The sequence below is a fragment of the Anabrus simplex genome, chromosome 2, assembly GCF_040414725.1.
Source record: "Anabrus simplex isolate iqAnaSimp1 chromosome 2, ASM4041472v1, whole genome shotgun sequence".
NCBI classification, from domain to species: domain Eukaryota; kingdom Metazoa; phylum Arthropoda; class Insecta; order Orthoptera; family Tettigoniidae; genus Anabrus; species Anabrus simplex.
The window spans coordinates 802,870,834-802,942,922 of record NC_090266.1 but is presented as its reverse complement, the minus strand read 5'-3'; the positions used below and the strand labels follow the sequence as shown (position 1 = coordinate 802,942,922).

Genomic DNA, 72,089 nt, shown 5'->3' with positions numbered 1-72,089 from the left:
GTAATGAGAAGTTATTGGAAGAACTCAAGCAAATACAAGTAAGAACTAATCCCACTTGTAAACAAAGATTACGATTGTCTACTATTTCCAAGGAGAGCATTCAACAGTGACAGATGATATGCAATAAAGGTAATGTACTCCGTAGAGTTGTTGATGATTCCAAAGTAAGATTGCTTGAAGGAGGTGCTCAAAATCAGTGGTTATACTACTAATACTGATGAGTCTCTGAGCCAAATGAGCTTTAATTATTTTATGGCATTCAGGATGCCATTTGGTTTATGAAACTTCAGGAAATTATTGTCGAAGCGTTGCACTAATGAATAAATAAAATGTAAAAAAAATGGCGTTTTCGAACAATTTCATGTACATCCCCTCAGAGGCCATCGTGTGTAGATTGTAATAGCCTACGGACTCCATCATGACGTACGAACACGTGTCAACAAGTGTCCAGTTCACGGAAAACAAACGCCTGTCATGCACAATGCAGACGCTGTGATGTAGGTCGCAGTTGTCTGAATCGACCTCGCTGATATCTCACAAATTCTGAAGCCTGGACGATGTCGCTGGAAGTTTTTGCTAAAAACTCTCCTGGGAGTCTGCAGCTTTTGCACCAATGTCTTCTTTGTACGAAGTGCGCATACCCGGAAGTTCGCGTGTTCAGATCAAATTGGGGTCACCAATTTGTAGTTTCCTCTACGGAAATGATATGTATTTCTTTGTTAGGTTACATTAGAACTATATGTATCTAGACAATGAAGCTGAAATAATCATTTACTGTAGTCTGGGAAAGGAACAAATAATAATATAGTTCATAATTGAGTACGGTACTGTATTTGGCGCCGAATGGCGCTTTGCGTAATAGGTCACCGCGATGAACACCAGAAATTATTAGTGTATCTTCCAGTGTCCTTCGCCGGCCGTGTGACTGCCTTCAAAACTTCGTGTCAAGTGTCCTTGTCCCCTCACAAGCAGGCTCTTTTATAATTTCTCCCTGGTTCGGAGATTATTTTAGGAGTCGTCCCCACTCCAATTTCTATTTCTCACGTTCTACAAATCCTACAGTATTGGCGATGCGATGTGTGGCCCATCGATCAATACCACTTGATGTCATGCGGAAACCAAATCGATCGGTAGATTAATTATTATCCGCGATCAAATGTCAGCCCTGCCCCTGGTATTCCCCATTGGGCATTTGGGTTCTATGCTAGCGTGGGCACGCTACTACCGACTACATTATCATTGGAGGCGTAATTTCACTCACAGTGCTGTATTAAGCTCACTTACAATTTTGTTGAAGATCTAATATTCACAATTTTAACATGACACTTTTTCCTTATATAATTTAGGCGATGTTCTACGAATAAATCATCTAAAATCACACTCTCATGTTGGCATTACTGTAATCCGGTATTTGATTTTGGGTCGGAGTTATCCACATCCATCTTCCTTCCTTGTCCTTCCTTGGCTAACACTCCCACTTTGGGGGTTTTCAAGCCATGAAACTCTTGACTTCAGCGCAATCCAGTCGGATGTGTTGCGCAATATGATGGAACCTCTCTTCCATACCGACAAAGGAGCTCACAAAAATGTGTTCTTCCCTTACATTAATTTCCAAATAAATATCCACATTGCTGATACGGTTACAATGCGTGGGGAACATGATTGGGGGAGATGAGAATGTGCACGAAGTGAAGGTACAGCATTCCTATTAAGCCTCACCAGTAACTATTTCTAGTAGGATGTGTTTGTGAAGTGGGCACTGCATACATATAAATGGGAACAATCCTTCGGCGCCAGTCCCTACAACCGTTCGTTTTGGCATAATGCCACCCACTCCTTAAATCTGCAACGGATGATACAAGTTCAATTAGAAATGCTGAATCAATATCATTTAACAGAAAGAGTAATATAGTAACAGTAAACGTTAGTGATTCGACACAGATTGGGTATGTACAAGATAATTCAAAATCGGCAACTTGTACTTGATATTATGCCGTAAAATATAAAGATTTCACAGATTTTTAAAATATAACATCTTACCTTCCTTCGGTTCTCGGGAGGCTATGTAACCTCACGTCAGAATTCCGTGAGGTTTTCCCACACCCAGACACTAAGCAGTTCTTCAGTCTATCCATAGCAAGTTTTTCTTCTTGTGTTTTTGTTGGATTTATAACAAAGCACGTACTTGGACACATATAATTCTATCCAAATCAAACAACAAACACAATAGCAGCATGGGAACTATCGCTAAAATTCTATATGATTAATCGATTGAGTAAAGTCGAATTCGATGCAATCCAGCAATATTATCTCCATAATGCTTGACGTTGTATGACTAATTCTTTGTTAGAAGGGCCGACTGATTGAGGTTAGACTTTAAATACTTCACATCCAGGCAAACTGCCTTATTAATATCACTCATTTAATGCCTACTTGCCTGCCATCTGCAGAACCTGTCTACAACTATCTACACGTTGTGAATGACCTCCAGCGCTATCTAGAAATTCGGACTGGAACTACCTGAAGCTAGATTGGATCCGTAAGCCCCATCGTTGCCTACGAGATATACAAGCCCGGGAAGTGTGCGCTAGTTCTGAGCATAAAAACCGTCCCCAACCAGGTTCGTAGTACCGCAATCAGATGTCTCGACATCGTGCTATAGTTTGCATTTGCTGTAGTATATTAACGTATAGAGAAAAGTGTTTTTAATACGTTTACGTATAGATTTCACTTATTGTTAGTGTTCAAATGAACTCCAAGTAGATTTCATATACACTATAAAATATGGTATATCATACTGTAAGTCCGATTTGTCAAAGAAAGGAGAACATTGGAGTTTTCAATCGTTTCCTGCCGATCCTGTTTTAAAGGAGAAGTGGAGAATTGCTATATCCAGACAGGGTTGAGGGGGAAATTAATTTCCCTTTTGTCGCCTGGGACGTCATCCAGAGTCTTTAATTTTCTTTTTAAATATTGAGACTTCAGTTTATGTGTTACAGATTCATTAGATCACTTCACTGCCTCCGACTTCCGCAACAAAATACACTTAAGAATGATGTAGGCTTTTCGATTGGAGAAACTGGAGTAACATCCCTCTTTAAAGAAAGGGTCCATTACGAAGCTATGAATTTGACATGCGTGGAGGAAACGTTAGAATCCCTTATCATAGATGAAATGGCTATCAAGCCCAGTGTGCACTATAATCCTAATCTTGACCAACAGTAGTTTTGGAATTACTTGATGAGACGCTCGAAGGTAAGCTAACTAATCAATTCGCGATTATTGTATATTCTTTCAGATGTACCATTTTAATGGGCCTAAAATATCTGCAAGTTTTATATTATCTTAGACGCTATTGATGTTAAGAATGACACCACGCCTTTTCAGAGAACCTGTTACTCTGGAGTTGTCTTCCTTGGCCATGATAGGTGGTTATGTTGTTCGAGTTGCGGAAGAAAATTCCAATTGTGAATCATGCTTGGGACAGATATCCTCGGCCACTACTGACAGTCCACTGATGTTCCTCATTAGGATGAAATATCACGGAGCATTACGCAACCTCTCAAGAAACTTTGTTTACTTTCTGCAAAATATGTTGAATTTTACGCGTCACTCCTTACGTTATCTGGGTAATACGAGTTTAGTTTAAAAACCTTAAGGTTTTTTTTGCTAGTTGTTTTACGTCGCACCGACACAGATAGGTCTTATGGCGACGATAAACCTTAAGGTTTTTGTTGTTCGAAAGTTCAATGGGCCATTCAAATGTGACGAGTGTGATCAGAGAGCACTGATTGTAACTCTCATTACAAAACTTTTAAAACCAATACTCGACAGTGAAGCTCATAAAATTACAGATGCTTTTGACTTGGAAAAGAACTTCAGGACAAAGCATTTAAGTTGGAAGAACTTAAAATGTGAGTGATACGAGCAGTAATCATGGTACCGTAAGTCATTTTATTTATATTATTTATTGCACTTGACTTCGCCTAAAATAATTCCACCGGGCGAGTTGGCCGTGCGCGTAGAGGCGCGCGGCTGTCAGCTTGCATCCGTGAGATAGTAGGTTCGAATCCCACTATCGGCAGCCCTGAAGATGGTTTTCCGTGGTTTCCCATTTTCACACCAAGCAAATGCTGGGGCTGTACCTTAATTAAGGCCACGGCCGCTTCCTTCCAACTCCTAGGCCTTTCCTCTCCCATCGTCGCCATAGGAGCTATCTGTGTCGGTGCGACGTAAAGCCCCTAGCAAAAAAAATAATTCCAAATATCACTTAAACGTGCTTTACTTTACATCCAATCACTCTAAATCACATTTAGGTGGTCCTAACTTCATTATTTGTTGTCTTTTAGTATTTAAAAACCAACGTGTACCTACTATTAATTGTATGAATTTCACGCGAACAGCATAGCACAATGTCGAGATCTCAAGCGGACGTTCGTAAAACTACTTGCGACCCACATTTATTTCGGTCCACTTCCCAGCCTTGTATACCTCGTAGGCAACGGCTCCATTAGTCTTTCACCGGGGTTTCCCATCGCTGTAGAGATGATCTTAAGCGATATTTCAGAATATCGGTGACAGGCGTATCTATGACACAAGAATATATGTGACTTTTATCTGTATTTCAGTCACAGGAAGCACGAGCATTTGATTATCGTCACGGGTCGCGGTGAGAATTGATCTTAAATAACAGTAGATGAACAAACCTAATATCTGTGAACGGCGTCTGTGACACAAAAATATCTGACTTTTATCTGTGATTCAGTCACAGGAAGCTAGAGCATATGATTATCATCATGGTCACTCTTTGATCGCGGCGGCCACTATGGAAATACTTCTAGCTGATATGATGACAATGTCGAGTAGTATGTTTCGGAAGATTCTGGACATTAGAAGTGAGAAAAACAATATTCACATTTTATAATTTGAAGTTTTAATAATGCACAGGGAAAAGGTTGTTAACATGATGCGCAATAAATTAGCAAGCGGAATGTGATTACCCGTGTCGCGTCTCCGGGATACTAACTATGTACAGTAGGCTACCTAAGGTTGGTTTAAAAATAAAAATGACTAAAGAGAATAAATTTATGAAATTAATACAAATATTCCTCCTATATACAGGGTTATTCAGCAAAGATATCCATCTCAAATAACTCGTGAACGGTTAAAGATATTGAGATTTTGTTTTCACATTCAGTAATGGTACCATTGGGCTCATAATCGGACTTAAAAGTACTGGGCCGATTGCAGAAACGATGACTAGTTTTAAGCCTTAGACATCGTCTACCTAAACAACGTCTAAATCATTCACGATCTTCCATTGCATAAACAATGTTCAGTCGATGTTTAACTAGACATCCCTTAAAGTTTCAATTTTGGTTTGAAAATAGAGACAGAAGTATCTTTCATGCAACTCTTTGCTTGTCGCAACCAATGAAATTCGTCGGTGCGCGCGCCGAACGCCAGTCAGCTGTTTGTCTTCCTAAACATTACTCAAATATGGCTGAGCATGACTTGCCCACAGATAAGAGTATCGCTTTGGATGCAAATTAAATCTCATAATTTTATCGACACTAAAGCGACACGCTACCGTACGGGGAAGTGTAGCTTTCATTATAATGTTGTTACAGTGAGTGTAATCTACTCATAAATACGGTAGCTTCGACGAAGGGAAGATGAAGCAATAGTAATGTGTAACCGAGTGTGTTGTACGGGCCATATAGATGTAGCTTGCATTCTGGAAATCGTAGATTCGAAACGCATCATCGACAGCCGTGAAGATTGTTTTCCGTAGTTTCCCTATTTTTACACCAGGCAAATACTAGAGTTGTTATTATGGCCACGGCTCTTCTTCCCCAGTCCTCTTGAAACGATAATCACCACCACTTGCCTTTTCCTATCTGATAGTTGCCGAAAACCTATGCAATTATATATATAAAAATCCCATACAACCTACTTTTTAGTTTTCACTATTATGTGTGTTTACTTGGCAGTAAATATAAGTGAATCTCTCCCGGTTGATGTATGTGACAGCCCTCGGACGATCAAGACACGTAATTGTGATATGTATGTTGTCGAAGTGACCTATAATTCCATGAAAATTACCCCATGTATATAATAAAATATATCGATTGCCAAGAATTTATTCAAGTTGACAGTTACCTGACTGTCACTTAGTCAGTCTCAAGAAACAAGTCTCTCGTAAAGCGAAACCTTATTTTATGATTATCTCCCCGTGCATGTCAAACGAATTGCTCCGATTTAGCAGCGGGCGACCCACAGAGAGGCCGTCGGACTAACCTTTCTTCCCGGAATCGTTTCAACATGATAATACAAATTACATATTTCACGGTACATAACCTCTGATTGTGAATTCACTCCTGTCATTTCAGGTTAAACAGTGCTCTCGGCAGTGTTTAAACATGACCGGTTGAACATCGGTTTTAGACAGTGTCTAAGTGATAAATAACGTCTCTGCAATGCGGCAGCCATACTTAGGCATTGTTTAACCGTAGACATCGTCTAAATGCCGTTTCTGCAATCGGCGCACTGTGTCGTGACGATACCAGTAATATTTTCTATGATCATGGTACTAATGTCGCTATTTTTTTAAACAGCACCACAATACTTTGTACACATAGCCTTAAATATACATACATTACAAATTCAGCATCGTGATTATTTTGAAAATCAGACAAGTACTTCTCGAAAAAATATTATGTATTCAAAGATGCCTCATTTGCCAGATGAGGACTTGTCTGTTCGATTAGCGCTACGTTTGAAACATGAGCTAGCTATTGACATAGAATTGCTAGATAGGTATTCGCTCTACTGTGCTCATAAATACACTGTGATGAAATGTATAATTTAACACTCTGAATATCGCCGTAGGTAACTGGTAAGTGAAAAAACGGATATAGACCTTGAGCTACAGCAGATAACATAGCCCTGTGAACGTGATCCAAGTACACAACTTAAACGATATTTTGTCACAGATACTTCCGTGACAGCGTATCTGATATATCGGTGACAAAGTAACAGGCCGTGCGTAATCTATCGACCATCTCTGATCGCTAGATACCGTGAAGTGAAGCAGTACCGTGCTATAGCCAGTAGAGCCAATACGCGACACTTACGGATGTAACTTGTTAAAATGGGGGACAGTTCGATGGTGGCGTTCCTAGTGACTTGACCTGAAAAGTCGCGGTAAATCCAAATATCAATGGAAATGCACGAAAATGCATAAATTAATTACGTCTAGAAAGAAAGTGTTACTGAGATATTAACTTGGAAGTTGCTAAAGCAATTTTGGATAAGTGAATGAAGAATTATTTAAAAGGTTATTATTTAAATACTGAAATTAGACATATAAACAAGATGTGAAATGGCTTGATCTTTCATTTATGCATTACTTTTTTGCTTTAGCATTCCTGCCTGAACTTTTACGGTTAGATTTGTCTTTTTTCTCATTTAAAAAACATTTTATCATCGCATTAAGACACTTGTCAATAAAAATATCGGTACATTCCTTACACACACGATGTAATGACTTAACATTTAAAAGCAGGATGATTTTCTTAATTCTTTTATAAGCGTAACATCCCTTCTTTCTTATACACCTTATCCAAATCACTTCTGTGACATTTCAAAACCCACAGATCACACCTACAACAACACATCGGTATTGAAGGTTAACTGCTGCACTATACAATAAAATATGCGTACCGTATTACATTTTAAGCCAGTTAAAATATGGGTCGAGCAGGTCAGAAGATTATGAAGTACTATAAAAATCTCTTCGTCACTGGAAGAATATATATGCAAACACAATATTACTTACATTTTCTTGTCATGAGGTAAACGAAAGAAAGACCGCGTATTCTTCTCTACTTCATAGTTGCGGCAGCCAAACACAGTACATACCTTTCCCCTCATGTTGAGAGGCGATAACAAGGAATGACACACGCTACTATTTTATTATGTCAACTCACTGAAAACGCATAAATAACACCAAAAACTTCACACACGAATACACGTGCTCTTATGACAGAATCAGTAGTTCTCAGGTCTATTCGCTAGAGAGAGCTCTAATAGCTGTCCTTCGATATCTCGTTGAGTGTCATGTATTGTCTCTACTGTATTTGCTATAGCTATACGTTTCGTTGGTGTTGACGAAAGTGGATGTAAATACATCGTTTGTAACTTTTTGCCAGCGGTTATCAGTGCAAAGAAGATCACGTGCTGTACAGCACAGTGCTGGTTAGATAGTTGTGGAGCCCTACTGTTAACCCTGTAAAGGAATTACTGTGTCAAAATGCAGAAACCGGTGTTACGTACTTCCACACTTCTGTCGTACTATGTACGAAATTCCTGCTCCAAGGATATTTTAGGACTGAATAGGAGTATCAGCACGACATTATGTATCAATAACTCGTTTAAAGTACAAAGTCAGCAAGAATTTAATGAACGAGTTAAGAAAAGTAAAGTGCCTGTCGTCGTGGATTTCTTTGCTACGTAAGTTTGCTGCGTGTTCGCACTGTATTGTGTAATTACATAATTACGAGGTGCATGCTGTATATCACTTTTTGATTGCCTGTGTAATCGTTCCTTCTCATGAATATAAATCAAGTTCAACCCCGAGGGTTAGGTAGGTTGCCGCTGGAGTTAATTTGTTACCCCGAATAGTTTTACGGGATAATGTGACGAGGAAATAGTTTATGGTTTCTAATGACTACTTCTGAATGAAGGAAGTATTTATTAATTCATATAGTACATATTACATTTATTAAGTTTCAGTATATGATGCTATGCACTTGTACATGACAGTTTTTTGTAAACCACACTAGGAATACAAAACAATTTTCCGGTTACAGCAGGAGGCAAAATGTGAATTTTAGCAGTCTGCACTGATTTGATAGAGTTTATATTAATTTTTTGAACTTAGTACTGTCATACTTGAAAAGTAGACTTACTACTCTCAATCCAAATAGTGACATAGTGTTCACTTTATTTGCTTGTTGCCATGATTGAGACAATTTTACTCACGACATTCATATGGTCTTGGCAGATGTAATTTGCACACAGCATACAGGTGTTTCTTACTTTTTGGTCTCGACTCTTGAGGAGGAGAGACAAGTTGTCTTGGTGTCATACACAACTGTGACAGACTTGTAATGCACTGTAAGTAGTGAAATTTGATTTAGGCCAAATCCCCTGGTGTTCATGTGAAGTAAAGGAAATTGCAAAGCAAAAAATAAATAACCGGTAAGTAAAAAAATTCTCTGGTGTTTAGAATGTGTTCTACAGGAATGGAATTGGGCTTTCCTCAAAATATTTCCCATTAGTTTATATAATAATGTGTAGAATGCATAAAGAGAGTATTCTACATTGGAGGGGTTAGGTAGAAGCATGTGGCATGTGAATTATTACCAGTGCCATGGTTACTATCTCATTGCATTATCATTTTGCATTTTAGTATTCATGCCTGAATATTACACCCAACGAGATTGTCATTTGATGATTTGTTTTCTGAATAAGAGAAGTTTTTGAGAGTTTGAGGCAGTGCTCAGACTGTTAGCAGATCTAGGAGCTGAGTGTCTTGAAAGCCTTGTTTATTCTGTTATTGCTGTCGACACCTGGAAATATTCATTGTTCCCTTCTTGAGGTAGAAATGTACACAGTGTACCCTAATGCTAGTAGCATTATTAATAAATAGAATTTATGCAAATATTACTTGGAATTCCTTTTAGAGGATATGTGTTTATTCTGATGTCCAGGAGCCCACCAACCCATGCTCAGAAGTACATTTGCTTTTATAACCTAATCAAGAGCAGCACTCGCTGTTGTCCATTGCTGAAGTAGCTACTTGAACTATTGGCCAAATTAAAGTGGGATCTGAGGTCATTCCCATCAGTCATGATAATTAGATTCTGTTACCAACATGGGTAGAATAGAAGCACAAGTGAATAGAACATGTAAAGGAAAGAATGTAGAATACAGAAGAAGAAAAATTTGATATGAAACTTGCCTTAATGTAGTGGAGGGTACAGAGCTGCGTCAGCGTTAAAGAATTCATGCACCCTCGCGTCTAACAGGAAGGGTCTCAATTATGAGAAAAGTACAAAAAAAAAAAAAAAAAAAAATTACAAATATACACCGTACCCAAAGTTGTAATTCAGCTTACACTAATTAGAGCAGTCCAATAGTGTTTGCACCGGGCGAGTTGGCCGTGCGCGTAGAGGCGCGCGGCTGTGAGCTTGCATCCGGGAGATAGTAGGTTCGAATCCCACTATCGGCAGCCCTGAAGATGGTTTTCCGTGGTTTCCCATTTTCACACCAGGCAAATGCTGGGGCTGTACCTTAATTAAGGCCACGGCCGCTTCCTTCCAACTCCTAGGCCTTTCCTATCCCATCGTCGCCATAAGACCTATCTGTGTCGGTGCGACGTAAAGCCCCTAGCAAAAAAAAAAATTAGTGTTTGCACAGGAGACTAGAGGTCTAAGGCTGTTTTGCAGCTCTAAACTGAGGGCTTATACCCACAGACTCCTTTTGCTTGTCTCCATATAATTGATCTTGTCCAGGCCCTACCCTAACCAGCCCAGACCAATGGTGTTTGCATAGGAAATTGAGAGGCCTAAGGCTGCTTTGTGGCTCTAACCTGGGGGTCCTCTGTGCTTCTCCTCATATCACTGGTCTTCTCCAGGCAGTACCTTAAGCAATCCAGATCAATCGTGTTTACACAAGATGCTCTCTTATATCTGTAACATAAAGTGAACTCAATTGTCCTAATACTGTAACTTCCATTCTTTCCTCCCCTCCTGGGGGCTTAAGCCCCAAGACCCCCCTTTCTTCCTTTCTTTCCTTCTTTCTTTCTTTGCAGATCATTGATCTTCCCAACACCATGCCATAACCTATCCAAACAAATTGTCTTATATCAATAACATAGGTAAACATAACTTCCATAGGTACTTTCTTCCTCCTTATCTTAGTTTGAAACACCGAGCGAGTTGGCCTTGTGGTTAGGAGCGCACAGCTGTCAGCTTGCATCCAGGAGATATGTTCGAACCCCACTGACGGCAGCCCCGAAGATGGTTTTCCGTGGTTTGCCATTTTCATACCAGGTTGTACCTTAGTTACAGCCACGGCCGCTTCCTTTCCAATTCTAGGCTTTTCCTGTCCCATCGTCGCCATAAGACCTATCTGTGTCGGTGCGACGTAAAGCAAAATTGTGAAATAAAAAAAGTTCATATCTAGAGAGATTGGCAGCCTTCTGGACTAAACAAATTCTATACTCTGTAGTCTTGTAAATGTTTGAGTTGAAAGAAACCATGAACATTTGAGATCGGCCTTCTTTTCGCTATTACAATGCTGCTGTTTCTGTCCTGTTTGGTTATGATGATGATATTTTGTGGCATCAATGAACAGAACCCAAAAATCACTTACCGTATGTAAAGAACTGGGGCTGGGTGTATGTGTTGTATTCATCAGCATTTCATCCTCATCACGACTGAGGTCAAACTGAGTGGTGTACCATACCAAGCTCGGTACAAAACTCCAACAAATCACAAATATTGTTTATATTGTACCACCATACCTGGCTTCTAGTTTCGACCTAATTTGTTATTAGTACGACATCTATAATCCAAGAGTTTTAAGACACAAATCACTGCTTTACTGGGTAAACTTGGAATATGAGTATTACAACCAACTTAGCCTTATCGTAGGGAATATTGTGTACAAAAGCATTAATTATTAGCTTACTCAGCTGGGTTCATGGACCATATCACAAACAGTAGACCTGACTGCAAACAAGATGTAAACATATGTCATGAACTGCATAGTGAAAGACAGACAATGAAGGGATCAATAACATTAATAATTATGTGATAAAAGATGTTAGCAGGTAAATGCCTGACAGGAGCCCACATACGAATATTCTTTGTTAGAATACAACACACATATACTGTAAAATATACCGTGTAATAGAAATAACCCTCATTAATATAATGGCATTCTTAATGATCACAAATAACTCTCCGACAAGTAATATTAGATAAGGTTTGCATCATTTACCTTTGATTGTAATGTTATTTATGCTGCAGACTGCTTACTAGAGTTTTAACACCAGGCAAGTTGGCCGTGCGGTTAGGGGCGCTCAGCTGTGTGCTTTCATCCGGGAGATAGTTGGGTTTGAACCCCACTGTTGGCAGCCCTGAAGATGGTTTTCCATGGTTGCCCATTTTCACACAAGCAAATACTGGGGCTGTACCTTAATTAAGGCTACGGCCGCTTCCTTTCCACTCCTAGGCTTTTCCTATTGCATCGTCACCATAAGACCTATCTGTGTTAGTGCGATGTAAAGCAAAGTGTAAAAAGAGTTTTAACATGGTCAATGACATCAGCTGAAATTTATTTAACAGAATGGAGCCATGCCCATAATTCAATACAGATAGATCCACCAACTGTGACAAATTAATTTGCCAAGGCTCTTTCTACAATGAAGCAGTTTGCTTTATTATGGACCCATAGCATTTTACAGCAATGGAGTATCACCATGAGCCAGGTCTGTCCAGACCAAGTGTCACCAAGAGATATCTCGTCAACAATTTGATATCATGACTGGTAATTGTGTTAGCAGCTAAATGAAATGGAAATGTCGTATGGATTTTAGTGCCAGGAGATCCCAGGACGGGTTCGGCTCTCCAGGTGCAGGTCTTTTGATTTGACGCCCGTAGGCGACCTGACTGCAAACAAGATGTCAACATATGTCATGAACTGCACAGTAAAAGACAGACAATGAAGGGATCAATAACATTAATAATGATGTGATAAAAGATGTTAACAGGTAAATGTCTGACAGGAGCCCACATACGAATATTCTTTGTTAGAATACAACACACATGTACTGTAAAATATACCGTGTAATAGAAATAACCCTTATTAGTATAACTTATAATGAAAATATACAGTATATGCTCCACACATTTACAATATATTTGTGTGAGCTAACTGCTTTCTGGAATTAATAAATAATAATAGTAATATTGACATTGATGCTTTCACGGCCCATATTTGTAGACATGATACAGGCTTTTGGGCTTATGCCGTGTCAAGAAAATAACATGAAATTCTTTAAGTTTCGCAGAGAACTTTGCTCTGCGTCATCAGAAGAAAATCTCGACTGTCCACGAGAAAACATAAATAATGCACAGGAGAGTTTTCCGCCTATTCAATACCAAGTTGTATTTTGTTATTTACATTACATGTGACTAGTCTAATGTTTAGTAATGAATAGGTGGAAAACTCTCCTGTGCATAATTTATATGTTATCTCAGTTCAATACGGACCAACAACAAGAAGTTCATAACCCTTGATGTCCACGAGAATGGCTTCTCAAACAATGAGCTTTGAATTTAGACGTTATAGTAGAAGTGGAAATGCTACATTCATTCGTCACCAGATGGCTCCCCGGATGCGATGCACCGCTAGCGTTCGAAGCGGAAGCTGACAGAACCATCAGAATCAGTCTGAGAGGGTCACATAACATGACGTGTGTACGCAACATATGACACTGACACAAGGCCAGAATGAAACATCTGGTGATGAGGAACGTATGAATTTGGAAAACACCGAAACAAAATAACATTAGTGAAGGGACAGAGAAGAGAACTACCTACGTAAATCTCTAATGGCTGGCAACCACGTATTACTTGATAGCCAGTGTCCCTGTTGAAATTGTTAGGATTTCTACGTATTTCCATAGCTTCCCATATAATCCTGGACCTGTTGTGTCTAGTGTGGGTAAGAGCTCTAGCATCTTGGAACATGACACCATGACCTGGCGTTAGAGCATGCTCAGCTATTGCTGATTTGTCTGGTTGGTTGAGGCAAATATTACGTTCATGTTCCTTGATACGGGTACCAATGGACCGGCATGTTTGGCCAATGTATACCTTACCACAAGTTCAAGGAATTTTGTATACCACAGGATGTAAAAGTGGCGACAATTTGTCCTTGGTTTTTTACCCAGACTGTGAGCAATTTTAGTGATGGTGCCAAACACGGTTTTTATATTGTGTTTGCGGAGGACCTTGGCAATTCGATCTGTGGTGTTGTGAATGTAAGGCAAGTAGGCACTTCCCTTCACCTCTTTCTTTTGTGAGCTTTGCTTGGTCATTTCTGTGGGATGCAGGACTCTATGAATCTGCAAATCGCTGTAACCATTACCCTTGAACGTGACTTTGAGCGTGTCCATCTCCACCTGGATATTTGATGGCTCACAAATTCATCTTACCCTCTTGGCGAGTGTTGTGAGAATGTCTTATTTTTGTGCTGGATGGTGGTAATAATCTGCATGAAGATGTCGATTTGTGTGGGTAGGCTTATGATAGATGGTGTGTCCTAAGGAGCCGTCCGGTTTCTTTCTTACTAAAACATCCAAGAAAGGAAGGCATCCGTCCGACTCCACCTCCATAGTGGATTTAATTGAAGGATGTTGCTGATTTAGGTGGTTTAGAAATAGATGAAGTTTCTCAGGACCTTCTGTCCAGAGCACAGATGTATCATCAACATACCTCCACCCTATCATAGGTTTGACGGGCGTCGAAGCAATAGCCTCCTCCTCAAAATGCTCCATAAAGAAATTAGCCACTATGGGCAAAAGTGGACTTCCCATAGCCACTCCATCTGTCTGTTCATAAAAATTCTCACTCCACAAGAAATAGCTGGAAGTCATGCAGTGGTAAAACAGCTTAGTAATGTCCTCAGGGAACAGGTGTTCAATGAGAGACATGACCAAGTCATTTGGCACTTTAGTGAACAAGGACTCCACACCGAAACTCACCAAAAGTGCATTAGTTTGATGAAATACTAAGAGTCCCTGACGTATGATTCAGTACGTCCCATGTGTGGCTGAAGCAATTTGCTTAGGTATTTAGCCAGAATGGAATGTCTGGGCAGAACTCTGCAAATGCACATGGCCTAACCACCCAAAAGCTGGTTCTATTCTAGTGTTGGCTACTGAATGTATGATTCGAAGCAGTGTATCGATTCATTCAAGTGTCCGAGTGAATCGATTCACAGGAACGGCGAGCTCACGGCACACGATTCAGCTTACTCCCAGCGAGCAGTGCTGAGTGGCGCACTCACTGGACGTTGGCGGGGAGCCGAGCTTCCGCTGCAGTGACACAGTGAATCATGGCACACCGAAAGAATCGTGAATGAGCGCGGCTCAGTGAGACACACGGCTCCTTATCGGCTCACTGGACACGCGGAGAGCCGAGCTTCCGCTGCAGCGAGACATACAGTGAGCTATGGCACATCGAAAGAATCGTGAACGAGCGCGGCTCAGTGAGACACAAGATACACACGGCTCCTTATCGGCTCACTGCAGCGAGATATACAGTGAGCCATGCTACACTGAAAGAATAGTATGCTATAATGGACTCTCGAGCTCAGCTCATTTGAAAGTAATACCCATTTGCATTCACTGTCCTCTTCTTACAGTGTTAACAAGGTAGTCACAGCATAATTCTGAAGTAGCTAGTAAGTAGGTAGGCTATTAGGTTATACTATTTATTAGTTTAATGAATCTTAGTATTATAACTTAGTTGACATTTGACAATTAAACTCGACTCTAGCCTGCCCTATGACTATGAGTCATGCTCATGAGTCATGGCCACTCAAAAGTACCTGTTTTATATTGGGAAGAACGGCTCAGTATTCTCTCAGTTCATATGTCACATCGTTGCGCAAGACTTCACTCATATGTGGACAGATGCAATAACAGTATGTTGAATCAGAAAACCAGCGGGCTACTGTACATCTCGGGTAGCCTATACAAAATATGACTATTAAAAAAAAATCCTCAGCTGATTTTTTTTTTTTTTTTTTTTTAAATGACTGAGCGAGTTGTCGTACGGTTAATATCGTGTGGCTATGCGCTTGCATTCGGGGGATGGTGGGTTCGAATCCCACCGTCGGCAGCCGTTAAGATGGTTTTTCTTTAGTTTCCCCATTTTCACACCAGGAAATGCTGGGACTGTACATTAATTCAGGCCATGGCTGCTACCTTCCTAATCCTAACCTTTCTCACCCTGCGTGACCGGAAACCTTCGATGTATTAGAGTAACTAGCATTTTTTCTAAGAAAGGAGTTCATAGTATGAAGACCAGATGGCAGCTGCGAGCATTGAATGCTGTTGCTGTTGTCCTACCAGCACATACTACACAGATGCAGTAGGAGCGGTGACCAATGAGCCGTGAATCGGATCACTGTATCGATTCAGTAACGTGAACGGAATCATATGAATCGATTCAGTAAAATGAATCGAATGTCCCATCACTATTCTATTCGTGTGATTTGAATACTGTTTATGCAACAATTTCCATAATACTTCACTTAGAGAAGATATAACAGATGTTTAATGTGAATCAAGGAACATGTTGACTGTACTTCTGCATTAATTAATGATCCAGGCCATTAGAGCTGTATATCACTGAAGTTCAAGGCCTTAAAATAGAATAGAATATTTTTATTTATCACCTACAGGATGTTTCAATTACAGATGATGTAATAGAAAATTAAAAATTAAATAATTAAATTAATTAAAAAATTAAATTAAATAATATATGTACAAATATATATATATATACAAACAGATATAAATCTTCACATGTTTTCTACAGATTATTTACAAGAGGGTAGGGGGAGTATGCAAACAAAGTGTGAACAACCAAGAGAAAATTGTGGGGTAGGATCGCAGGTAACTGAAATTTAAATTCATGCATAAGACGGGTTCCACATTTGTATATAAAAGTGTCCTTGGTTTGGTTACAGAACTTAGCAAATCAGAACTGTGGATGAAAATATCTGACACGGCGTGGTCTTATTTGCGACTCATTCATGTGTGTGTGTGTGTGTGTGTGTGTGTGTGACATAAAAGTTATTGTTAATTTGGAAAGCAACAAATGGTAGTTGAATAACCCAGTAGCAGTTTTTTCATACTTTATTTTTCTGCCTTCTTATCCTCAAATAAACATTCTGTTATTTGCTTCATTTGAAAGCATTGACCGTTGTCCATGCTGAGCTAAGAGTACATTGTCACTAATTTTCCTCAAACTAATGTCAGATATGATTATTGCCATATTCTTTACTGTTTGGTTAATTTGGCTTTAATATTCTTTCAGGTGGTGCAATCCATGCCGAATGTTAACTCCCCGCCTTGAATCTGTGATAGCTGAAAAGAAAGGCAAAGTAATTCTTGCTAAAGTTGATATTGATGAGCACTCTGATTTAGCTCTAGATTACGAAGTAAGTCTGAATAACTATTATAGAACTGTACTTCACATTTTCTCAGTCAGCATATACTGACTATTTGTTGTTTTCTTGATTTCAGGTTTCTTCTGTGCCAGTTCTCCTTGCTATGAGAGATGGAAAAGTGTTAGAAAGACTTGTTGGCCTGCAGGACACTGATAAATTGCAAAAATTTGTAGAAAATTTAGTACAAGCTGAAGGAGAGCTAAAAAAACAATCTAATTGAATTTATAGTTCTGTCAGTTTAGTTGCTGACTTATTACATATTGACTTCCCTTGTGGTTGCAGTTTAGGCAAAAGAGAGCCTCTTAGTCAGTTGTCTTATTAGCAGTACTTGAGTATCAAATAAGATAACCAGAACACTTTCATATTATATCCAGACAGTTTACATTGCCCAAGAATCTTTGGGCCAGTTCATATTACTAAAGGTACTTTTATGAACAAATGACTTGCTAATGTAATAGCATGTACTAGCATGTACTAGCAATTGAAATTGCTGTCAACAAGCCCTTTGGTAAAGATGAGATCACACACTCCTTTAATGTATACAGTACTTGGAATAGATTGAAATAGTATAGATTGTTACCCCGCTTTTACACTTTTTAAGGAACCTAAGAAATACTGGTGCAACGGAAGAAGTATAAATCATGGGCAACAGCTTGTATATGTAAAAATGTTTAGGAAGAGGACAGAAATGTTATACAAATGCATATTAATCATTTATAGAATATTTCAGTCTTTGTCCTATTATTTACCTCAAATAAAAGTCCAATGTTAATTAACTGTTAACTACACTGCCTTTGTAATTCTGCTCATCCAATGACCGGGAGGACACTGGTAAGTAGTTAAAATACAGTTGAACCTGACTTGTACGTATATCATGGGGAAAAGAAAAAACTACTTGTAACTCAGAATTACTTAGAAGTCAGACTTACGTAATACATCACAAATTTACTGAAAAACCAACGGAATAGACCTACATGTATAAATCCTTGCAAATAATAAATACGTTAAGAAAGAAAATATTATTTTGAACTTCGCCCAGCCTTAAAGAAATCAGATGGTTTGGCTTGTTTCACTTTTCTTGCATTAAGAGTATAAACCTCTTTTAGCAAACTTTGTAATGAATTCAAAGCATTTTCACTACAACTTTTTGCACTGATGTAACGCCTACGCACTTCGATTGCACTTAACACTTCACTCAGTTCAGGTGTCAAGATTCAAGTAGTTATCTCCATCTCCAATGTCACTATCGCTTGTAGCTGGTCCATCCGCGTTGTTGGCATACATCAGCATTAATCTCTTCATCCAGTAGTTCTCCACATACAGCCAGATTGTCATCGAAATGCACAAAAGTATCGAATTCTACACCCTCCGATAGCGTTAGCTCATTGCCAGGCAAAACTTCGTCCCCATAATCATCACTAGAGGCAGCCTCTTCTAGTAAGACACCAGCTTTGAGGAAACAGTTGCTGATTGTGGAGGATGACACCTGCTTCCAGGCAGCCGAAATAAAGGCCATGGCTTGTAGCAAATTAATGGAGAGAGAGGTTCATTTCCTGCATCACTCAGTGTTATTAAATGTTGAACCAGCATTTTTCTATAATGCACTTTGAAATTTGCAATGAAGCCCAAATCAAGCGGTTGTAGAACACTGGTTCAGTTAGGAGGGAAAAATTCCATTCGGACATTCTCCAGAACGATTTGAGGTGGATGTGCTGCACAACAATCCATAAGAAGAAGGATCTTTTCTGTTTCTTTTTCATTTTAATGTCCAGTTTTTTGAACCACTGTCCCATTGGATTCATATTCCTTAGGTTTTGTTTTCGCACCCTTAAAACACCTCGGATTCTTCGATTTTCCTATCACAGGTGGAGGAAGTTTGTCAGATCCATCTGCATTGGTGGCGACAAGTACTGTTACACTAATTTTACTTTTCTTCCCTCCATGGCATGAGTCACCTTTTTCAGCTAATGTTTTATTAGGAAGGAGATTGTAGAATAGGCCGGTCTCATCACAGTTGTAGATGTTTGAAGGCTGATAACGGCTTACGACATCCGGCAGAACCTCTTCTTTCCATCTCTTCTTTAAATCCTTGCAACCATCCTGATGAAGCCTTCAAAGCAGCAGTGATACTCATCATTTTAGCTAAATCTATCGCCTTTGCCTTCAGCATATCTCCACTAATTGGTAAAGCTGCGGCCCGCTTTTGCTGGAACAATGTGAAAAGTACTTTCTCCAAATCTACATACCATCCTTCTTGCTGACGGCTGTGCTTTGCTGATTTTGAACCCAGTTTTAAGAACTCATCCAAAATAGCGTTTCTTTTAGTGATGACTGTACATAGCGTGGTATAAGCAATCCCTAAGTCTGACGCGATTTCAGTTTTTGTTTTGTGGATTAGCGTCCACTTCTCGTATAACGTTTCCTTTTTCAGTTCTCCGTGGCTAATCAAAAGCAACTGAATGACAAAACTACTTTTCAACAGTAAACACCAGATACCGGCACTGTGGACATTTTACTTTTCCGTTGTTCCCACGAAAGACATTCTCATATTCAAACAAATTTACTGCATTTTCTTTTGTTTCCGCACCGAAACCGCTCGCTTTGCTTGTAATGTATCTTAATCTTTGGCGGCGTGTCAAAAACGACGAAGGTAGAGGAGGAGTGAAGGGGACCCGCCTTTGTTAAGCCGTTAGTAAATAAGGATCAACAATGTCACTCGGCGAAACTCTGTTCTGTTTCAGCACCGAAACCCGATCGCTCTACTTCCGCCTTCGCCGACAAAGAGGAAACTTCGTAAATAAAGTAGTTTCTTTTTAAAAAGCACATTCTCATTACAATTACGCAAAATCCAGTTTTATTTCACCGACACTTAATACGTATAACAGCGAATTACGTATAAACGGATTATGTATTAAATAAGGTTTAATTAACACGCTTTTAAATTATATTTTGCCGGGACCTAAAGGAAATTATGTACAAATACGAATTACGTATAACAGAGTTCCGTATAAAGCAGGCTCAACTGTATTCTTTTAATCTGGTTATCTTTCTTAGAATAGTTATAGAATTATCTAAGGTGCAGTACATTTTCTTTCTGTGGATGGAACTTTTTAATTACTGCTGTTGTACCTGTTTACAACATTAACACACATTTATTCCATATGGAAAACTGCATAATCACTCCTTCCTACTGGAACAGTCCAGAATCTATTTCTGTTTACACTCGTCTCTAATGTCCTCTATTTGTTTTTTCAAGCTCATAAAGGTTATGAAAATTACTTTAACCCCCTTCTATAGATGACAGTTATTTACATGAAATGTCCTCTGTTACACTTTCCTCATCACTGGTAGTTTTCGCTTCACCATGCCCATCTTCTTCTTTGTTGTCACTGGTGGGCTACTATTTGTTCTGCAACCAACTCCTTCTCACTTCTTCCTCTACAGTTATCGTAGCATCATCCATCCGAAGAAAGCCTTCAATAGTGCAGTCTCAGAAAGCAGGCCTTCTTCTTCTACTTCCACTGGCAGTTGAAAGTAGGGATACTTATTGAAGAATCCCGCTTTCAAAAAAACAATTTTAGATGGTAGTCTGCTTCAAAGCCTTCCGAGACTTTGCAGTGAAGTGAAGTGCACCCAGGATTGAAACTTTAAATGATGAATCTTCTCCATCATCCATAAGGAATAAAATTTGCTGCACCAGGCTCTTCCTATAAATTGACTTAAAGGCTTGGGTAACACGTAAATCCATAGGCTGAGCTTGCTTGTGCAGTTACCAGGCAGAAATTCTAACTGCATGTTCCTTAAGTAAGCACCCATGGGATGTGTTGGACAATAGTTGATGATCATCTGACTGTGCACCCATTTTTGCAGCCAGAGCAGTAATCTGCTGTCAAAAAAGATCTGAGGTCATTCCAATTTTTATGGTTGGTAATGATTGCACATGCTTGAAGTAATGAGGCTATTTAGATTTCCCTATCACTTCAAGGGTTGCAGGCATTCAACTTAGAGGTATGCTCTTAAGGGAAAAGGCATAACTAATAAAATTATTTGTGAGGGAATCCAATGCAATTAGTGACAAAACTGTGGAAGAGTGGATCAATGGATGATTGTAGGAACTGACAAGCAAATACAAACCCAGGAACATTTTCAACCTAAACGAAACTGGACTGTTTTTCAGTGTGTTGCCCAGCAAGACTTTGGCATTCAAAGGAGGTAAATGCCATGGTGGCAAACAAAGGAAAAATGGGGCTCACAGTGATGTTGCGAACTAATGCTGATGGATCCTCTAAGATTTTGATAGAAGTTATTGACAACTGCCTTCACCACCAGAAACATTGTCTGTGTAATTTTATAAGTTGCTGACACCATTCACAAATATACCAAAATCATCCATGAAATCTTTACCAAAAGTGATTCTCTTCTAAAATAAAAAATATATGCTTTAGTATCATTTTCCTTGGTCCCTTTGTGAAGTCTTTGATCATAATGTGGACAGCACTGTATGCAGTATGAGAAACATTCAACTTATTAAAGAAAGAACCCCTCATACATTAATTGATAAAATAACGCTTCTATTCAGATACTGTATACACAGAACTTCCAGTATGAACTTAAAGTGCACCCACATTTTTTTTTTAAGTTTTGCTTTCTCATGCTTTTGGTAAACTGCAACCATTATGCTATGATGCCAAATTTTGTTGATTTTTGCAAGACAATCCATTGTATTTTCATTTCGTTATAATCTATGTAGTGAATGACAAGTGTCGTAATATCTGACTGAAGAGAACAAAAGGCATCCAGGAGGACCTCTTTTATCGGGAAGAGACATGGTAGACTTTATGTTGAGCTTCATGTGACAAAACAATGTTCAGTAAGATGACAAAACCTTCTAGTGTGTACTACTGTACTTGCAGTTTTGATGTTTTCTCCTGTTTATCAGTGCCTTAGGTTACCAGTGAAAATAAATATATATGAGCTATATATTTGTATAGTTATATAAAAGGGCTTGATGTATAGATTTTCAGTTTTCCCCAGTTGCTTGTAGGTTAGCAAGCTAGCTTGTCATTGATGAGCAGTTTGATCCAAGAAGGTAATTGTTTTCATAAAATTGAAATAAAACACTTTTTCTTTAAAGATATTTTACTGGAGAAATCTTGGGAGCATCGTGGAAAGATTACCCACTTTAAAAACTATTTCCTAGTTTCTGAAAAATTATGATGTTGTTTGAGTCATCAGTCCATAGACTGGTTTGATGCAGCAATTATGATACAAAAAAAAAAAAAAAAAAAATTTGGACATTATTATATATATCTGGGAAACAGAGGGAGAACAACATGTAAGAGCACATGGATAGAGTCTTCACAAAAGCATACCTGCCAACCCTTCCAATTTACCCGGAAACTTTCCCTTTTTTAACTCATCTTCAGATTTTCCTATTTATTCTTCCTATTTTTGACCAATATAACCTCCAGTACGGTCAATACTCTTCCCCTAGGATAAAGGATAAATTCTTATGTGTTTGTACAATTTACCCAACCTCATTTTCAAGCGTATTTATTTGATACTTTATTTCGCGAGTGTATCGTCCGTCGCCTTCGTGTATCGCGTTTCCTGCTCGCTACAGCTGCATGTGTGCTTTACAGCTGGGGATTCGGGATGGCAATCGTCCTACAAGCATGAGAGGCTAGCGCGCGCTAGCAACTCAGTTAACACTGGAACGACCAGAGCGGTCTTTTGACCGTTAGCGAATTTCAAGGTATTTCTACGCTCGTACCTTTTTATGCACGAGGTTGTGCTTTTGTGACTTGTAATATTTTAGGGTTATGTACATTCACACCAAAAATTATATCCGTAGATGATAAGGGAACACCGATATTGTCTGTTATACCTAGGAAGGCCACAACCGGTCATTTTGACCGCTTCACTTCCTTGATACGGAGAGCTCTATTCTGCTCACTGCTTGCTTCCTGTGGTATATTTACAAGTGGTGCTACAGGGGCATATGATGTAACAAAGTAGTATGCCTGTAGCAGTGGTAGTGATTGGACGAGTTTGTGCCTGTCCCTTGTGTAGTATAGTGCGTAATAATGGCTCGGTAGCAAAAACTTACTCCTGTTCAGTTATAAGCAGAACTTAAAAAGCTAGGAGAAGACGAATCAGGTGATGAAGATACATTATCAGATATAGACGTAATGAGTGACGATGAGGATTTTATACCTCAACAGTGTGGTAATATGTCGGATAGTGATAGTGATTCAGCTAATGAAAATATGCAAACCGTGGACTTCGTACCTACAATAGACGCAGTTACTTCTTCCACCAGCCGTGATCAATCTTGCAGCAGAGGACGGTCTCTTAGCAGCAGGCCACCTGTTCGAGGGGGAGAGGTCGTGAACTGGTAAAGTCTTCTTCACTTGCACCAGGGGATCACTTACGTGGTAAGGATGGAACAACTATTTGGACTGTTACAGACAGTAGTGGGAACCCCCCTGGAAGGATGGCTGCTCAGAATGTACTGAAAGAGGCAGCAGGGCCTACTTCTCATGCTAAGCGTAACATGGAGACTTTTTTTTATTTTTTTAATTTTTTTTTTTAAATTTGCTTTACGTCGCACCGACACAGGTAGGTCTTATGGCGACGATGAGGCAAGAAGGGGCTAGGAGTGGGAAGGAAGCGGCCATGGCCTTAATTAAGGTACAGCCCTAGCATTTGCTTGGTGTGAAAATGGGAAACCACGGAAAACCATCTTCAGGGCTGCCGACAGTGGGGTTCGAACCCACGATCTCCCGAATACTGGATACTGGCCGCACTTAAGCGACTGCAGCCATCGAGCTCGGTAACATGGAGACTAATAGCAAGGTTAGTGCCTGGCGTTTATTCATTGACACATCCATGTTGAAGCATATAAGGATGTGCACAGAGACCGAAGCTCGCAGACAGACAATGGACAATAATTGGTATATTTCTTTGGAAGAATTAGATGCTTTTATTGCTTTGTTATACGCCTGTGGAGCTTATAAACTTACTAGTCTAGCCGTAGATCATATGTGGTCTTCTTTATACCTTTCAGACCCTACCCACACGTTTGTGTGGGTACATTTCAATAGTTGGTACAATTCATTGCTGTGACCGAGATCATTTTCAACCATTTAGTTTTAAAGCATAGGTTTGTGCAAACTCTTTGATATGCATTAATTGGTGCTGTGCTCCTGTGGAAGACCTATGAAGTACGTTGATTCTGCTGGTTTTGGCGGTCATCATGGCAACCAGTGCATTATCAGGTAAGTCTGTTCATAACTATCTTATTTGGTTAGATATTGATATCAAACTGCATAACGTGAAAACTAATACCATATTAGATTTTTGATGCATAGATACGGCAATTATAATTTGTCTATTTTACTGTAGAGCTTCACAAAATGTTACCCACACGTTCGTGTGGGCTGGAACTGAAGTGTGCTAACCTTATTCTTATTCCTCAACTAACAAATGGCCCACGAAAAGGAATATACGGTATTATTTCCTTAATGTATGAATACAGATTACAGTGTAATTAAATAACTGCTATGTTTACAGCAATTACTTAACATACACCATAGTTTTGCTTTAACATAACCTTTAAATTTCAGAAATATATTGTTCTTCATCTATTAAGAACCCAATGTACAGGTCAAAAATTTATTTTGACAGACATTTCACAACTATACACCTTCTTGATGCCCTACGTGAGAAAGAAATCTATGGAAGTGGCACTATTATGATGAAAAGAGTGAAAAATAAAACATTTAAACCCGACCAAAAGATGGTAAAAGGTGAAGTTGAGGAGGTATGCTGATCAGATGATGGAATGTGTTTAATTCGATGGAAGGACTCGAAAGTGGTTGACCATGGCCTCAAATTTACATGGAGAAACCCCTCTTCGTGAAGCAGAGAGATGAGACAAAAAAGAAAAGAAGTACATTAAAGTACCAATTCCAAACGCACACAAAAAATACAATGAAAAGTTGGGCGGTGTCGATACCTGCGATCAGCTGTTGGAAGAGTACCTGAACCTTCTTTAAAACAAAGAAGTGGGCACTGAAAACCACTATTCGCCTTATTGATCTGGCGACCATTAATGCGTGGATGGAGTACAGGAAAGATGCTGTATGCAATGGAGTTGTGAAGGAAGACATTCTTGATCTAATGAAATTTCGATTAGCCTTAGCTGAAATACTTATTGCATCAACCGACTTGTGCCCTTTCAAGAGGAGGAAGAACAAGAAAGAGATCCACCAACAAGAAGATGTGTGCACCACTCCCATGTGTGGACAAAAGGCTCGAAGGTTTTGAGCACTGGCCAGCTGTTGATGAACTGCCAACGGCGCGCATGAGTCGCATGACCAGCTGATCCAGCCGAACCAGAGTGCGATGTACTAAGTTTAACATTTACCTATGCCTAACAAGTAAGAATATGTATTTCAGGGAATTCCACAAGAAATGATTTAAGCATAAGGATTTTTCACAATTATTTATTACTTTCTTCAAAATTCGGGACAAGTTCTCACTGATTGTATTGTGTATATACGATAAATAAATAAACAAATTTGATGTGATAGAACATGTATATTACATCTACCTTCAATCTCCTAAAAACATATTTCATTGCTATATTGATATTAATAAATATAAAATGAACTTTACAAACTTCACTAGTTCTCCACTAAAACGACTGAGTATAGACCCAGCCCACACAAATGTGTGTGTCATAAAAAACAACAATGTAATAAGACTTTTTTGCTGCAACAGCTTTTTTATGTTTCTGTGATCAATTGAGGTATTAAACAACGAAAATGACAAAAAACACTCTCTCCGCTTAGTCTTGGGTCTGATAGGGTTATGGGGTCCCCCTGTTTTCACTCACACTATGGCAAGGAACAGGTTCAAAGAAATTCTAAGGTATTTGTGCTTTAATCTCCATAAAACTAGATCCACTCATTTGCAGACAGACAAATTTGCTTTGGTGTCTCCTATTTGGAATAGATTTATTGGGAATTGTTTTGCATGCTATAAACCAGGAGCAAATGTCACAGCTGATGAACAACTCTTCCCCAGCAAAGCTTGGTGCAGGTTCATGCAGTATGTGGCCAACAAGCCAGATAAATTAGGCATAAAATTCTGGCTACTGGCAGATGTTGATTCTAAGTATGTGTGCAATGGGTTTTCTTATCTTGGGAAAGACGAAATGCGACCTGCCAATGAGTCACTGCCTGAAAATGTCATGAAACTTATGGACCCATACCTCGTGAAAGGACGTAACGTGACCACATCGGTAAATTTGGCTGAGAGACTGAAAGAGAAGAAAACTAGTATTGTTGGAACAATCAGTCGAGTGAGGAAGGAAATCCTGGAGTCAATCAAAGTGCTATGTATGAATCTGTATGAGACTGTCGCACTTCAGAAGGAAGATCACACTACTATCGCAGTATATCAAGGAAAAGTGAACAAGAATGTGCTTCTGCTAAGCACTCTATACCCGAGCGTTCAAGTCAGTGAAGATAACAAGAAGCTCCCTAGTACTACTGAATTTTATAACGGAACGAAGTATGGTGTGGATGTAGCTGAATATTGATTGATACTTTATTATTTTTCTCTAGACCTACAGTAATAACACCCATTTGATCCTTTAAATGAGAAAAATAACATGTTCAGCCCATGCCAAAATTCACTCTTTCAAACTCTGCATACTGTACAGAAAAAAGAAAAGAAAAATAAAACACGCAGAGAACAAAAATGAGCAAACAAAACAATAATAATAAGAAAGAAAAAAAAATCAAACGTACTCCATGGACATGCCATGAAATTCCTCAGATACTCCGGAAACGTAACCCCCAAAGTGAGGGTCACCATGGTAGTCATCCTCGGCCCTTTCATGCCACGTCCAACGTCTTTGCTGAATATTCCTGTTGTCTTCCCAGAATGTGTAGTTTAAATAAACATAATTAAAGGACATAATAAAGTTGAAATAAAATCAGCAGTATTAAGAACGTCAAAGACCTTCATGCCTCTCTTAACTAGACACGCAAACCCTTGCTCATTCCATTCCTCCCACCTTATTTTACTTGACCCACTCTAGGTTGCTGAGTCCAGACTTACGTTACATTCTGCCATTGTGTATTCATGCTCACGTATGCTCACGTTGCAACTTTATCCTTGTCAGCCATGCTTAATCAATTTAAATACCAAGCCATACTCCACCTGAAATTTGTCATCCCGTCCACCAAACCAAAGTTTACAAACAAACACCAATTCTCAATTCTCCTCCCTCTCAGCACTTAAATTCTGCCATTACATATACCACCCTTTCTCCATCTCCACATTTCAGCAATAAATTACCGTCTCTACTGCAATTTAATACCAATACATCATCACTTAACACTCACATAATATAGCAATAATTAAACGTCCACCATCCATTTGTCATCACGTCCACCAAACCAAAGTTTACAAACAAACACCAATTCTCTATTCACATCCCTCTTAACACTTAAACAAACACCACTTCTCAGTTCTCGTCCCTCTCAACACTTATAATCTGCCATTGAAAAGTACCACCACTTCTCCATCTCCAAATTTCATATCACATTGAATACCAAACCACCTTCATTTACAACTTACTCATGAGTGCACCACTACTTCTCATACCTTTCCAACACCACATTTCAACATATACCACCTCTATTTCCAACACCACATTTCATCTCTAGCACACACTCATCTACCATACTCAATTTACCATACACTCATACTCATCCTATTACCCATCATAATTACCTACCGAAAACTCCATCTTCCATCAAACCAAAATTTACAAATAGCCAAATTACATTACTACATCTTCATACTTTTCCAACACCACATTTCAACATCTACAAATACCACCCACTCATATACCATCACATTAAATACAACTTACTCATGAGTGCACCACCACTTCTCCATACCTTTCCAACAGCACATTTCAACATATACCACCTCTACTTCCAACACCACATTTCAGCCCTAGCACACACTCGTCTACCATCAAATAAATCTCCATCTACAAATACCACACACTCATACACCATCACAACCTTCAAAATATCACTTCATCTTCACCTACAAATACCAAACACTCATTCCTCAACACTATATTCTTACATCTAACAATCTTTATTTTCACTACTCCCTATACTATTGTTCTTTTTACTTCTAGTGACTACACCCTTCTCATTTCTACCTGAATCCCACATGTCTGTCAGTTTTCTATACTTTCCTGTTTCTCTGCCACCTCTTTTGGCCGCCACTTCATCACCATCTTCACTCTGTTGTGTTCTTTTGCCTCCACCTTCAGCTCCCATCATCTCCGTTAATCTTCTGCCCTTGCCTCTTTCCCAACTCCTATTGAGACATCCTCCAGTTGCCTCTGACGTCACCTTTTTACCCGTCACTTCCCTTACTTCACTGCTTTCACTCCCCTGCCTTTCTTCTTCACTGCTTATGGTCACCCTTTCACTTGTCGTCTCTTCCTGAACTTCTTCACTGTTAATGGTTACATTTTCACTTGGCGCCTCTCTCTGACCCTCTTCACATATTACACTGTTACTGTTATCTCTCCTCACTTCCCCACCTCTCGTTGCACTGCTCATTTTTTCTTCGTCTTTTTTAATCTTCATTTCTAAGTCCAGCAGTCTATTCACAGACCAGTTCCTCTTCCAATTTCTGCCTGATACCACTAGCTCTTGTCCTTTAATAGTAGCTCTCAGTCCTTGATTTATCGCACGTATCTTGTGTTTTCTGAGTATTTTCTCATTCCTAATAGCCTCCCATCCCATGTCTCTCTTGATCCATATTTTTTCTCTCTGCATGTTACTCGCATTCCCTATCACAGCATCAGCCATCAACGAAGAAAACAGTTCTACTTTGATAGGCCTGTTGCCCCTAGTTCTTCCCACTCTCTGTACGTCATCTATGTCCACTTCACTAAAGTTAAGTTTCAATTTCCCCTGTATTAAGTCGACTACTTTGTAAATTGTACGTACTTTGTCTTCTCTCACCACCTCAGGCACCCCATAAATAAATAAGCAGTTCTTCCTGCGATTCAATGTATTGGCATTCACTTCCGCTTTCAATTTCAACGTCTCCTCTTCCAGTCGTCCTATTCTTTCTCTTAATATTGCCACTTCCTCGTCGTTCTTTCTCACTTGTGATGTTATATCGTCCGTCATTTCTCGCAGCCATAACTTCATTTTTCCAAACTCCCTGGTTTGTTCTTGGATCATATTCTTAATTTGCTCAAAGGGGCACACTTCTACCACCGTCTCTTTTACCCATTTTTTGAATTCTTCTATGTCTTCCCATCCCTCATTTCCACTAGATGTCAGGCCTGGGTTCGGCTCTACACCTCCAACCAGTAGCAACATTATAACCACCGCCGCTGTTAACACTACTTCTCCTTTGATTACCAAATCCACTATACACCCACCTGATTTTACTTCTTCTTTCTTGATTCTCCTCTGCCATCCTCCAATTGCCGCCCTGTATTGATCTACTCCAATCATTGTTGTCAAACTCCTCACAAGCTTCCTGCACTCAGCACTCACTCCTTACTCGCACTCCCGAGCTCTCTACTTATGCGTCCGCTCTCCTTGGTGGCTTAAGCTGAACTGTGATGTAGCTGAATAAATAGCGCGTAAATACAACACTAGGGCTGGACGCTGAAGGTGGCCTGTACATGTATTTTACAACGTACTTGATCTAACAGCAATAAATTCATGGATAGTCTACAAGGAAGTTACGGGACAGAAAATCTCTCAACGTGATTATATTCTTGAAGTAATACAAGAACTAAGATCTGATTTTGTGAAGACAAGATCCCGGTTGATTGAACTTCCTACACTTCAGCCTGAGCCTCAGACTCGGGTCCAATGTGCTAATCATAAGCGACGACAATGTCAAGTGAACTCAAACTGTAAACGGAACAAAACCTCTGACACAAGTTCTTCGTGCAACAAAGTAGTTGTGGGAAATGTTTGTGTAAGGTAATAACTTGCATAAATTGCTTATCAAGTGCCTAAATAGGCTTGTAAACAAATAGAGACGGTTATTTTTATCATAAGTTTTCACAAAGGCTTTCAATAGCAAGTCTGCCAAAATATTTCATTGTTACCTATTAGAAGTGAGAGAACATGAACAATTATTAATATAGGCTATAACAAGGATTGATTTGTATACAACACATCCCAATGGTTTACTATGTTGTTTTAAATTTAATTATTGAACATTCACATGTTTCCCAGATCCTGGATGCTAGATATGTGTCAGTAAACAGCAGCGGTCAAAATGACCGCCTACGGCCTATATAGGTGTGAGGAAAGTTCGGCCGTTCTAGTGTTAATCGGGACGAAAGAATGACTTTCTTATTGTGTGGTTCGTGCACTATTAACATTGTTTCTGTGCGTAATTTCGTTGGGAGTTGTAGGCCACGTGTTTTTTCTAGTGGTTCTGTGCTTTTCCCCGTGTCAGAGTCGTATGTTAATAATGTACGAGACATACCGATCTGTTTTGTATGTGGTAGTTTAGCGTATTTTGATGCAGTTTTGTTCATTTCAATTTTAATGAGTTGAATGTATTTCAGGGAGTTGGGTCGGTGACAGTTTCTGGCATTATCTCTTCACGTTATAGTCAAAAAGCAAGTTCATTTTATCGCTTGATAAAGGAAACGATTTTACATTTTGTTGCACGTGTCGGTGTGGCATAAATATTATTATTCGTATGTAAGTGTTATAAATGAGAATGATTAGGTACATTTTCTTGTAACCATTTTAATGTTTTCTTAGTGTCAGATTTTAAATTTAATGATCAATTCGCCTTGTAACTGTAGGCCTTTTTACATCAAGACTCATTACATGCGATAAAATCCAAGAATTTAAAAAAACTTCCTATTTTTGTTTCTAAAAGTTGGCAGGTGTACAAAAGAAAAACATGGGTCCAAAATTTTCAGTTGCAGCCTTCGTCTTTGAGGATAGAATAATAATGGTAGTAGTCATTGTTGACAAGAGAACACTTCAAGCAGCACCACCACTATGGGCACCAGGATTGCCCTCTCCTGTGCCAAACTCTTCATGGGTAAACTCAAATGATTGCCTCGCTACTGAGCCTCTCCAGCCCTTAGTCTGGTGGAGGTTCAGTAATATCTTTCTACTGTAGCACCATGAAACAAACCTACTCGACTCATTTCTGCACCATCTCAACTCTGATTACAGTGCCCATTGCACTTGGCAGATCTCCTCCACCTCTTTTGCTTTCCTTTATGAACTGCACCTCCAGGATGGCAGAATCAAATCCTCTCTACGTTATTTTTCTGTCTAAAGTTAAAAAATTCATGGTTGTTCCGTCTTGAGCTGAGAATCACACAAGCAATTTTAATGTAAGGAAATCCACCTTTTCAATACATGCAAAAGGGATAGTGTGGTCACTTTACCGTATGTAATGATGTCCTTTGTGCTCGTGTTTTGTGTCAATTGCGCTTTTATCCTATGACTTCATTTTAGTTTGTGTTGCGTATTTTAATGTGTTTTTTAACGTCTAATGTAAAGTATATAGATATATCTGTCCTAGCAGGCAATGCCTTATTCCTTTGTCTCCTGTATTTTCTCTTATTTTATTACAAAATAAGGCATTATGGATTAGATCCACTGATTGTTTTAATCTCATAGTCATTTTTCATCACCATTTTTTTAAACTCTAGTCAGTGGATACGTTTTAAAATTTTAACTGTCATATGTCATGTCGTCCATCTCGTTCCATTAGGTTCTTCGTGCAACAAAGTAGTTGTGGGAAATGTTTGTGTAAGGTAATAACTTGCATAAATTGCTTATCAAGTGCCTAAATAGGCTTGTAAACAAATAGAGACGGTTATTTTTATCATAAGTTTTCACAAAGGCTTTCAATAGCAAGTCTGCCAAAATATTTCATTGTTACCTATTAGAAGTGAGAGAACATGAACAATTATTAATATAGGCTATAACAAGGATTGATTTGTATACAACACATCCCAATGGTTTACTATGTTGTTTTAAATTTAATTATTGAACATTCACATGTTTCCCAGATCCTGGATGCTAGATATGTGTCAGTAAACAGCAGCGGTCAAAATGACCGCCTACGGCCTATATAGGTGTGAGGAAAGTTCGGCCGTTCTAGTGTTAATCGGGACGAAAGAATGACTTTCTTATTGTGTGGTTCGTGCACTATTAACATTGTTTCTGTGCGTAATTTCGTTGGGAGTTGTAGGCCACGTGTTTTTTCTAGTGGTTCTGTGCTTTTCCCCGTGTCAGAGTCGTATGTTAATAATGTACGAGACATACCGATCTGTTTTGTATGTGGTAGTTTAGCGTATTTTGATGCAGTTTTGTTCATTTCAATTTTAATGAGTTGAATGTATTTCAGGGAGTTGGGTCGGTGACAGTTTCTGGCATTATCTCTTCACGTTATAGTCAAAAAGCAAGTTCATTTTATCGCTTGATAAAGGAAACGATTTTACATTTTGTTGCACGTGTCGGTGTGGCATAAATATTATTATTCGTATGTAAGTGTTATAAATGAGAATGATTAGGTACATTTTCTTGTAACCATTTTAATGTTTTCTTAGTGTCAGATTTTAAATTTAATGATCAATTCGCCTTGTAACTGTAGGCCTTTTTACATCAAGACTCATTACATGCGATAAAATCCAAGAATTTAAAAAAACTTCCTATTTTTGTTTCTAAAAGTTGGCAGGTGTACAAAAGAAAAACATGGGTCCAAAATTTTCAGTTGCAGCCTTCGTCTTTGAGGATAGAATAATAATGGTAGTAGTCATTGTTGACAAGAGAACACTTCAAGCAGCACCACCACTATGGGCACCAGGATTGCCCTCTCCTGTGCCAAACTCTTCATGGGTAAACTCAAATGATTGCCTCGCTACTGAGCCTCTCCAGCCCTTAGTCTGGTGGAGGTTCAGTAATATCTTTCTACTGTAGCACCATGAAACAAACCTACTCGACTCATTTCTGCACCATCTCAACTCTGATTACAGTGCCCATTGCACTTGGCAGATCTCCTCCACCTCTTTTGCTTTCCTTTATGAACTGCACCTCCAGGATGGCAGAATCAAATCCTCTCTACGTTATTTTTCTGTCTAAAGTTAAAAAATTCATGGTTGTTCCGTCTTGAGCTGAGAATCACACAAGCAATTTTAATGTAAGGAAATCCACCTTTTCAATACATGCAAAAGGGATAGTGTGGTCACTTTACCGTATGTAATGATGTCCTTTGTGCTCGTGTTTTGTGTCAATTGCGCTTTTATCCTATGACTTCATTTTAGTTTGTGTTGCGTATTTTAATGTGTTTTTTAACGTCTAATGTAAAGTATATAGATATATCTGTCCTAGCAGGCAATGCCTTATTCCTTTGTCTCCTGTATTTTCTCTTATTTTATTACAAAATAAGGCATTATGGATTAGATCCACTGATTGTTTTAATCTCATAGTCATTTTTCATCACCATTTTTTTAAACTCTAGTCAGTGGATACGTTTTAAAATTTTAACTGTCATATGTCATGTCGTCCATCTCGTTCCATTAGGGGCCGATGACCTTCGATGTTAGGCCCCTTTAAACAACAAGCAATAACAACAAAATTTTCCTCACTTCTACCTGTTCTGGTTTTTCTCTGCTTGGTGATTCTCCCCTGATTCTTCCTTGTTCACTTAGTGACTGGCCAGATTCTTTGCCTGTGGCGCTCATTTCGCATTTTATTTCTTCTTTTATTGTGCTTATATTATTCTTAGAGAGCTTCCCTATCATTGCTTGAAGCCGTAGGTGTATTATTTCTGCGAGTCTATCCTCGATTTCTTTGCTTCCAAGGGTGATTCCATTCCAGTCCAGTTCCGGCTTAGAGCTTTAATACTATAGAGTGCGCATAGCGCCACCTCGTTCATGTTGCGGCGTGAAGCCAACATCTCGATCAGATGACTGGGGGGGGGGGGGGGGGGGTAGTTCGAAGCAGAGTCTGGGAGGATATAAGGAGATTGTCAAACAGTGACATTCGAAAAGGCAGCGAAATCGGAATATGAGATGTACCGTGCTTAGCTGTTGTGGTCAAGCGTAAATTACAATAAAAAACGTGAACATAAATGCGTAATTGCGACGGAAATCCTTAAAAACTAAAAGGGACCTACGATAGGATACACCCTCATTATGATCGTATTTTTGCAAGTATAACATCCCAGTGAGTAACACTAATTGTCTAATGTTAATTGTTTATTATAATGTAAGAGACAAGTAATTTTTTCCAATTGCTGCATCGTATTAGGATTAATAGCTGAAAGGTAACCTTTGAAAGTTGTCCGTAGGGAAGTTTAGCCTAATTTTAAATACTAATGTGACTGACATCTACAATAAACACTTCATAACTTCCAAAAACAGCTTTAAAATACTGTATTTACCGTGCTTGGTGTACTTTCGACTGACGTAGGCCTACTTTTTTAAAACTAAATATTTTATTTTGAATTTTTAATATTACAGTTGGTTACATATAGTTTAGAATTACCATTATACCAATTTTCTGAAACGTTCATACAATTTTAAGATTTTTGTTATATAATTGGATTTGATAATATGTATAAACATAAGTTCAACCAAATAGTCTGGAACAAAAACTTACAAACATATCTAAAACACTCATAATTACAAGTATGCCATACAGTTCGGTGGCAAAGGACACTTTGAGGAATTTAGTCACCTGATAGCTGGAATGTTCCCTCACTGATGTGACTTTCTAAGTCTCTAGCATCCTAGTTAGACAACTGAAACATGTGTACCAAATGAACCAAGACCGAAGGACATCCATTATATTGATCAAAGCTTAAAAGTGATATAAATGGCGACCAAAGGCTGCATCAAGCTGTTGATGTTGGGAAAGTCTCCATCGTTCCTTCCTCAGATGATCCAGAAAGCCGGTGAGTGTGAGGAACATTAGTTGCTTATAGCCAGAAAGGTTATAATGAATGGCAGCGGCTGGAAACCATAGGACTGTGTTCCTTTTCTTGCTCGATCGTTGCGGAACGTCAAATTGCAGAATCACTTGTTGGAGGGAATTATCAGACTCTGCACCCTGTATTTTTTTATAACTTTCAACGTCCATTTCCATATGACAGTAGCATTTAGGCACGTAGTAATCCGGTGAACCAAGGTGTCTGTAGAATCACAGAGAGAGCATCTGTCATCCACTAGCTGCTCATGTCTTTTCAGTTTTTCACCTTTAGGGAACCATGTGACCTTGCCGCGGTGGGGAGGCTTGCGTGTCCCAATGATGCAGATAGCCGAGCCGCAGGTGCAACTATATCGGATGGGTATCTGTTGAGAGACCAGACTAACGAATGGTTCATCGAAAGGGGGGTAGCAGCCTTTTGGTAGTTGCAAGGGCGGCAGTCTAGATGATTGATTGATACGGCCTTGTAATAATACTCAACATGGCTTAGCTGTGTTGATACTGCTACACGGCTGAAAGCAACGGGAAACTACAGCCGTAACTACCTCCCGAGGACATGCGCTCTCTCTGTATGATTGATGTAATGATGATGGCTTCCTCCCGAATAAAATATTCCGGAGGTAAACTAGCCCCCCATTCGGATCTCCGGATGGGGACTACACGAGAGGGGGCGATCATCAGGAAGATGGATACTGACATTCTGTGAGTCAGAGCGTGGAATGTTAGAAGTTTGAATCGTTATGGTAGGTTAGAGAATCTGAAAAGGGAGATGGATAGGCTAAAGTTAGATGTAGTTGGTATAAGTGAAGTACGTTGCCAGGAAGAACAGGATTTTTGGTCAGGCAACTACCGAATTATCAACACAAAATCAAACAGGGCAAATGCATGAGTTGGTTTAATAATGAATAAGAAAGTAGGGCAGTGGGTAAGCTACTACGACCAGCATAGTGAAAGAATTATTGTCGTCAAGATAGACACCAAACCAATGCCCACCACAATAGTGCAGGTCTATATGCCTACTAGTTCAGCGGATGATGAAGAAATTGAAAGAATATATGAGGGGATAGAAGATTTAATACAATATGTAAAAGGTGACGAGAATCTAATTGTGATGGGAGACTGGAATGCAGTGGTAGGCCAAGGAACAGAAGGTAGTACAGTAGGAGAATTTGGATTGGGACTGAAAATTGCTTCATACACCTCAATCAGTTTTTCAACCCTTATATAAACCTAAATGAAATTTCTGAGAAACCCAAGGTTCTTTACGACTTTCTTATTACTGTTCTTAAAAGGTATCAAGTTTTCAAGAAAGTGTTCGATCTTCCATGCATTACATAACACCCTTCCTTGCCATACGTAAAATATATAGCTCTGAAAATAAAACAATAACCCCTAATCATAATAGTAATATAGTAGTTCATTCGTTGAATGAGAACAGGCCCTTAAGCTTAAAAAGGAAAATCAAGGATAAAATAGCCTCATCACAAAAGCTGACAAAGGGAATACGACCGTCATAATGGACAAATCAGTTTAAGATATTACCAAAATTTATTAGGATCAACCTATTCAATACAGGTTCAAGACTTCATGAAGGTCCTGAAATTAGTAGTCAAGAATAATTTCTTTATCTCTGACAGCATCATATATCAACAGGATGGACTGGCAATGGGGTCACCAGCTTTGGGGATCTTAGCGGAAATATATCTAGATTTCTTAGAACATACAATAATTGACAACAATGACACTTTTGCCAATATTCTATTTTGGTCTAGATACATCAATGATACTTTGGTATAGGACTACTAGCGCTACCTCTACTCTTTACAACCTCAACAATATAGATCCAGATATTAAATTCACCCTCGAGTCGGAATCCAACAAACAAATTAACTTTCTAGACCTCACGATAAGCAGGCTCCCATCCTCCCTAACACAGTATATATAGAAAAACCACACAAACTGCTACAACCAAAAGACAGGATTCTGCACATCCTTGCACCCAAAAATGTGCTACTTATAATAGCATGGTGGACCGCTCATTTAAAATACTAATGTCAAAGACAAATTTAAAGAAAGAATTAGGCACAATCCGTTCCATTGCCAAATTTAATGGATATAATGACTGTTTCTTAGAAAGAATAATTAATAAATTCAAGCATCAACTAAATACGATGTTAGAAAGAGAAAAACCCAACCCTATTACATATTCTACCTTCACTTTCAACAAAAAAGTTTATAGTATCACCAACATTTTTAAGAAACATAATATCAAGATATCCTTTTGTATCAATAATAGGGATGTGGAACTAAGACATATCTCCAACACAATAAACAAAAAATATCACCTTCTTGAAGTCAGGGGTATACCGGTTTAGTTGCAATAACTGCAATTCCTTGTACATAAGGCAGACTGGAAGAAACTTCAAAATTAAGTACATGGAACACGTCAATGCTATTAAATAAAATAGGTTTTTGGTAGTGGGCCAACATATGCACGACGTGAAACATAATTTTACCACTATAGACCAAGACTTAAGAGATTCTCAGGACCTTAGAGAAAGGCCCTCTCCTAGATGTCACCGAAAATTGCTTCATACAAGTCGATCAGTTTTTCAACCCCAATTTAAACCTAAATGAAGTTTCTTAGAAACCCAAGGTTCTTCACAACTTTCTTATTACGGTTCTTAAGGGTATCAAGATTTTGAGAAAGTGTTTGATCTTCCACGCATTGCATAACACCCTCCTTTCCCATACTTCCCCACCACATTGCTCTCCAGACCCGCCCCCAACACCTCCCCGTAGGCGATTTTTCTCCAAGCCCCTCCCTTCCCTTCCTCCCGTCTTCCATCTACCTCTATTCTACCCCCACAAACCAGCTCCAGTTATCTACTCCTCTCCATAGAGTAAGCTTCTTGGCATGCTGCGGCAAGGTGAGTCTCACACTATAACTCGCTATACTGTACCAGGAAAGCATAGGCCCTGGCACATATGTGTTGTAAAATCTTTATTCATGAGAGAACAGCTAAGTTACGACATACGAACAGCTGTATGGGAGAACGTTCTCGTCTCTATTGCTCTGCGTGAGGAAGACCCGCAGAAACGCCTTAAAACAATTTTTAAACTTCTCAACGACTTGACCAATAAATATGAGACTAACACCAAATTGTAGCTCACATTTTAAAAGTACAACGTTGCAAATTTGAGATTAATCCATCTAGTGGTTTAAATGATATGATGAGTTGAAGTTTGGAATGTATTACCACCCCTCTGTCGCCTGACTTAGAGAGCTGCTTCCAGCCGGATATAAATAGGTCGACAACCCAAGGGTAAGGTTGGTGTATCTTAAACTCTATGACTCGATCATGACTAGACGTCACTATGCTCCGTCGCGCTTTGCGAGAGAGATGAAAGTTACCCTCTAGAACTTTGAAATTGTGCGAGGTTGTCGCAAGTGAAGTTTCAACCACGTCGTGACGTGTGGAATGTTGTAAAGTTTCCTCAGACTGAACCGTCATTGTATAAGATTTACGAGTGTCTTAACCAAGTCAATTTATGATAGAGACTGTGCACTGAAGTATAATTGAGAATTCAAGTGTTTAATTTACCAGTTGACGGTATTGTGGACTTTGTCAATCTCTCATAATTTTGAACTTTGTCATTGACAGGGACAGCATACTAAGACATTGTGCGTGATAAACTGAACTTTCAATTTACATACATACATACATACATACATACATACATTATCATTATAGACTGTTATGCCTTTCAGCGTTCAGTCTGCAAGCCTCTGAGAATTTACTAAACGTCGCCACAATCCTCGATTTGCAACTAGTGTTGTGGCCTCATTTAGTTCTATACCTCTTATCTTTAAATCGTTAGAAACCGAGTCTAACCATCGTCGTCTTGGTCTCCCTCTACTTCTCTTACCCTCCATAACAGAGTCCATTATTCTCCTAGGTAACCTATCCTCCTCCATTCGCCTCACATGACCCCACCACCGAAGCCGGTTTATACGTACAGCTTCATCCATCGAGTTCATTCCTAAATTAGCATTTATCTCCTCATTCCGAGTACCCTCCTGCCATTGTTCCCACCTGTTTGTACCAACAATCATTCTTGCTACTTTCATGTCTGTTACTTCTAACTTATGAATAAGATATCCTGAGTCCACCCAACTTTCGCTCCCGTAAAGCAAAGTTGGTCTGAAAACAGACCGATGTAAAGATAGTTTCGTCTGGGAGCTGACTTCCTTCTTACAGAATACTGCTGATCGCAATTGCGAGCTCACTGCATTAGCTTTACTATACCTTGATTCAATCTCACTTACTATATTACCATCCTGGGAGAACACACAACCTAAATACTTGAAATTATTGACCTGTTCTAGCTTTGTATCACCAATCTGACATTCAATTCTGTTGAATTTCTTACCTACTGACATCAATTTAGTCTTCGAGAGGCTAATTTTCATACCATACTCATTGCACCTATTTTCAAGTTCCAAGATATTAGACTGCAGGCTTTCGGCACAGTCTGCCATTAAGACCAAGTCGTCAGCATAGGCCAAACTGCTTACTACATTTCCACCTAACTGAATCCCTCCCTGCCATTTTATACCTTTCAGCAGATGATCCATGTAAACTACGAACAGCAAAGGTGAAAGATTACAGCCTTGTCTAACTCCTGTAAGTACCCTGAACCAAGAACTCATTCTACCATCAATTCTCACTGAAGCCAAATTGTCAACATAAATGCCTTTGATTGATTTTAATAATCTACCTTTAATTCCGTAGTCCCCCAGTATGGCGAACATCTTTTCCCTTGGTACCCTGTCATATGCTTTCTCCAGATCTACGAAACATAAACACAACTGCCTATTCCTCTCGTAGCATTTTTCAATTACCTGGCGCATACTGAAAATCTGATCCTGACAGCCTCTCTGTGGTCTGAAACCACACTGGTTTTCATCCAACTTCCTCTCAACGACTGATCGCACCCTCCCTTCCAAGATGCCAGTGAATACTTTGCCTGGTATACTAATCAATGAGATACCTCGATAGTTGTTGCAATCCTTCGTGTTCCCTTGCTTATAGATAGGTGCAATTACTGCTTTTGTCCAATCTGAAGATACCTTACCAACACTCCACGCTAATTTTACTACTCTATGAAGCCATTTCATCCCTGCCTTCCCGCTATACTTCACCATTTCAGGTCTAATTTCATCTGTTCCTGCTGCCTTATGACAATGGAGTTTATTTACTATCCTTTCCACTTCCTCAAGCATAATTTCACCAACATCATTTTCCTCCTCCCCATGAGCTTGGCTGTTTGCAACACCACCAGGATGATTTCCTTTTACATTAAGAAGATGTTCAAAATATTCCCTCCACCTCTCCAGTGATTCCCTGGGATCTATTATGAGTTCAGCTGAATTACTCAAAACACTGTTCATTTCCTTTTTCTCTCCCTTCCTAAGATTCTTTATTACTGTCCAGAAAGGTTTCCCTGCTGCTTGACCTAGCCTTTCCAGGTTATTAACAAAATCTTCCCATGACTTCTTTTTGGATTCAACAACTATTTGTTTCGCTCTGTTTCTTTCATCTACGTACCAATCCCTGTCTGCCTCGGCCCTTGTTTGGAGCCATTTCTGATAAGCCTTCTTTTTACGTTTACAAGCTGCTCTCACTTCATCATTCCACCAAGATGTTCGCCTTTTCCCATCTTTACACACAGTTGTTCCTAGGCATTCCCTTGCTGTTTCTACTACAGCATCCCTGTATGCCACCCATTCACTTTCTATATCCTGAACCTGCTTACTGTCTACTGTTCGAAACTTCTCACTAATCATATCCATGTACTTCTGTCTAATTTCCTCGTCCTGGAGATTTTCTACTCTTATTCGTTTGCAGATAAATTTCACCTTCTCTACCCTAGGCCTAGAGATACTTAGTTCACTACAGATCAGATAGTGGTCTGTATCATCGAAAAATCCGCGAAAAACTCGTACATTCCTAACAGATTTCCTGAATTCAAAGTCTGTTAAGATATAGTCTATTATGGATCTGGTACCCCTAGCCTCCCATGTGTAGCGGTGAATAGTCTTATGTTTGAAGAATGTATTCATAACAGCTAAACCCATACTAGCACAGAAGTCCAGCAAACGCTTTCCATTCCCATTAGCTTCCATATCTTCCCCACATTTACCAATCACCCTTTCGTATCCTTCAGTTCTATTCCCAACTCTCGCATTGAAATCGCCCATTAGCACTATTCTATCCTTGCTGTTGACCCTGACCACGATGTCACTCAATGCTTCATAAAACTTGTCAAGGACATTTTATGGCAATATTAGGTCATACGAACGCGTGTCATGCAAATTCAGTCATAAAAACCTCTTCATCTATGAACATTAGTATTCCAGAGACAGTTATAGGAGCGATATTAATTGCACTTTCTCAAGTGTTTCATGGACTGTGATGGTTATTTTATGATTGAACCTAAGACATAATCAGTGACTATTATGAACTGTGATAGTGTTCAATTCATGTCTTATAAACTGTGAGTGAAAGACTGTGTTTTCCATTTGGAAAACCTCAGGTCATTACAGCATTAACTTGACTTATAGATCACACTGTAGCATAGACTGTGATATTCTGAGTCGCGTATTTAACATCATAAAACAAAAGTGAGAATACAAACTGTGCATTAAGACTTTTGTCAATGTAAAATACCAATCTTAATGATAATTAAGAGTTCTACAGCCCATTATATTGTGCCAATTGAACTTTGTGTTTCAACATTTCTCTTTAAAAGAACACCGGAAATCTTGGCCAAGGGTCGTGATATTACACTACGTAGAACGCCGTCTCCAGTGTGGGATTAATCATGGTTTCGACGAGGGATGATAACGTGGTGTCTTCATTGGCTGGAACGTGTCACGCTGTTGGTGCTGAGTTCGAGTCTTGGCTGCACACTGCAGAAAGTTCCAGTCACCAAACCGCAGGACAGTACTTCATCACTCCTTATAAGACGATTACAGGTGATATAAGTGTTTTTCATATATTTTTTGAGTGAGTAATTCGACTTGGACACTGACTTAACAAAACACTCAATCATTCACAGTACTATATTCGTCAAAAGAAAAGTGCTTCGTGTGGATTCTAATCCCACCGTTCCTAATAATTGTAGGAGGATATACAAGAAGACTTCAGGTCTTGTTTTGAACTGTAGATTTCTTTTTAAAATTTGTATAAATTGAAGTCATTTCCCTTAGATGAACTATAGGGTTTACCTTAAAACAAGTGCACTATTTTCTTTTCTTAAAAAAATTGATTTAGATGAATTGTAGGAGTATACAGCAAGTGAATGAAACCGTTTATTTGAACTATCAGATTATTAATGGAAGTGTGTGTTAATATTATGTTTAAAAATCTTAGAAAAACTGTAGGTTTGCATCACAAGTGATGGACTTAATTTTTAAGCAGTCTAGAAATTTGGTTAAATGAAGTTCTATCTACAAAGTGTTATTTTGGAATTTAAATCTATATAAGAGATCCTAGATGAACTGTAGGGTGTTTAAGATCTCAGAAAATTGGTATTCATTTTGGACATTTTTAACATCAAGTGGATGTCTCAGAATATAACAGCGCCTATATTTCATGTTTGCATTCTGAAAAGATTGATTTAAAATTTTATTTTTGATAAATCAACAGCAGGATGATTTACGTGAAAATATCAATAAATATTATCAAAAATTTTTAGTTACCATGTATTATTCGCCCTGCAAAGTTATCCTTCTCTGTACCTGCTCCAATAAGTAACCGCACACTACCTGAGATCCTTCCCATGCTCTGGCCCCATAATTATTTCCTGGTACAATACCTTTGCTTCATATGACTTGCCATTTATAGAACACCCCATTAAAATAAGCTCCCCTTTTTCTCTAGGTTTCACATTCCATTTGAACTGAGGAACCTCGGTCCTACATATCATCCTAGGACCTACATGTACACTGAAAACCACCTTTCGACGTGCATAGTACAATTTTAAGATAAGAAGACTATGCCACCAACAGCGCTCAGATTATTCCTCAGTGCCTGCATTTCACTAGGAATAAGACACTAAGTATTATTCACAAGTAAGTATTATTAAGGCACAAACACGTCCTAAAAAATCACATTGTAATGTACAGTAACACAAAACATTCTAAGGTATAATCACATACGAAGTATATCAGGTGACCGACTGATTTATACTGATGGGAAGCAGTGCAGGTGACTGTCATGTACGCACGCTCAACAGAGTGGTCAACAACCTGCCAGTAGCTGCGTAGTTTATAACATTGTGCTCGTAACCCAGCTTTATATTGTAATTACATTTAAGTATAATTAATAAACGGCTGTTCGGATTAAGCAAAGTCCGAACTAATGGGGTCCGAATTAGAGGTTCTACTGTACACACTATTAAACAAAGAATGGCATGTTTCATTCTTAAAAGAACATCTCATCAGATTCTACAAAGTCACATTCAGTATTTGGAAATTCATATATCACAGAACACGATCCACCAATCAATACATTTTGATATCGACGTATCAGTTAGGGGTGTCTTGTAGTTCGAGACATTGAGATTGGTTCCTATGCTATGTAACAATTTTACTATGTTTACGTGTTCTGATTATCACTCAGTCAGTATATTACTTAACCCACATTTGTCCAAATTATTTTTGGACTTCTTTATGACAATTGTTTATGAATGGGTTATGATGATTTTAGGTGTCATTAACATATTTTCCCAAGAGATTTTCCACGTCGACAGTGACCATGGATGAGTAGGGTAAAAGAGATACTCAATGAAAGTACATTTCTTCACATTTTAAGCTCACATGAGTGTAATAATTAAGAGTTCAGTAAGTATTATTCACAGAAGTGTTGAATTAGCACAAAAATATTTACAAAATATATGATTTAAAGCAAAACTGAGGAATAGTTTAGTCTCAATTTAAAATACAAACTGTTTCAAATAAAAAGATGTTTTTGTTTGTTTTACTTGTCATACACTTAATACCAAATTTTGAGCAAGTATGGTCACTCTGCAAATAATAAAAGCTCAGAACTACAGAACAGTTTAGTCTGCGTTTTGTGGCTACACTCTGTTTTTTATAATCAAACCTATTTTAGCATGAATGAAATGCCTTAAAACACTTGATTTTCCCTTGTTTCGAGGTAGTGGGACACTCCATCGAAACGCCCTTCTGGCAACATGCGTGAGGAGACTTTCATGCTCAGTCTTCCTGCGTTAGGACGCAGAGCTGCACAAGATTGGATAAATGCTCTAACGATGTACTGTGTGAAGCTGAGCTGGTCTAGATTTCTCCTGTTTGCACATTGGCGTCAAACGGTCAAGTTGGCATGCATCATTCATGGAGATGTTCAGAAGGAACACAGTTAAGGCTAGTACCATTTCTTGTTTTTGATACTGATGCAGTAGCACAATACATTTTTGATCAAATCGATTGACACCCCCCATGTGTATATACAAAATTATTCATACTGGCTGAAATACTATTACAAGTAATCAGCTTCATTTTCCGTATCAAATTCTAATCTTTTCAATTATTGTAAGTCTCTGTGAAATACTATTACCGGTATGTATTTCTTCTCAGCATTACTCCATCTTCAGGCATGTCCTACAGGTGCTACAACAGACACATGTGAGGCTACTGTAACAACGTTATAATCATTGTAGCGAATGAACCATGATACCTGAGTTACGTTCTGGTGCCTGGTGGTAACTAACACATTTCTCTTTTTTACAGAGATGAATTTCAGGAAGTGGAGCACTTTCCACTCGATTCTGGTGCATTGTGCCTGTATGTTCGTGGCATCTCTCCTGCAGCTTTTTCAACAACCAAAAAGATGTAAAATAATTATCGAAGAACAAGTTGAGCTGATTAACTTCCAGTAGTTCTGAAATTATGACCATAACAATTGACCTACTCCTAATTCTCATATTGTGTTTCTTGTAGCCGCTCCTTAGTAAGGTTCTCCTTCGAGATACCAGAGATGAGTCCATAGAGCCCAGACATTATACCCAAAACATACTGGTTTACCATGAATATTTCGCTTGGCACTATGTCTTCCAAAATAAGGGGACCAGACTCATCTGCAGAAAGATGTGTATCACTAGGATAGTACTGTCTGATTTTGCTAATAAAAGTAACAATATAATAACAAAATAATACTCATCACGATGGAAGTGTCACTCTTGACTGTATACGGAATTATATTTCACACAAAGCCACACGATAAGGCGCGAAACTGAGTATCTCTTGTTAGAAAATATTAAGATATTCATGTCAACAAATGTCGACCGTTTAGTAGTTACAGACTTTGTACGGGTATTATTTGGTACATCCCATGTCGAGTAGCTGTTGCCATCTTGGTGTACCAGCAAGGATACGTCATTCTATAGGTAATACAAGAAACCCTAAAAATGTCCACCATGTGCCTGAACACGCCACCTCATTGATTTTTATTATTTCAACCATTATGGTTTATTTTGGCCCGTATTGAGTTTTATCTAATAACACTCAGAAATCATTGGTAATGTGTCTGCCTTGATTGATTGTCGAACACATTCAAACACTCCAGGCATTGCACGTATTCGTCAACAACCATGTTTTACCACGCGCTCGCGAAGTACTGCAAAGTCTGTAACTGTATGCCTGGCTCCAAACTTAATCCTAAATACAAACTCTGCCTCCATTCCAGCTAATAACTAAAACGTGTAACTCATAAACGATCAACCGAATGGCATACGGTGTGTTGTTTACGGGTGTGATAGCGCAGAAAGCGAGTTTTCCTGAATTCTTGGACACAATCATTATCATACTGATAACGATGATTCTACATCCCACTAACTACTTCTGAAGGATTTTGGAGATGTTGAGGTGCTGGAATTTTGTCCCACAGTAGTTCTTTTATGTGCCAGTAAATCTAGCAACACGAGGCTGATATGTTTGAGCACGTTCAAATACCACCGAACTGAGCCAGGATCGAACCTGTCTAGTCAGAAGGCCAGTGCCTCAACCATCGTGAGCCACTGAGCCTGGCACTATAATTAAGATTTTTAGTACTAATATTTCCAAGTGAGTTGGCTATAATATGGTTCGAGGCATGTAGTTTTTAGCTTGCCTTTAGGAGACAGTAGGTTCGACCTCATTGCCAGCAGCCCTAAAGGTAGCTTTCCATGGTTTCCCATTTTCACACCAGGCAAATGCAAGGGCTTTAACTTAATTAAGACCATGGTTGCGTCCTTTCCAGTTCTAGCCCTGTTCTATCGTATCGTTGCCAAAAGACCTCTCTGAGTGATTTGATGTAAAAAAACATATAGCAAAGAAAAAGTACTATATTATGTCTAACTAAGCTTATGATATATACTTTGATACATTATTCTTTTTCTACTGCTTTTCCCACACCCGTGGGGTCGCGGGTGCAAACTGTGTCACAAATGTGGATTTGGCCCTGTTTTACGACCACATGCCCTTCCTGGCGCCAACCCTATATGGAGGGATGTAATCACTATTGCATGTTTCTGTGGTGGTTGGTAGTGTAGTGTGTTGTCTGAAAATGAAGAGGAAAGTGTTGGGACAAACACAAACACCCAGGCCAGAAGAATTAATCAGAGGCGATTAAAATCCCCGACCCGGCCAGGAATCGAACCCGGGACCCTCTGAATCAAAGGCCTCAATGCTGACTATTCAGCCAATGAGTTGGACATTTACTTTGATACATTCAAAATGTGAAATATCACAGCTTACTTAACAACTTTCTTTTTTTCCTTTTTTTCCACTGATAATGGATCATTTTATTCATTACTTTTCTAGGGGTAAATTATCAGGAAAACGAATACTGACATTCTACAAGTTGGAGCATGGTATGTTAGAAGTTTGAATTGTTATGGTAGGTTACAGAATCTGAAGAGGGAAATGGATAGACTAAAGTTAGATGTAGTTAGTATAATTGATGTACATTGGCAGGAAGAACAGGATTTTTGGTCAGGCAACTACAGAATTATCAACACAAAATTAAACAAGGGAAATGCAGGAGTTGGTGTAATAATGAATAAGAAAATAGGGCAGCGGCTAAGCTACTGGGACCAGCATAGTTAACGAATTATTGTTGTCAAGATAGACACTAAGCCATTGCCCACCACAATAGTGCAAGTCTATATGCCTTAGTTCAGCAGATGGGGAAGAAAATCAAACGAATATACACTGACTGACAGAGCAAATGCAACACCAAGAAGGAGTGGTTCGAAAGGGATGAAAGTTGGGGAAAAAACAGAGACGGCACGGACGAATAATTGATGTTTATTTCAAACCGATATGCAGGTTACACAATGCGCATGGCATCGACTCAGTAGGATGTAGGACCACCACGAGCGGCGATGCACGCAGAAACACGTCGAGGTACAGAGTCAATAAGAGTGCGGATGGTGTCCTGAGGGATGGTTCTCCATTCTCTGTCAACCATTTGCCACAGTTGGTCGTCGGTACGAGGCTGGGGCAGAGTTTGCAAACGGCGTCCAATGAGATCCCACACGTGTTCGATTGGTGAGAGATCCGGAGAGTACACTGGCCACGGAAGCATCTGTACACCTCGTAGAGCCTGTTGGGAGATGCGAGCAGTGTGTGGGCGGGCATTATCCTGCTGAAACAGAGCATTGGGCAGCCCCTGAAGGTACGGGAGTGCCACCGGCCGCAGCACATGCTGCACGTAGCGGTGGGCATTTAACGTGCCTTGAATACGCACTAGAGGTGACGTGGAATCATACGCAATAGCGCCCCAAACCATGATGCCGTGTTGTCTAGCGGTAGGGCGCTCCACAGTTACTGCCGGATTTTACCTTTCTCCACGCCGACACCACACTCGTCTGCGGTGACTATCACTGACAGAACAGAAGCGTGACTCATCGGAGAACACGACGTTCCGCCATTCCCTCATCCAAGTCGCTCTAGCCCGGCACCAAGCCAGGCGTGCACGTCTATGCTGTGGAGTCAATGGTAGTCTTCTGAGCGGACACCGGGAGTGCAGGCCTCCTTCAACCAATCGACGGGAAATTGTTCTGGTCGATATTGGAACAGCCAGGGTGTCTTGCACCTGCTGAAGAATGGCGGCTGACGTGGCGTGCGGGGCTGCCACCGCTTGGCGGCAGATGCGCCGATCCTCACGTGCTGACGTCACTCGGGCTGCGCCTGGACCCCTCGCACGTGCTACATGTCCCTGCGCCAACCATCTTCACCACAGGCGCTGCACCGTGGACACATCCCTATGGGTATTGGCTGCGATTTGACGAAGCGACCAACCTGCCCTTCTCAGCCCGATCACCATACCCCTCGTAAAGTCATCTGTCTGCTGGAAATGCCTCCGTTGACGGCGGCCTGGCATTCTTAGCTACACACGTGTCCTGTGGCACACGACAACAAGTTCTACAATGACTGTCGGCTGAGAAATCACGGTACGAAGTGGGCCATTCGCCAACGCCGTGTCCCATTTATCGTTCGCTACGTGCGCTGCGCAGCGGCGCATTTCACATCATGAGCATACCTCAGTGACGTCAGTCTACCCTGCAATTGGCATAAAGTTCTGACCACTCCTTCTTGGTGTTGCATTTGCTCTGTCAGTCAGTGTATGAAGAGATAGAAGATTTAATACAATATCAAAAAGGAGACGAGGACCTTACTGTGATGGGAGACTGGAATGCAGAGGTACGCCAAGGGAGAGAAGGTAATGGGTGATATGAATAAAATTGAGATGTAACTCGGAGACAAGTCTCGAAGGAGGATTGAGACGGAAGTCACTTACGAGACATAACTTGTCATGTATATGAATAAAGTTTGTTTCTCGCTAATGAGACTTGTCTCCTTCCGCCTGAGATGAGTCTAGCACACTGACTCTGGTATCTGTCAGCTGACGAGTGAATTAACAATTGGAGAGCTACAATGAGTGGTTTTGTTGGAACAGATGAAAGTGTTAGATTTCTTCTTAATCTATTTACCCTCCAGGGTCAGTTTTCCCTCGGACTCAGCGAGGGATCCCACCTCTACTGCCTCGAGGGCAGTGTCCTGGAGCTTCAGACTCTGGGTTGGGGGGATACAACTGGGGAGTATGACCAGTACCTCGCCCAGGTGGCCTCACCTGCTATGCTGAACAGGGGTCTTGCGACGGGGGATGGGAAGATTGGAAGGGATAGACAAGGAAGAGGAAAGGAAGCGGCCATGGCCTTAAGTTAGGTAATAATAATAATTTCGTGTGGCTATTTCTAGCCGAGTGCAGCCCTTGTAAGGCAGACCCTCCGGTGAGGGTGGGCGGCATCTGCCATGTGTAGGGAACTGCGTGTTATTGTGGTGGAGGCTAGTGTTATGTGTGGTGTGTGAGTTGCAGGGATGTTGGGAAAAGCACAAACACCCACCCCCCGAGCCATTGGAATTAACCAATGAAGGTTAAAATCCCCGACTCGGCCGGGAATCGAACCCGGGACCCTCTGAACCGAAGGCCAGTACGCTGACCGTTCAGCCAACAAGTCGGACCTTAAGTTAGGTACCATCCTGGCATTTGCCTGGAGGAGAAGTGGGAAACCACGGAAAACCACTTCCAGGATGGCTGAGGTGAAAATCTACTCAGCTGACCTCCCGAGGCTGAGTGGACCCCGTTCCAGCCCTCGTAACACTTTTCAAATTTCGTGGCAGAGCCGGGAATCGAACCTGGACCTCCGAGGATGGCAGCTAATCACACAAGTGTTAAATTTACAAGCGAAAAAGATTGAAAAGTGACAGTGTGTTCTTGAAAAACAGAAGAACTCATTTCAGAGCAAAAACAGGTTTTGCAACTGCAAATGGAAAATCTTTTACATGAAAGGGAGAAAAGAGCAGAACAAACAAGTACAACCGAAATGGAACACCCACCGATGTTTTTTTCATTTAGAATAGTTCTTGACAGCCTTTTCTTGTTCTTCAGTTGTGTTTCACTTGGGAGCCTATTCTGCAAACTATACCTTTCGTATTTATCAATATTCAATAATCATTACAGTTATTATTTCAATTCTTCCTAGGCTTACATAAACGTAGTGGCTCATACACTTGGTATACTTGCACCCCAGCTTGGGAACGACTGATTTAAGGTTTCTTTTCTTGTAAGTTTCCTTCAAGATATTGTGTAAGAAGTTACATTGTATTTATCATCACATTTAGGATCCACATTAAAATGCATACTTTTCCGCGGTCATTGAAAGTCACTCAAACACTTTTTAAACACGCTTTGTACTTTATTCTTCACGAATATGAAGAGTTTATTGATCATACCTGTGTATAGCTAGGGGTGTTTCTGCATATAATGTACTTTTCCTACAATTTGTTTTACGTCGCACCGACACAGATAGGTCTTATGGCGATGATGGGATAGGTTTAGGAGTGGGATGGAAGCGACTGTGGCCTTAAGGTACAGCCCCAGCATTTGTCTGGTGTGAAAATGGGAAACCACGGAAAACGATATTCAGGGTTGCCGACAGTGGGGCTTGAACCCAAACCCACTACCTCCCGGATGTAAGCTCACAGCCGCGTGCCCCTAACCGCACGGCCAACTCACCCGGTATATAATATACAACCAATATCTATATACTGTTGCATAAACTGACTAAATTTCAAACTTTCAAAACATAGAAATAATACAAAATGGTAACCATATTCATAAACGAATATAACTAACAAGGGAGGTGTTTGATTTGGATCGGACAAATTGCAATGAAACTTAGTAACATGATGAGCTAAGACATCTGGAACTCAATGCCGATAACTGTTCTGCCGTGAAATAATATTTTCGTACCAGTATTTATTGACAGTAAAATTTTGCTCCAGTTTTAAATGGAACGAGGTGTGTAGATGGCAGCGATTTCAATGAAACATGGTAGGATGATCAATTAAGACATCAGAACATTGCTGCATGATTGACGTTATATAGGTTACCCGCAGTGTGACAAAATAAATGAATCTCAACAAGAATCCAAATGTTTAAGGCTGTTTATAGCATGCAAGTTTATATACAAATGACGAGGATTTCATATGACATATTTTAGCTTCAATTGTAAACGACAAAGAAGTATTAAAAGCCTAATATTTTGAAATATTCATATACTGTGCATGTTAGTAAAATGGGTTTGACGAGCAAGACATTCTGTTCATGTTGTCAAAATCTAATTTTCACTCTAAAGCGCACTGTTTAATGTAACTTTAAAATAGAACTATCAGTGCAATTCTACAGTGCATACCCGAGGTCAGTACAGCTGCAAACCACCCAGCTGTTCTTTGGCAATTAATTATAACAATGTCGTTGATTTTATGACACCCATCCTCATCGGAGGGTCTGCCTTACAAGGGCAAGTGGATTGACAATTCATCGAAGTTTCATAGAAATCTGTCTGATCCAAACCAAATGCTTCCCTTGTAGTATTCGGCACATGTGAGATTTTGGTGCAATGGTTGAGAAAGAGCAGCACTCATAGAGGCAGCAAATCATTGGCCAAATAATGTCATTATGCGAATCTGTTAAATGTTGTGAAACCAGTTACAGCATATTTTTCTCAAGGGCATGAGTCGCCAGTTGAAACTTTTAAATAAACTTAGAAATGGTGCAATCGGAAAAAGGCATGGGCAGGGAATTTTACGGCACTTAGTGTAAACATAAATGGGATAGCTTACACCAGGACCAAAGATACTCACACATTCATTCAATACAATTTGGCCAACCTGTAAAATGAAATGGCGTATGGCTTTTAGTGCCGGGAGTGTCCGAGGACATGTTCAGCTTGCCAGGTGCAGGTCTTTCGATTTGACACCCGTAGGTGACCTGCGCGTCGTGATGAGGATGAAATGATGATGAAGATGACACATACACCCAGTCCCAGTGCTAGTGAAATTAACCAATGAAGGTTAAAATTCCCAACCCTGCCGGGAATCGAACCCGAGACCCCTGTGACCAAAGGCCAGTACCCTAACCATTTAGCTATGGAGCCGGACGGCCAACCTGTGATAGATAGCGATAATTTTCAGACTTGAAAAAATATCCTTCCAGATATCAAAATGTGAATAATAATAATAGGTAATAATTTTGTGTGGTTATTTCTAGCCTGGTACAGCCCTTGTAAGGCAGACCCTCCGACGAGGATGGGTGTCATCTGCCGTGTTATTGTAGTGGAGTATAATGTTGTGTGAGAGTTGCAGGAATGTTGAGGATTTAAGATTAAAATCTCTGACCCGACCGCGAATCGAACCCGGGGCCCTCTGAACCGAAGAGTACTACGCTGACCATTCAGCTAAGGAGCAGGACAAAGTGAATAATGAAAGCCTTGAATAATTGTAAGTCATATCTTAAACATAGCTATGTTTCGTTTCGGCTTTTTCCGTGATTGTGAATTAATTTTATTTATAAAATTTTAGTCGTATTTTGTGAATAGAAAAAATGTCAACGTACAGAAAAAATCACAAATATGGAATAGATTAAGAATAATTAAATTAATTTAATAATTACAAAGAAAATTTTCAGAATTGTATGTTGCACGGTTTTGCATCTTTCTGGTTTGATTTTGAACATTTTAGACTATGATGCATGTAAATCTTATCGCTAATGGCTATCATCGTCATTATCTTTATCATTATTGTTATATGAATGTCTCGTGTATTGGCACCAGAAAATGTTGTGCTAACCATTCCACATTTCCTTTCCGGAAACGGTAGAGATCTTTATAATCATGTTCGAGAGAATCTCTTCGTGCTTTATAAATTTTTCTTCTCCGTTGTAAAACCATCATAAACTCCGTCATCACATTTTCAGCCTGATTCTATCGCCTTGAGTCACCTTCTGGGCAGTCTCAAGAAATTCTGAGAACAGTTTCCATTCAGAGAGACTAAGCTCCAGTTTATTCATATACATTGGAGATGTGTCTCCAAGAGAATTCGCTGACGAGCAAAGGTCACTGCTGAAACATTGCTTTTTTATTCATATACATTTTATTTTATTCATATACATTTGAGACATGTCTTAATATTTATGAGACAAGAGATACGTCTCCGGTTTATTCATATCACCCAATGCCATAGGAAAATTCAGACTGGGACAAAGGAATGAAAGAGGAAGTCAGCTGGTTGAATTCTGCACTGATCATAATTTAGTAGTCCTTGCCAATACTTGGTTCAAACATCATAAGCAACAGCTGTATACGTAGACGAGACCTGAAGACACCCAAAAGTATCGAATAGACTTCATTATGGTTAGGCAGAGATTCGGAAACCAGGTGTTGGATTGCAAGACCTTCCCAGGAGCAGACATGGACTCTGACCACATCTTTTTGGTCATGAAATGCCATCTGAAGTTGAAGAAATTGAGGAATGAAAGGAATGCAAGAAGATGGGATCTAAATAAGTTGAAAGAAAGGAGTATGTGGATTGTTTCAAGGAACATGTTGCACAAGGACTAAATGAAAAGGTTGAAGGAAACACGATAGATGAAGAGTGGACAGTCATGAAGAATAGGATCAGTTGGGCTGCACATTCGAGTGAATCATAATGTATTGGAAATAGGGATGGGAAATGAGAGCTCAAGTCTCGAGAATCACAAGAACTTCTGTGCTTTTCTCGTAAAGAATGTCTCATGAGACTCTCGGGAACATAAGCACACTTCTTACGTCACGGTTACGTGGCACATTGAGAGCAACAAGTTTTGACATCGTGCCCAATGGGGCAATAGCCTGAATCATGAAGGAAAGTTTGTCCTTCAATTCGCTGCGAATAATACAAGAGCAAGCTAGAAGAAGGTCTGCAACATCACACTCAAAGAACGAGAAAAAATCTGACATTTAATTTGAGCCTAATCATTGAACTGGTGTGAAGGCAATACTGTTTTGTACATATTGATGAGTACCAAGAGGGAAAACACGGGCCTGGGAATATTTCGTGGATATCTCAGAAAATAAACTGCAATGTGTGTTTGTTCCTGGTGTATTAGTTTCAAAAGTTGATATACAAGAGCAAGAGGTATTTCAAGGCAGACAGGCATTGGCTAGTAGCTCATCTATCTTGCCCCAGCAGGCTGCTAATCCAGGTGTGACTGCTTATGATAGGACGTTACATTTTTCCTGAGGTTGAAAGATCTTTATAAATATGTGTTAAGGATAAACCCTTTTGGAGCAACGATATGTTTCCAAATACATTCTTCCCAATAGCTCTTTATACTTAATTCCTTATCTTTCTTCTATCTACAAGTATTTTTGACAAATTGGCCTATGCTAATGGTGTGAAATATACAGTGATGTAGTTGTGCCTGGGTGCTGCGCTGGCATGTTTTTGTGGAACTTCCTAGTGCCCTGCCTCTTCATTTATTTTATTTATTGTTTTGTCCAGACCACTTTGTTACAAACAAAATAAGATATAAGATCTTGTAACATTGTTTTATGGATTACTTCTTTCTTTGTTAGTGTCATTAATTATTTCTTAAATATGAGATTTACCTTTTTTTAACATGACACAACAAAGTTTCTAGATATTTAGTTCCATAATAAACCGCATATGTTTTTTGTTATTTAAGAGATTTAATTTGAAACTGCTTATCAATGAACTGCTGCCTTGCAGATGTGGCAGGGGACTTCTAAAGGCTAACGGAGTAAAACACCAAAAGGAAAATCCTCTTCGGCGATAGGCCTAGCAAGTCAGCTGGAAGAATACTCTTCACAATTGCTTTCAACCAAAGAACAATCGACTTTGGAAATAATGATGACTCTAATGAGTCTGAAGCTCATCCAAACATTATAGGAAGAAACACAAAAGGATGAAATAACAGAAAAGCCAGCTTCAGAGTTGCTACCTTGAACGTATTAACACTGACTGGAAACTGTAATAAAATAACAGATATAATGAAGCGTAGACACATTAACATCTTGGGTCTAAGCGAGTCGAAGTGGAAGGGATGCAACACAAAACTACTAATGATGGATACAAACTGTACTGGTGCAGAAATGAGACAGAAGCAAGTAATGGAGTTGGCTTTGTTCTTCACAAGGGCATTGACTGCATTTCCGATGTTACTTTCATCAATGAGAGGATTATTAAAGTGAAGGTGTGTTTGAAAGGAGAATATCTTAACAGTTGTGTAGATAATTTCGCTGAAATGTTTAATTAGTATTGATTCTCGAATATCTTCTGTTCTTAACAATAAAAACCTGAGTGTGTTCACGTTTATTTGTAAAAATTATTTTGGCTCTTGTTGTTGGTTCTACTTCAGTTTTAACACACAATGTTAATAATCAGTCAGTTGTGTTTAAAGCTGTGATGGAAGTAATAATAATAATAATAATAATAATAATAATAATAATGCACACAGGCACTGTTTATTTCACAACTACAGTACTGAAATATATTCAAATAATTTTTCTCTTTGTATTTACATGTTAACTATGTTGATGCCGTTTTTATTTTATGTAAGTTGCTAGCGTATCTCTGTATCAGTAAAAGCAGTAACATTTCTTTTTCCTAGTACTTCAAGATTGTACCAGCACATCAAAGGTTTTTGGCGATGCAATGATGGGAAAGGACTAGGATTCTGAAGGTAGCGGCCATGGCCTTCATTAAGGTAAAGGTATTGGCAGCATTTACCTGATGTAAAAATGGCGAAACCACAGAAAACCATAAAAGCAACATGTTAAATTTTAATGTAAAATAATCTATTGTTCCTTTAGGAAACAGTCCATATTGTACCAGAAACGTATTGGGTTCGAAGTATTTCAGACTAAAAAATACTCACTGCATGCCAGCTACAGCGAACGTGGTGAGTGACGTAGGAGCCAGCTCCAGCTCACCAAGGCTAAGGTACGTCACTCGTCAAACATTCCATTCCTTCTACCCTTAATCACTTGTATAATTACGGTATGAATAGGAGAGTAACATTGCCGTACACCCAATTTTAATGCCTATAATACTACAAAGTTTCATTAAAATCCACTGTGGATTAAAAAGTTATTGAAGGAGGAATGAAACGGCTGCAGTCTGCGACTCAAGTATAAATAAGACACGAGTGCTGGCCAAAAGTACAGTCTTATTCCACAGTCAGACCTGCGAGGTTGACTGCTGGTGGTTGTCAGCGCTACGAGAAGACAAAGTTATCAAGTTGAAGTCTGTGACACTCTACCAAACTACTGGTGAGAAGAAATACTTTTATTTTTCTCTGTTAACGGACTCCGCCGTGTAGCCAGTGAGTGTAATACTTCAAATATTTCCAAGTAACTAAAACTTTGTGCATCACTTAACATTTCTGTCAATGGACATAGCCGTATAATCAGTGAGTGCAGTACTTAAACATTTTTCAAGTGATTAAAACCTTGTGTAATTGAACTTACAATTTTCTGAACATAAACTGTGCATCAAACACTTAGGTTTCTCTTGAATCAAACTGAATCTGAACTTCGATTTTTCTGAGGCATAAACTGTGAGCATAAACTGTGCAGTGAACATTTAGGTCGTTCATGAACTATGTAATACTAGTCTTCGGATGAAATAACTACACGTTATTTGTTTCATAAACAGAACTGTGTAATACTTTGACAGTCCTAGTCTTCGTGCGAAATAACTTCATGTTACTTATGAGTTTAAAACATTGTGTGAACGGAACTAATTTTCACTATTTAAGAATTGAATTCTAAGTCTTTAAATTCAAAGTTTTGAGTGAACGGGACTAATTTCCCTACTTGTGTCGCATTTAAATGTGAAGGTGCGTGAACATCCAGTCAAAATGTGTGTCGTATAAAACTGTAAATAATATTTATGGTATTTTGATAGTCGATGAATATAGTGTACAGTGGTGTGGATGGTTGTGCTAGAGCAGTGTCTATTTCGTTTGTTACTTTCCCTATGGCTTGTAGTGTTGATTTTCCGTCCATGAATCCGTATTGGTTGGGTGGTATCTCTTCTATTATTCTTGGTCTGATGCGGGCTATGATGGCCTTTGAGAACATTTTGAAGATATTGCACTCCAGGGCGATTCCTCGGTATGAGCTGGGATCATCCCTATTGCCTTTGCCTTTGTACAGTGTGATTAGGTTGGCCTGTCGCCATATGTTCGGGATCCTCTTGCTTCTCAGACATTCATTGAACAGTAGCGTCAGTACACTTACAGTGTCCGCCGCCGTGGCCTTGATGTGCTCGTTGTACACTCCGTCCGGGCCTGCTGCCTTTTTGTCCTTGGATTCTTGGATAATTCTCCATACTTCATCGGTTGTGAGTGGTTGGAGTGTATGTTCCGGTATGTCTCTTTTTTCAAACTCGTTCGAAGATGCGTTCCCAAGAAGTTCTCGGAAGTGTTCCGTCCACTGCTGCGGGCTTATTATAGAGGTTTTCTGTGTTGACTTGCTTCCTTTCAGGATTCGGTGGGGTTTTTCCTCTGCTTCCTCGATCAGCTTTTTCTCTTTTAGTAGTTTGTGATCTATCTTTTTCATTCTTAATATTTCTTTATATGCTTTCCTCGCCTCAGCGTATTTTTGTAGGTGACATTGGCTGCTACTGGATCTGGCTTTATGGAGGTATTCCAGAGTTTTTTGTCTTGCAATGTAGCATTCTTTGTCAAACCATTTCTTGGCCGTTCTCTGGATGTTTGGTTTAGTAGTTGAGGCCAGTAGAATTTGCTGCAGTTTTGCCGTGGCTTCTTCAATGTCTCCTAGTTTGATCATTGTGTTTATTTCCGGTATGGCTCTTTTGTTTACCTCCCATAGGTTCATGTCTAGTCTTCTAGGGAATCTTGTTGGTAATTCCGGAACTTCCATGGGTGCGTCTAAACCTATGCGGAGGGAGGTCTTGACTGGTAGGTGTTTTCTGATTGGATTGTTGAGTGCGATCCTCTGCTCCACTTGGTATATCCCTTGATTACTGACGAATACCAGGTCGTTTGTACTTTTCCCGTTATGTCCTATGTATGTATACTCATCTTCTGTGTTCACTAGTCTCAGCCCGTTGTCTATTAGGAAGTCTACAACATTGTCAGTTTTGATGCTTCTTTTGTCAATCCGGCAGTTGAAGTCCCCGGCCACAAGGAGGGGCTTATTGTCGTTGAATGCTTCGATGGCTCTTCCTAAGCTGTCTATAATGGTTTCTGCATCGATATTTGGATTGAAATAGGCTATTATTATGTTGATGAGTTGGGTAGATAGTGACATTGTGAACTGTGATTGAAAACTACTCGAGTTGGTTGCAAGTGTGGTTTGAGGTAGCAACTGATCCCACCTTCAGGGCGTCCTCTGCTTCCTTGTTTTGCGATGATATGGGTGCCGTAGAATCCCTGGATGTCAATTCCCTCTGTAGCGAGGGTCTCTGTAAGCATTACGATGTCGTATGTGTCCCACTTCGTGATTGCATCTCTGGAGAGTAGCGTTCTGAATCCTTCAACGTTCCATAGCATCGTTTGGATTGATGTGTAAGTTCGGTCTCTGTCGGGAGCTGAGCGATTGGCGTTGTCGAGTGTTGAGCTGGTGTTGACGGTCGGGTTGGTTGGTTCACTGTTAGAACTTGTAGGGGCGAAAAGTTACCCTCTCGGGCCAGAACGATGGGTCCTCCATGGTTTCTTTTTCGGAAAATGGAACTGCGAGCCTGTAGGCTTTGTTCTGTCCTTTGGAGTTTAAGGGGGTGACATCCCGAACGTCCTTTATGCCGTTTTCTGCGAGGTGGCTCTTTATGTCTTCTTCTGTAGTGGTGGGGTCTAGTCTTCCAACGTAGAACCATGCTAGTTTTTCGGCGGCTCTCAGGTTGCTACTTCCTTTTCCTGTTCCTGTACCGTAATGGTTACGTTTGTGCCAGGAGCTGGTGCACTGTGTGTCCGTGGTTGCTCGTAGCACGCTGCTGGTTTGCTCTCTAACAGTGTGGTTTTGGCTTTGGGTCGGGCTATGAGCGATGTTTTGTGTGTTTCTCGTCTCCTGTGCGTGGTTTTGAGTTACTCCTAAGTACGGTTGCTTGCCTGCAGTTGTGGATTCCTTCCCTATTGATGTTTGCTGGGTCATAGTAGATTTCAGCTGATCCGTCATTATTTCCGATTGTTTCACTTGCACTTCTAGCATGAGTGCTAGTTTGCTTAGCAGTGATTCGCTGAGGTTGTCAATGGTTGATTTAATTTCATTTACGTCATTCTGTAATTTGGAGCACATTTCTTTGTTTTCCAGGACAGCGCGTCTTGTTACGTCTTCTTCTGGTGGCGCTATGTTAATGCCGTATGCGACGAATTGATGCCTACACTTGGTACAGAGCCAGAAGAAATTGTTCTTTTTCGATTTTAACACGTTATGCGCCGATACGGAGACGCCTACGCACTCTATGTGATACACGGTCGTGCACTTACCGTCGCACAAGATTGCCTGTTCTTCATCTTTGATTGTCTTTGTGCAGTCGTTGCAGTTGTTTTTACCTGGTGCCATGGTGTGTACGTTGCCTTTGTGTATTCTTCGTGATTTAATCCCGTTTCGCGTTGTCACGGAATTCTATGTTTCTCTTCTGGTGTGCGGTTTGTAACTTGACCTCACTTGACAATAATTTTGTGTGTTTCTCTTCTGGTGTGCGTTTTGTGAGTTTTGTCACTAACCTCACTAATCGTGTCTGATCCGCTTCTCAGTTTTGACATGAAGTTTTTATCTTTGCGTACTAATATTTGTTATTACTGAATTGTAGGTTTATAGTACACTATAGCATCGACAGGAAGATACTAATAGGAAAACTGGAAGCAACACTAACACCAACCAACTTGCAGCATGAATTGGAAATGATAAAAGTTATACTTAACGTAAACTACGTGAAAATCCACGATGGGACAACAATCTCAACACCTATAACGCAGACCAAAGGAGTACTCCAAGGAGACCCAATGAGCCCGGTATTGTTCAACCTGATGACAGCCGATATCGCAAGTGCAACAGAACCAGCAGGGGTCAATCTTGTAATGTATGCCGACGACATGGCTCTGCTATCAAGAAACCCCATCGGAATCCGGAAGGCATTCAATAACCTACAAGAATGGGCAGACAAAAACTCATTAATTATCAACAGTGAGAAAACCAAAGTGATGAAATTTAGAAGAGGAGGAAGACACGCAAAAGACGACGTTTTCTCAAACGGCAGGGACCAGCTAGAAATAGTATCATCATTCAAGTATCTAGGTATCACGCTCCAGACTACAGGAGAAACTTTCACACTACACGTCAAAGAAAGAGCGATAGCAGCAACTAGAGCAATGTTCGAAATCCCCAAGCTCCAGAATCTATCAGTGAAAACAGCCGTGGCATTGTTCAAACTTAAAGTTGCCCCGGTAGCCACGTACGGTATACAATTAGTCTGGCACAAACTAAACACAGCGAATCTAAAAAGGATTGAGAATATCAAAGCCAGATACCTCAAGCGAATCCTCCAACTATCAAAATATACAAAGAACAGACTGGTGTACACCCTGGTGGATGAGCCGTTCTTCCTAGAGGACATAAAAACCTCCTTCAACCTTCCCGACACCGAAGCATCTGCCGCAGTCCTGGAAGAAAGACGACGAAAAGCACAGCAAATCCCGGAAGAATTCTATGAAACTGAGGCAATGAGAAACGACGAATGGAAAGGCCCAGGCTTCAACCTACGCCACACCTTCACCCGATTCGCCGTCCACGGGTTCCACGGAAAGGTATGCCAAACCGCTGGATACCACGAACCAGACGAAGAATGTACCTGCCGGCTCTGTGGTGGAAAATGCCCCAGGTACCACCTCATCAACTGCACCGCAAGAACAATATCCATTACCGCACTCGCTAAAGACTGGTAAAGAGGAACCGCGTGCACCTACAAGCGGACGAGGCATGTTCAACAGAGTGTTGCAAATTAGGCAGACAGAAGACTTTTCATCACTGTGCCCTGCCAAATACGATCTCAATACAGTGTCGCAAATTAGACAAGCAAACGGCCTCCCATCACTGTGCGTTACAATATGTGTGAGGCAGAGTTCAGCTCTAAATGTCCTCTCACAGATGGAACACATGGACACACGAGCACCAATGTACGGACTTGCTTACAAGCGGAACTATGACTGCTAGTAAAGACCTGACAATGACTATCTGACATTGTACCTTTTTACTCTATGGAATTTAATTACCTAATCTGATCATTGTGAATTATTGTGTGCATGGCCATTGGCTGCAATAAATTATTAAACAAAAATATTTATGGTATTTAGCAATGTTCATTCACTGAATAAACTTTCCAAATAGTTGTACATAAAATTAAAGTGATATTGAATTACTGTAATACATGATGATTGTTTGCATCCTCAAATTCTACGAACATTCATAACTTTGATTATTCTTGCTTTTGTGTGCTTAAAGTTGTCAAGTGCAAGTTGTGCTTAGATTGTGTGGATTTTATTCCATTGACATTCAGCCACAAAAGGTTTTATTTGAGTTATTTGATTTTTATCTCAAGTTAAGACACGTGCAGTTCATTTAAAGGGTTGTCTCATGTCTGATTTTACTGGCATTGTACACGAACATCGATATTTCTATGTTGCCATTCATTACAGAGTTGTCATACAAGTCTGAGAGACATATACCTGTGCTTACCCCATTATGCCAAGTAAGCGAAACCTGCGATTCGAACTCCAAGAACTTCCAGACCTTCTAGAGCACCCATGGAGGGAATGGTATATGATTTCCTGGTGCAGTAAGCTGTTTCTGACCTGGACGAGAGGACCAGGAGTTTGACGCAGGACATTGCCAACAACAGCGCAAGAAGATTTTGTGCATAACAAATTCCAGCTGTACTGTCTAATAAATGAGAACTTAATTTGGAGTTTAAACCTCTCACTCTCTGTACCCACTCCAATTTAACATATCGTACACGCTCTACTTTCATCTCATGCTCTTCCAAGCTCGAAGTACGGGCATTTTCCTGCTACAGTATGGTGACCACTGTAATCTATCTGAATAAACCATTGAAACCATTGAAATAAAAGTAATATAGTAATTTAAATAAAACACATTAATAAAAGTAATTATATAAAATAAATTCATAAAAATAATTAATAGAAATGTCTGTAGTATGGGCGCCAGAGTTCACCAGAATGGATCCCTAAAATTTTAATACAGCATGATAATTCCCTCTCCCAGTGCATGTACATAAAGCTGCGTACTGGTACATCTGCTTCAGGCCTTATCTAAGCTTCTGAAAACGATTAAATAGCTAGGAACTGCACCTACAGGTTCATCAATAACTCCACTGATTCTAAAATAACTGACTATATTCTGAATAATATCCATGCATGAGCGCCCTCATCAACACACCAAAATATACATTAAATACACTCACAAAATACTGTTGGAAGACTTTATATTTACACAATCATCCAACAACAATAAAAACAGTGGGAAACTAAAAGCGAGGACCAAGCTACCATTTATAGCCAGCCCGATGAACATTAATTACAAAGCATATATATGTAGATAAATACCCTTCACTGTCTCTGTGCATCAACACAACTTGCATATTCTCATTATTGGCATTTGTTATATCACATAAATACTGTACCTTTATAATTCTGTGTTCACTGATTCTAACACTTGGTTTAAAATACTTTTAGTCGAGCAACACAAACTTGTTGTTCCAGACCATAAATTATGGAAGGTCTGAAATACAGTACCCTATAGCTCTTACCAACATATAAGACACTAAGCCACCACAAGTGATATAATACCAAGTGCCTAAGCACTCCACAGTTTGTAGGTCAGTACCACACATCACATTCCACAAAAGTATTAAGGAAAGTTCTCTCCATATTTTTATCACATGTCTAAACGGACCTCAGCTTCCCCCTACTCTCATATGGTACGTCTAGATTGATCCTGGCCTTCCAATCATAAGTGGAAGATCCTCTTGCCATACCAAGACCACGCCTTGAACCTCTTCTGGGTCCCAAAACAATAACAACCAGGCCACGTCATCGGACTCGGGGCTGTTCCACATGACTCACAGAAACTTTCCGAGTTGTAAATAGCACTGTTTTCCCATCCGCTTGTACAAAACAAATTACTCATATCACATGGAGACCTTCCAGGTTAAAACATTATGAATAAATATAATAATAATTTCTCTTATTTCTGAATACAGTGCGAGGGTGTCACCACAGATTTACAGCCGATTTCCATAGTGGAGGATACCGGTTTTCGATCTACTGCTCGATCCTATGTATAAAATCCCCTACAGGAAGAAGCTATGCCAACTTGTTGAGGCTACCTACGAAGAAGAAAATCACCGAATTATATTGGAATCATCATCACATGTCTCCTACGAATCGCTGACAAGATATGTGTACTTCATTAAATTGTGAGGCTTATATGATGGTGACATGTCATTAAACTGACTGCAATTGGAATATGCAATTACTGTCACTTGAAACTTGTTGTTTCCTGAAATGACACACGGGTTAAAACATTGGTGAAGCCTTAAAAAGTGCAACTACTCTGTGGAGAATTCAGGGAAATATTTTGACAATTACACTGATAATGCTGCAGATATGACAGTTTCAATGCAACTCATCCACAGCAGCACTGAAATATGCAGCATGTTGGATGTTTTGTGCATACTTCAAAGTTGATCACTGAAAGAGTCAGCAGAAAAAATGGTACTATCAACTGTGCAAATCCCTTCATGGTGGGGGATGCAGACAAAGAATACACCCACGGTATCCCCTGCCTGTCATAAAGGGGCAACCAAGGGATGATGATATTAGAACCATGAGAATACTTGGGATTAGTACCTTTACATGCGGAACACCATGGGTCATCATTACTTGTGACTAGTACCACCTTGTGAGAAAAACCATGGGTCTTGTCATATCCTAAGGATTCTAACAGGCTAAGGACTTGGGTTCGGAATTCTGGGAGCGTATAGTCAGATCGGGAAAGTATGAATATTAATTATATTATAAAACCCAAGAGAAAAAAAAAAACACACACACACACACACACACACACACACACACACACACACACACCACACACACACACACACACACACACACACACACACACACACACACACACACACACACACACACACACACACACACACACACACACACACACACACACACACACACACACACACACACACACACACACACACACACACGTCTTTAAGTCTTGAGGTTACACACAATAATAAGTATATTCACTGGTTGAATACTTAACTACGGGGTGGAATTTGAGTCTGTCCAATCGAAGTCTTCTTTCCTCGACTCTTCCTTCTACTGCGTAGATATCCCTGGAACCCGTTACTCTTCACGGCGAGGCGTTATTCTCCTGATTACAAATGTCATTAGTTTATGAGGCTTCTATTCCAACACCTACTTTGACAATTGGTGTGGTAAATCCGTGACATTGCTCAATGACGAATCTCGCTTACTTTCAGAGACTAATGTCCCTTTAACTTACTAACAGTTTTCATCTACTCATTCGCGGCTCTCCTCAAATTATATCAGCACACTAACAATTCTCTTGGCGATAGAGTCTACAGTTAAAAGCCCTCTTCAAGTCCTGTGAGTCAAAAAGCCTCCTCTCCGAGCGTCATGAGTCAAAAAGCCCTGTTGTTTACAAGTTCTGAGCTTATATTCCCTATTCCATTCTTTCAAGAACTCTCTACTTGATTAATCCACCACTACTACGCGTCACTTGTGCACGTCACCGTATCACTGTTCTCTGATTGGTTCTTTAGCATGGAACCACCCAGTCACGCGCCAACTACATGTGATGTTCTAGAACACTCTGGAAGCTGTTTCTATGTCTCTTACATGTGACTCCGTATATTTCCAACCCAGAAGAAGTGCGCATTTAACTTGCACAATAGTTCACAACATTAAGACATAAATGTTTCTACGCCACATCGAATGTTCTAAATCCTTCTTTGGATTATTCTGTCATTTCTCTTATTATTATTATCATCACTTTCATTTATGAACTATGAAGTATGGACATATACAAACTCTCCTGTAATTTTCCTTCATATCAGTGGCGTATACCGAGGGCTACCACGGCTATCAGTGAAGCCCAAATCTCAATTGAGAATGATGGAAGTCTAAAGCACATTATAATGTAAGCATCTTAAACATTGTTCGATTTACAAAACTTGAAAGCAGTGAGAAAAAACGTTGCACATATTTCTGAGAGCAAGGCATCGGAGACTGATATCGCAGCCCCGACTCTCGTTCCTCTCCCCTCGACACGCCATACGGCTTGCTGCTGGAAATTGTTTAGGAGCAGGGACCGGCGGAGGATAGGTGTGCTAGGCTTCGGTCCATCAGATCGCCATGGCTAACTATCAACCATGCGTTACTCATCGCATATACTTCCTCACCTCATACCTCTGACTTAATGATAAAGATAAGAGAGTGTGCGTATTCCTCAGTCCCGTTTACTTCTACATCCTTGTAGGAAGAGACTGCAGGGCTGCCCCGTGAGGAGCAATATAGTTTTATTTTTATTGGTAGATCTGCTGAAATGAAATGCAGTCTTTGTTGGCTGGAATCGAAGCCGTGATCATGAGTCGGACACCACCACTGATCTCCCGAGGAAGCTAATTAACCAGTGAACGATGGGTACAACCGCTGTAAAATAATAATAATAATAATAATAATGGGGCATGGCATCTATATAGGCTTGGTGTTGACCTAATGGGAATAAAATGAATGGCGATGACATCATAAACACCCAGTCTCCAAGCCAGGGGAATTAACAGTATGAGGGGGTTGATTCTGGAAACTGAATTGGGGCTATAGGACCAAAGGCAAAAGTTCTACTCATTTAGTCACAAAGCCGGAATTTCATTTGCTAAACCTTCGGCTACCATCTCCACTGATCAGGGGTTGAGCGTTGGCAGTAGCCTGTGAAGCAGCCTTGACAACACAGCAGGCTTCTCCGTTGGCTGTTGGTTACAGCTCAAAACGCTGAAGGCTTGACGTTCACTAAACCAATCATCGAAAAGCAGTAACCTAAGTCTAGTGGTAGCCCACGTCCTGATCCCAGCATACGCCACTGCTTCATATATACATGTGTTTATATGCCCGCTACTTTTCAAATCACAGGCTTTCTACAGGATTCGAATCCCATTTGAGTCCATTCGCTCGTTCTGATATATGCGAAAGGCGCGTCGCGAACCGCCGTTCACGACAGTCTACGTTACATTGGAGCAGTACCATTAGGTGCGATACACTATGGGTCTGGGCGTTTTTGTGATTTGGTCATCGTGTGTATTCCACCAGTTGGTTCCACTGTGTTCAGAATGGGTCTGCATTACTTATGAATAGTACCACTGTATGAAAAACACCATGAGTCTACGTTGCCTGTGATTAGTGTCACTAAGTGAGAAACACCACGGGTTTGGCTGGCGCCTGTGATTAGTACCACTATGTGAGTAAAACCATGGGCCTGCATTGCCTGAGAGTAGTAGTACCATTATGTGAGCAACGCCATGGGTTTGTATTGCCTGTGGGCATTGCCATAATGTGTGATACACTGTGGGTCTACATTGCCTATGATTAGTACCACTATGTGAGCAACACCAGGGGTATACATGGCCTGTGAGGAACACCACGCGAATACCGGCACCCGTGATTAGTCCCACTATGTAAGGAACACCACAGGTCTGCATTGCTTTTGAGTAGTACCCTTATGTGCAAAACACCATGGGTCTAAATTTTCTGTGATTAGTACCACCATGCATCTATGTTACCTGTGCTTAATAGTGAATTCTCAAGACTAGCGCATGCACTATTTCTCACGAGAAATTTAGAGAGATCTTGAGAGTGTTGTGTGACGAATAGCGTGTCGTAGGTAGACGGAGCTGAATGTTGTTTGTGCCGACTATACGAATAGCAAACCATGTACCTTCTCCATTCCGTAAATATGTGTCAACAAGCAACTAGGGCGTTCATTTCTTTCATTTCTACCAAGGTCTATTGAGATGCAGTAAAACATAATTATGAAGGATACGTATTCTGGCATTGTACGCAGTGGTAAGTGCACGATTGAATAAGCTAAGTACAGAAACTGACGGCTATTGTAGGTACTTTTATTAATTTGAAACAATTAAGATAATTGAAGTGGTCAGCCTATTCAATACAAATACATTCGTGAGAATGTTTATAACTTAAGCATGGCACTTAAATTGGTTGCAGAATTTGACATTTTTCGCCCTTGTTGTGGGTATCATCAGCCTATCTCTCAGCCTCAAAATCAGTTGTGATCGGGATGCCGATACATTTGTATTAAACCATCTTATAACTAAAATAGTTGTATGAGTTAAAAATACAATGCGACAGTCCTTTACTGACAGGTAAACAAGATTTAGTGAAGTTCTTGAAACCAAACCCCATGGCACTACAGCCCTTGAATGGCCTTGGTCTACCAAGTGACCGCTGCTCAGCCCGAAGGGCCTGCAGATTACGAGGTGTCGTGTGGTCAGCACGACGAATCATCTCGGCCGTTATTCTTGGCTTTCGAGACCGAAGTTCTTGAAAAAGTCTTTGAAATAATTCATAAGATATCTGGTGTTGGCACCTATTAAAATAATTATCATGTGGTTAGGCACTCTCTGTCTTATGAAACAATGTTTGATGTTTAAAGAATACACCTACCAGGATACTAGGGGCGTGCATTATTTGAACTCGAGACAAGGCAAGATGTGCCTTGCTGCATATGCAACCACCATGACACATCACTGGAATGTGTAATCTAAAATGCTTGAGTCTGCTCCAATTCTTTCGACAGGTAAGTGTACAGTAAACAGAGAGATGGATGATCCACCTAGCCAATACTATGTGTTAAAAGATGTTATTTACATTTTGTAAAATGTAAATGTGTTAACATTTTTTATTTACATTTCATATAATGTAAATGTGAAATGTAAATAAAATTTTTAACACACAGTATTGACAAGGCAGATCATCCACCTCTCTATTTACTGTGATTAAGTCAATACAGACCTAATACTGGCCATTATGGTCAAGATTATTAATAGTAGGTAGGTGTACATCGTCATCAGACCCTACATTCAATATCGTATGACCACTGCTTGTGTTTACCGATATTTTGGTGACAAAGGAGATAATTCCTTACAATGTTATAGAGTATTCTCTTCATAATTACGTACTTTGGTATATGACGGTGCAATATGTAATTGTGTCTAGTTGTATGCAACAGCTTGAAGATTATCTGAAACACAACGTAAGTCGTGGATGTCGGTTATTTTGAAGAGATGCCACATAGCACGGCCTGCTGTGTTGTTTATTCAAAAGAAGTGAAATACGTTGGCAGAAATACTTCTGGGATGTTCCAGCACTTAAAAATACATAATATCAATGAAGAGGAATAGTCACAGAACACCTCCGGCCCAGTCTAAATTACAAGCTACCCTGTCGACAATGATTTTGAAGTATCCAGGTAGGTATACATCCTAACTACAGTTATTAACAAATTATATTGGTTATTCAGTTAAGAAGTCCACCTGAAATAACTCATGAACAGTTTAAGATACTGACATTCTGTTTTTACTTTTGTTCATGGTATTAAGGGGCTCACAGTTAAACATGCAATGCTTTCCTAGGCTTTTGACAAAATTTATTGCCACACATGTTTCCATATGAGAACTGCTGATGATAACTATGAAGTTTGCACTTGTAGATACTGGGACGTAGCACAGCTCACAACACACAAGATCGGTCTCGAGAGCGTTACCCATCACACCTACGTATCAAAAGAATTGGAGCAAACTCTGGCATTTTAGATTACACATTCCACTCGTGTGTAATAGTGGTTGCATATGTAGCAAAGCAAATCTTTCCCCGTCTCAAGTTCGTGTAATGCACGCCTCTAGCATCCAAGTATGTGTACATCCTATTTACAGTTGTTCACAAATTATGCAGGGTTATTTAGCTAAGACGTCCACCCCAAATAAGCTGTGAACAGTTTAAAATACTGACATTCTGTTTTCACTTTCGTTAATGGTATTAAGGGGCACATAGTTGAACATGCAGTACTTTTCCAGGCTTTTGACAAAATTTATTGGCTCACATGTTTCCATATAAGAATGTTATTTCATACAATAACTGCTGATGATATACTATCAGTTTACACTCATAGTTACTGGGACGTCGCACAGCTCGCAGTAAAGGAGAATCGGTCACGAGATTCTCGCAAGAGTCTCGAACGAGAGCGTTGCCCATCGCTAGTGCTTAGTACCATTATGAGGGGCCATTGACGTGGATTTTGGACCTCTTTAGATAATACGAATCATCCCAGTAATTAAGACACTGTGAATTGGATCCACTGATTGGTGATGAAAAATGATCATGAAACAAAAACATCCATTTTATATTATAGTCAGTGGATACATTTTGAAGTTTTCATTTTCATTTTGTTGCACCTCGTACCATTAGGGACCGATGACCTAGCTGCTGGGCCCCTTTACACAACAACCATCATCATCATCAAATATGCAAATTGGGCCGATGACCTTTGATGTTAGGCCCCTTAAAACAACAAGTAGCAGCAAATATGCAAGAAAAAGACAGACTGACTCTGGGTTACTTCAAAACTATCTGCAATGCAAAAGAAAAGATTCAGAACATTAATCCAGGACACAGAATTCGATGGAACAGTATGTACTACATGTGAGGCTATTGGTATCAAAAGGAGCAATCTCTACCTTCCTGCACTTTACAGTGGGAGTGATTTTTTTTATCTAATGCATTTCTATTCACTCTATCTGGGTGATTTTTGTCTTATATACACAACAGACAGGCTATGAGCGAGTAATCAAAGAAAACCTACCATATGATTAATGGTTAATTAGGTATTTTAAATTATATTTCGGAGATTGTCCCTTTTGATACTAACTTTCAGATTTTCGTGGATATTGCTCTTTTTGATACCAACATGTAAGGAGATTGCTCCTTTTGCTAATAACTTACAGAATTGTAATACCTACACTATTTTCTTTACACTAGATTGAAAGGTCAAGAATGTACTGTACGTTTATTTAAGAGTTACAAAAGTCACAGATAATATTACCTAGACTGAAAAAACGGAAGACCACCAGCATGAAACACATCAGTTTAGATCTGCACACAATCTTATTACCAATACATTCAATAAAGGGTACAATAAAATTTAAAAATTAACATTATCCTTCAGAAAGTCAGTAAAATGAAGGAAGAGAAGTCTGTAAACTAAGGATAGTTGTTATAATGGATTATAGTAGCCAAGCATATCATGTTCAATGGTCGAAACTTAGATAGGAACTAGACGATCAAAAGAGAGTCGTTGTCATCACTGTTTTCACATAAAACATCATCTTGCAGATTTTTGCCACCTTCATACTCTGCAAGTGACAACTTTCATAATTGGTCTGTATTGAAACTGACTATAAGCAAAATTATCACAAAAATAATTTATTTCTTATCACCCCTTATTCAATACATGCCACATGTTACATGGCTGAAATTTACATAATACTATATAAACTTCTCAGGGACATGTTTCGCCCTTCTTAAGGGCATCATTAGCCTGTAGGCAACCTTATGTCAAATGTCTGAAACCTTGTCTATCCATACATGGTTTACAATGAAGGTTTCATTACACATTAAAGACCTCTTAAAATTAATATGCTACAATTATACTATAAAAAGATGCCACATTACACACTATGAGTATCGAGAATTGATGGTATTTTTTATACAAGAAAATTAAAAACTTATTGGTGGTGTTCATTCTAGATTCTAAAATGTCCAAAGCTAAAATGGATCCTCTTCACAATAACATGCAGAGCATTGGGATAGCAACAGTCTTGACTTGACGGACATTTTAGCTTTGGACTTTTTTAGAATCTAAAATGAACAGCACTAATAAGTTTTTAATTTTCATGTATAAAAAATACCATCAATTGTCGATACTCATAGCGTGTAATAGAGGCGGAAAACTATTGATAGTGCTATCGATAGTTAACGATAGCTACCACTATCGTCTGACATTGATAGTCAGATGCCTATTATCGATAGTCAACGATAGATTTTTTACCCCTCACTGGCTTATTTTTTGCGCTAACAGAAATTGTACAGCTGTTTGCAGCAAAGAGAATAGAATAGAGATGAAACTCAATGATAAATTTCGGTACCAAGCCACTCGACACTAGTAGTTTCAGTCCCCGATCAGAGATAGCACCACAGTGCGCATTTTGTGCACTATCGAAAATAAGACTTGGTAGTTTGTAATGCTGGATCTGTAACCCTATTATTGTACATGGCAGACAGTTTGTTTACACTTAATTCAGAAGGCAAGTACATGACTTATTGTGGCAATAGTGGGATTCAACACACACTAAGGAAGAAATAAACTTCACGATGCTTTCCTTTTTTGGCTAGAATATTTGGGTCTTCCTATCACCAGGGGTGTTACCAGTTTGCGCATATGTTTTAGCTATGGTATCAACACGCTTCCTGGAGACATGAAGGATGTTCAGAAAAGCTTTACTGCTCTAAACATAAAATTTAGTTTGAAACTGCTTTCAATGAAAGGATAACAAACCGTTATTAATTAATAAAATAATGAGGTCATGATCAG

The 72,089-nt window shown here is 39.7% G+C and overlaps 1 protein-coding gene and 1 long non-coding RNA gene across 2 annotated transcripts; both read left to right on the top strand.

Moving 5' to 3' along the window:
- Positions 1 to 8,145: 8,145 nt before the first annotated feature.
- Positions 8,146 to 17,783, top strand: LOC136864466 (thioredoxin, mitochondrial). Its single transcript, XM_067141484.2, has 3 exons — positions 8,146 to 8,514; positions 17,187 to 17,310; positions 17,396 to 17,783. Exons 1-3 carry the CDS (start codon positions 8,315 to 8,317, stop codon positions 17,537 to 17,539), a joined length of 468 nt encoding a protein of 155 aa, XP_066997585.2. The 5' UTR covers positions 8,146 to 8,314; the 3' UTR covers positions 17,540 to 17,783.
- A 25,593-nt stretch (positions 17,784 to 43,376) lies between these two features.
- On the top strand, positions 43,377 to 62,121 carry LOC136863111 (uncharacterized). The gene is made up of 4 exons (XR_010859147.2): positions 43,377 to 43,509; positions 55,955 to 56,050; positions 56,157 to 56,286; positions 62,003 to 62,121. It is a non-coding gene; the product is annotated as an uncharacterized lncRNA (long non-coding RNA).
- Positions 62,122 to 72,089: the final 9,968 nt, after the last annotated feature.

What these genes read in the sequence shown, in the direction of transcription:
- LOC136864466 (XM_067141484.2), top strand. Translation starts at nt 8,315, where the DNA reads ATGCAGAAACCGGTGTTACGTACTTCCACACTTCTGTCGTACTATGTA. An exon ending in GTCGTGGATTTCTTTGCTAC is followed by an intron (nt 8,515 to 17,186) that starts GTAAGTTTGCTG and finishes ATATTCTTTCAG; the next exon opens with GTGGTGCAATCCATGCCGAA. An exon ending in ATTTAGCTCTAGATTACGAA is followed by an intron (nt 17,311 to 17,395) that starts GTAAGTCTGAAT and finishes TCTTGATTTCAG; the next exon opens with GTTTCTTCTGTGCCAGTTCT.